Below are 64,843 nucleotides of genomic sequence, written 5' to 3'. Positions count from 1 at the left end.
TCAAAGGATGACTCTCGATTAATGTAGGAGACAACTTACAGAATTTGCCCATGTACTCATTCAAGTTCAACCAGACTCTTATCTTTCTGCCTTACAACATTGTAACTCAAAAGCTGGCCTATATTTCGAACAACCATCAGCATTCTTTGCTCTTTTTATATCTTTTCCCCCTTTCCCAAGCCAAAGAACAGTTCTATTGAATCCTCTCTGACCCAGATGTTTTGAAAAGCCCCATCCACTAACCCAGACTTACCATATTTTGAAAACCAAAAAAGAGGACATACTTCCCAAATGACTACTTCAAAGAAGCGATCGCTATGACAAATATAATTTTTGATGCCCCTTCTATTTAAGCGGCAATCATTGCCATGAACTAGGAATATTCCTAACCTTTCAACCCGCAAAGAGGAGATTTTTGTCTTTTTTTAAAGAGCCCCCAAGAAGACAAACACCGAAAAATGAGGACATGTCGTCTAAGAAGAGGACGTTTGGTAATCTGAACTTACCGCCTGGGGGGCTTTTGAGATCAGAGGAGGTCAGCCGATGGATAAATATGACGAATCCTCAAAAACGGCAGTGTTTATATAGTAGTAGGAAGCCACCTGGTAACCGCACGCGCCATCTATTTTGCTTACCATCAAGGGTATTTCTCTCGCGCACACTCTTTCTGTGACTAAATGGAAAATATGAAATTACCCCAAAAATTCAGCTTGCCCTTTTGCACAAAAATCACACAAATTTCCTCTTTTAAGAACAAAAAATATCATACCACAGAACTGAGATTTTTATGTTAAACCACAGAATGTAGGTATAGGGGTTTGTGCATGTATTTGAGTATATACGTTGTCGACAGGCAGTTACGAGAAAATGCGATTGTAAAAAGAACACCTCACAATTGGAATACTTTTTAATCCCTATGAGGAAACATTATTATAAAGAGAATATCTCACAATCTGAAATTGTTAAAAATCTTTATGAGGAAACATGATTGTAAAGAGAATATCTCACAATTTGAATAATTTTAATCACTATGGGGAAATGTTATTGTAAGAAGACCTCACAACTTGAATAATTTTAATCACTATAGGGAAATGTGATTGTAAAGAGAATATTTCACAATCTGAATAAGTTTTAATTCCCATGATAAAATGTGGTTGTAAAATTACCTCACAATCTGAATAATTTTTTAATCCCTATGAGGAATGATGATTGTGAAGAGAATATCTCACAATCTCAATAATTTCAATCATTATGGAGAAATAGTATTGTAAAAAAACTTTACAATTTGAATAATTTTTAATTACTACAGGGAAATGTTATTGCAGGGAGAATATCTCACAATCTGAATAAATTTTAATCCCTATGAGGAAACATGATTGTAAAGAGAATACTTCACAATCTGAAATTTTTAAGAATCCTTATGAGGAAACATGATTGTAAAGATAGTATCTCACAATCTGAATAATTTTTTATCGCTATGGGGAAACATTACTGTAAAGAGAATACTTCACAATCTGAATAATTTTTAATCACTCTGGTTCTCAAATAGGATCCACTAGGGTTACCAAAGGTCCCCTTTACTTAGAGGGCATGTCTTCTTCCTTGCGTCTGTCCTCTTTTGGGCTCGTTAAAAAACAACTGAGGAAAATGTTCTCTTTGGGGGTTGGAAGGTTAGGAATGTTCCCAATTAGTAGCAATGATCACAGCTTAAATACTAGGGGGTATCTAAAATCAGATTTGTCATAGCGATCATTTGTTTGAAATAGTCAGTCAGGAAATATGCCTTCTTTTTTGCTTTTTCGAAAGATGTAGGGTTGCCAGCTCTGTGTTGGAAAACACCTGGAGACTTTAGGGATGGATCTGGGAGGAGGGCAGGGTTTGGGGAGGGGAGGGGCACGCCTCAGCATGGTACGATGCCATAGTCTGCCCTTCAAAGCTGCCATTTCCCCCAGGGAAGCTGATCTCTGCCAGCTGGAGATCAGTTATAAAACCAGATCTCCAGGCCCCACCTGGAGGCTGGCAACCCTAATGGACTTCATTATCTCACTTCATAAATTCTCCAATTAAAAGGAAGACCCCGCCTGTACCAGACACCCGTAAGCTCTTATCAAGGATTGAGGCAGGAGCACTCCAACAATTCCTACACGTTCTCTGTATTCATTCATCTTGCAATAGCCTGGCTTGTTCTCATTTTAGAACAGGGAGGGTATTTGTTCTTTTAGTTAAGTAAATACTAGGAAAAATACACATACTTGTCTTATAATGCATTACCAAGGGTTCAGAGTGAACCTCAATAGTTCCCAGCATGTAGCCTAGGGATGCCAACTAGGGTTGCCAAGTCCAATTCAAGAAATATCTGGGGACTTTAGGGGTGGAACCAGGAGACTTTGGGGGTGGAGCCAGGAGACTTTGGCAGGTGGAGCCAGGAGAAGGGTTGTGACAAGCATAATTGAAGTCCAAAGGGAGTTCTGGCCATCACATTTAAAGGGACCAAACAACTTTTCAATGCCTTCCCTCCATTGGAAATAATGAAGGCTAGGGGCACCTTCTTTCGGGGCTCATAGAATTGGACCTCTTGGTCCAATCATTTTGAAACTGGGAGGATCTTTTGAGGAGAGGTGTTGAATGCTCTGCTGCAAATTTGGTGCCTCTTCCTTAAAAAACAGCCCCCCAGAGCCCCAGATATCCACAAATCAATTCAGTCTCCATAGGGAATAATTGAGTGCCCAGCAGACATTTCCCTTCCCCGTCCCACTTTCTGATGACCTTAAGGGGGGGGAGGGCCTCCAAACTGGGGGATCCCTGCCCCACCTGGGGATTGGCAACTCTAATGCCAACATCCAGGTGGGGCCTGGGGATCCCCTGGAATCTCCAGACCACAGAGCTCAGTTCTTCTAGATAAAATGGATGCTGTTGAGGGTGGACTTTAGGCCAGGGGTGTCAAACTAATTTGTTATGAGAGCTGGATCTGATATAAATGAGACCTCGGCAGGCAGGACTGCCGAGTCCCCGGTCCGGGAGGGGGTTTCCCCGCCTGGGAGGTTCCACATTGGGCCAGCGGTGTCACCCAGAAGTGACACCATCATACAGGCGATGTTGTGCAGTAGCCACTCTAGCCTTTTCCAGAAAAACTCTTTGGTTTTTCTGGACGCTCTAGCCATTTGGGAGGGAAAACTCTATGGTACAATAGGTACCATAGCGTTTTCCCTCCCAAATGGCTAGAGCGTCCGGGGAAACCATAGAGTTTTCCCGGAAATGCCTAGAGCGGCCACGTGCAACATTGCTGGCGTGATGACATCACTTCCGGGTCCCCCAGAATACAGGAGACTTGGAAACCCTATTGTCAGGCCAGGGCATGTGTGTTATAAAATGTAATGCCAGGTAGCAGAGACATGAACTTTATAAAGGTAGGGTTGCCAAGTTCCCCAGCCTCTGGTGGGGGACTGTTTTTGCTCACGCTCTGCATGGGTGGCACAATGACGTCACTCACAGTGACATCATTGTGCCAGTGATGGTGCACGCCAGCCACTCTAGAAGCTTCCAGGAAAACTCTATGGTTTTGTCGGGCGCTCTAGCAATTTGGGAGGGAAATTCAATGGTACAATAGGGGCCACACCAGATTTTTTCCTTTCAAGAGACAGCAATCCTAACCCAAACACTTTGACAGACAGCTACCGCCCACCACCTCCCAGGACGCCTCTCAGTTCAAAAACGAAACTCTTCATCACCTTGATCAAACATTTGCTTAAATCATGTGCACAGATATAGCCTGCTTTTCTACCATCCTCTGTCCCAGCTCTTGTAGGGTTCCCAATCCCCCCGCTTTAGCGGGAGACTTCTGGGTTCCCAGCTTAATCTCCCGGTCTTCAAAAATTGAGAAGCGGGGGGGGGGGGTGGAGGGGGGAGAACATACCTATAGAGCTCCTGTTGTAGAGCTCCTGAGCAGTTTGTAAAATCCCTGTCCCTTTAAGGCTGGGCAGGAAGGAGGAAACAGGAAGGGCTTCGGAGAACGGCCCCTCCCTTCTTTGCTTTTGTTTTCATAGCAGGCACAGTTCTCCGGAAGAAGACCAAGTAAGTATTTGTGTGTGTGTGTGTGAGAGAGAGGGAGGGGGATTCCCTGGTATGGAGGCCCTCCCCCCTCCCTTTAGAAAGCGTGGGGGGGGGAGGGAAATGTCTACTGGGCACTCTATTATTCCCTATGGAGAATGATTCCCATAGGGAATAATAGGGAATTGATCCGTGGGTATTGGGGGCTCTGGGGGGGCTATTTTTTGAGGTAGAGGCACCAGATTTTTAGTATAGCATCTAGTGCCTCTCCCCAAAATACCCCCCAAGTTTCAAAACGATTGGACCAGAGGGTCCAATTCTATGAGCCCCAAAAGATGGTGCCCCTATCCTTAATCATTTCCTATGGAAGAAAGGCATTTAAAAAGGTGAGCTGTCCCTTTAAATGTGATGGCCAGAACTCCCTTGGAGTTCAATTATGCTTGTCACACCCTTGTTCCTGGCTCCACCCCCAGTGTCTCCTGGCTCCACCCCCAAAGTCTCCTGGCTCCGCCCCCAAAGTCCCCAGATTTTTCTTTAATTGGACTTGGCAACCCTAAGCTCTTGTGCTAAAGGCTTAGAATCATAGAGTGGGAAGGGCTTCTAGGGTCATCTAGTCCAACCCCCGGAACACTGAAGGAAATTCACAAATACCTCACCCCAACGCATACATCCCCAGTGACCCCTGCTCCATCCCCAAAAGATGGCAAAAATCTCCAAGATCTTTTGCCAAACTGGCCTGGAGAAAAATTGCTGACTGACCCCAAAGTGGCAATCACCATTTCCTTGGACATGTAAGAAAAGGCCACAAGAACTCAGCACTGACGCAGCCCTTCCTGCCCTCCTCCTCGTGACCTGCTGAAGTTCACAGAATCAGCCTCCACAAAGACCGTTCTTATCATAATATGCTCTATTTCTGATATGTTCTGGGCTTACTTTCTCTCCAATGGTCAATACAAAAAACTGTGAGCTCTAAATAGTTGAGTTTGATTAACTGGATTTCTTAACACAATATTGGAACAGTTTTTTGTACATTCCTACAGTAGAATCAGTCAATAGAATGTATTTTCACTGGATGCTCTTCAGTATAATTGTATGACTGCTCCTTGGTTCTCTGTTTTATGAATTACCTTTTCTTTTTCTTGTTTTTTTTTAAAATTGTTCATCATATCCTCACTAAGGCTGCATTATTTGAGGTGATAGATTGCAGTGTCCTTTACTGTAAACTGAAAATCTGTTAATAAAAATCTGTTTAAAAAATTTTAAAAAGAAAAAGAAAAGAATCAGCCTTGCTGTCAGATAGCCATCTAGCCTCTGTTTAAAAACCTCCAAGGAAGGAGAGCCCACCACCTCCCAAGGAGGAAGCCTGTTCCACTGAGGAACTGCTCTAAACTCACAAACACCTCCCCCTAAATTCACAGGATCTTCATGGCTGTCAGATGGCCACCTAGTCTCTGTTGAAAAACCTCCAAGGAAGGAGAGCCCACCATCTCCTGAGGAGGAAGCCTGTTCCACTGAGGAACCGCTCTAAACTCACAAACACCTCCCCCTAAATTCACAGGATCTTCATGGCTGTCAGATGGCCACCTAGTCTCTGTTGAAAAACCTCCAAGGAAGGAGAGCCCACCACCTCCCAAGGAAGAAGCCTGTTCCACTGAGGAACCGCTCTAAACTCACAAACACCTCCCCCTAAATTCACAGGATCCTCATTGTTGTCAGGTGGCCACCTAGCCTCTGTTGAAAAACCTCCAAGGAAGGAGAGCCCACCACCTCCCAAGGAGGAAGCCTGTTCCACTGAGGAACTGCTCTAAACTCACAAACACCTCCCCCTAAATTCACAGGATTCTCATTGTTGTCAGGTGGCCACCTAGCCTCTGTTGAAAAACCTCCAAGGAAGGAGAGCCCACCACCTCCCAAGGAGGAAGCCTGTTCCACTGAGGAACTGCTCTAAACTCACAAACACCTCCCCCTAAATTCACAGGATCTTCATGGCTGTCAGATGGCCACCTAGTCTCTGTTGAAAAACCTCCAAGGAAGGAGAGCCCACCACCTCCCGAGGAGGAAGCCTGTTCCACTGAGGAACTGCTCTGTCAAGAAGTGCTTCCTAATGTTGAGCCGGAAACTTTTGATTCAATTTCAACCTGGTGGTTCAGCTCCAACCTTTTGGGGCATAGAAAACAACTCAGCACCATCCTCTGGATTACAGCCAGGGCTGGCCCTCTCGCTAGGCAAACTAGGCGGTTGCCTAGGGCGCCGGGAGGGTGGGGGCGGAAAATTGGGCTCCCCTACCTCCCCTCCCAGTGCCCCAGGCAAGCACCTAGTTTGCCTGCCTGCCTCCCCCGCCGCTACCGCTGCCTGCCACCATCGCTGCCGCCGCCGCCCACCCCTCCATTCCCTTCACCTCCCCCCCGCGGCTCCACACCTCCCCGCCATGGCTCTGTGCCCCTCCTGCCTCCCTCATCAGCTGCGCCTCCTCCTCCTCCCTCCCTTCGGAGTTTGGACCCTTTCCCACTCCTGGATGGGAGAGAGGAGTCAGTAGCAGCGGGGGCCGTCCTTTCAGCACGCTCTTCCTGAGGGCCAGTGAGTGCACCCTGCCCCCGCAACGCGGTTTTAGTCACGTTTCGAGTGTTCGGCCGGGGAGGGGGGGCTTTAAAGAGCCGGAACGCGGCGCTAGAGCCGGTTCTGGCATTGAAAATGACACAGGGGGGCGTGGCGGGGGGAGGAGCGGGGGTGCTTGGGGGGGCGCCAGGCAGCGAGCCTGCCTAGGGTGCCATGGGGTGTCAGGCCGCCCCTGATTGTAGCCCTTCAGGTTCTTGAAGATGGTGACCAGATCACCTCTCAGCCACCTCTTCTCCAGGCTAAACATGCCCAGCTCCTTCAGCCTTTCCTCCTAGGACTTGTCTGCAGACCTCTCACCATCTTCGTCGCCCTCCTCTGGACCCATTCTAGTTTGTCTATATCCTTCTTAAATTGTGGTGCCCCAAACTGAATACAATACTCTAGGTAAGATCTAACCAGAGCAAAGTAAACCGATATCATCACTTCACTTGATCTGGACACTACACCTGCTGATATAGCCCGACATTGAATTTGCCTTTTTAGCCACTGCATCACACGACTGGCTCATGGTCAGTGTACGGTCTACATCAACAGATGACAGTGCAGAACAAAGTTTGAGTCCGGTGGCACCTTTAAGACCAACAAAATTTAATTCTATGTATAAGGTTTTGTACACTCTTCTTCAGCATGTTCATCTTTGCGTTCTGAAACGCTTTGGCTCCTGGTTTCAAGCTGTTGTTAAAAACCCAAGAAGAAGGGTGGGCTATTCCCCCCTGTTGCTCCCCTGGCCAATCTTAGGCCCAAAATGAACGTAGCCATGAAGTAATGCAGCAGAAGCCATGTGGCTGCCGTCTCTTACCGGTAAGGACACTTTTTGTTTCAGGAAGAGGGAAGTGGTTTGTGTTCTGAGTACTCGGGTAACCAAAGTTTGATGACTTGGTCTCTTCCGGATGGCCCATTATTCCAACCTGTGTCTCTTTCTCTGTTTGCCTCATCCACAAAGCCCTTCAGAGCAAGGATAATACCCTACAGAAATACATAAAAGGCAATACATAAAATGACTATAGTAGGAGTCCAGTAGCACCTTTAAGACCAACCGAGTTTTATTCAGAATGTAAGCTTTCATATGCATACATATTTCTTCAGACGAGGGAATGGGGTACAGTGAGCAGAACTTACATATAGCTGGTGGGTAGTGGTTAAGAAGAAGAAGATGATATTGGATTTATATCCCGCCCTCCACTCCGAAGAGTTTCAGAGTGGCTCACAATCTCCTTTACCTTCCTCCCCCACAACAGACACCCTGTGAGGTAGATGAAGATATTGGATTTATATCCCGCCCTCCACTCCAAAGAGTCTCAGAGCGGCTCACAATCTCCTTTACCTTCCTCCCCCACAACAGACACCCTGTGAGGTAGATGAAGATATTGGATTTATATCCCGCCCTCCACTCCGAAGAGTCTCAGAGCGGCTCACAATCTCCTTTACCTTCCTCCCCCACAACAGACACCCTGTGAGGTAGATGAAGATATTGGATTTATATCCCGCCCTCCACTCCGAAGAGTTTCAGAGTGGCTCACAATCTCCTTTACCTTCCTCCCCCACAACAGACACCCTATGAGGTAGATGAAGATATTGGATTTATATCCCGCCCTCCACTCCGAAGAGTCTCAGAGCGGCTCACAATCTCCTTTACCTTCCTCCCCCACAACAGACACCCTGTGAGGTAGATGAAGATATTGGATTTATATCCCGCCCTCCACTCCGAAGAGTTTCAGAGTGGCTCACAATCTCCTTTACCTTCCTCCCCCACAACAGACACCCTATGAGGTAGATGAAGATATTGGATTTATATCCCGCCCTCCACTCCGAAGAGTCTCAGAGCGGCTCACAATCTCCTTTACCTTCCTCCCCCACAACACACACCTTGTGAGGTGAACTAAAAAAAAGTGTGATCCCATCAAAATTTGCTGCAAAAATTGGGACATATATTCATTGTTGATGGTTCTGTGAAAAAAATGCAAACATTCTAGAAGGAGGTACTATCCCAAATTAAATTGATATCTGGGTGTAACGTTCCATTTAGACCTGAAATCTTATTGCTGAACTATTGGCCTCAAGGAACATCTCTTCCAAGAAACAAAGACCTAAGAGATGCAATAATTATAGCTACCAGAACACCAATTGCCACCAAATGGAAAAACCTAGCCTCTCTATGGTATTGCAAACTGATATTGCTGCAAAATGGCTGCCACAGGAGGCAGAGTCTGCCACACTGGACTGAAGTGGCTTACTGAAGTGGCTTACTGAAGTGGGAGGGACGGTGGCTCAGTGGTAGAGCATCTGCTTGGTAAGCAGAAGGTCCCAGATTCAATCCCTGGCATCTCCAACTAAAAAGGGTCCAGGCAAACAGGTGTGAAAAATCTCAGTTTGAGACCCTGGAGAGCCGCTGCCAGTCTGAGTAGACAATACTCACTTTGATGGACTGAGAGTCTGATTCAGTATAAGGCAGCTTCGTATGTTCATATGTTCACTCCATAAAGAGTATACATATTGTTGATCTTTTTTGAATATATATACCTTGGTAAACAAAAACTTTATACCACTTGGTTGGGCACAACCACAGAGATGGCTATAAAAATGGCTTTTGTGCAACAGGAAATGTTATTACTCTTTGTTACAAATACATTTTATTGGTGTGATACTTTATATCTCTGTAACTCTACACAAGCTAATATACTGTGTATTGACTGTTGTCTGTGTAAATCTAATCTCAACTTTAATAAAGTTATTTTTTAAAAAATAATTTGCATTACAAAGGTCATATACTTGTACCAGAAAAAAATTACGTAAACTTGACAACTAAACTTACGTGGCTTCTACACAGAATATTTGCTCTGCCCTGGTTTTCAAACTGGTTTTCCACCACATCTGCACGACAACATCATCATCAATATAGGCTTCATACATCACTTACTGTGGTTTCCGCCGGCTTGAGCTAACATTTCCTATACATGCTTTACATCAATCTTTCCAGAAACGTCAAAATCAACGCAAGTTTGCCCACAGAGTGGACTGAGAAAGTGCAGATTTCCAAACTTCTCTGCCCATATCTGGCTCCATTTTCCCTCACTATTGTCTCGTTTGCGCTCACCTCCCCGCACTGCGGGTTGGCTGTTTCTTTGTGACCTCAAAAATACGATGGCCGCTATATTGCTATACTTTCATAAAACAGCTGTGATATACATACTACCAATGCTCCCTCTAAGCTGCAGAGTCTTGTGAGCAAAAATTCTACTTTGTGAGCTACTGGAATTAAGGTTGTGAGGTACTGGCATTAAAGTTGTGAGCTGCTGCATAAATTAGTGTGCTCTGGAGTCATCCTTCCTGAGCTAAGACAAAAATGGGTGAGCTGGAGGCTAAAAATCTGTGAGCTAGCTCACGCTAACTCAGCTTAGAGGGAACCCTGCATACAACCATTTTTTTTAGCCTAAAAAAGCTAGAGGAGAGAATGAGGAACGAACTGCACATCACAGAAACAGAGAGTTGGAAGGGACCTCCAGGATCATATAGCCCAGTCCTCTGCACAGTGAGGGAAATTCTCAAATACCTTGCGCCCACACCTCCAGTGACACCTACTCCAAGCCCAGAAGATGGCAAAAAAAAAAAAAAAAAATCCTCCGGGATCCTTGGCCAAACAGGTCTGGAGAAAAATTGCGTGTAAGAAAGGGCCATGAGAACTGACGCAACCCTTCCTGCTCTCCCTCTCACGATCTGCCTCAGTTCATAGAATCAGTTATGCTGTCAGGTGGCCCTCTAGCCTCTGTTGAAAAACCTCCAAGGAAGGAGAGCCCACCACCTCCCGAGGAGGAAGCCTGTTCCACTGAGGAACCGCTCTAACGGTCAGGAAGTTCTTCCTAATAAAATCCTAGAGTTGGACAAAACCTCCAGGGCCATCTAGTCCAGCCCCCTGCACAATGCAGGAAACTCACAAGCGCCTCCCCCGAAAATCACAGGATCTTCATCGCTGTCAGAGGGCCATCTAGCCTCTGTTTAAAAACCTCCACGGAAGGAGAGCCCACCACCTCCTGAGGAAGCCAGTTCCACAGAGGAACCGCTCTAACGGTCAGGAAGTTCTTCCTAATGTTGAGCCAGAAACTCTTTTGATTGAATTTCAAGCCGTTGATTCTGGTCCAGCCTTCTGGCGCCTCACATGAATACAGGGAGGGACGGTGGCTCAGTGGTAGAGCATCTGCTTGGGAAGCAGAAGGTCCCAGGTTCAATCCCCGGCATCTCCAACTAAAAGGGTCCAGGCAAAAAGGTGTGAAAAACCTCAGCTTGAGACCCTGGAGAGCCGCTGCCAGTCTGAGTAGACAATACTGACTTTGATGGACCGAGGGTCTGATTCAGTATAAGGCAGCTTCATATGTTCATATATGTTCATATGTTCAGTCTATCCCCCCCACCACCAATATTTCTACATTTACAACGTCAACAATTCCACAACAAGGATTTTTTTCCCTGTGGAAGTAGCCCTAGATAATTGTAAAAGTTCAGAACAAAACACGCTTAGAAAGAATAGAAAATGGAGGACTGCTGTTTTTATAATCTACACGGCACGTAAATCTATAGTTCAAAAGCAACAGGGGCAAATTCTGGGAAACCTTAAGATCTCGATTTAATTCCGGTTCATGTTTGGGGGCAGGCTGTTTGCTACTTGGAAGTGTGTAGAAGGAAACTCCCCACCATAATCTTTTTATTTTTAATGACACACAGCCTTGGGAGTCTGCAGTCACGAAGAGAAAAATCATGGGCTGGGGTGGTTCCTTGACGGCTTTTTTCCTACTCTCTCCCTGCAGTGCCGTCACCATGGGTCGCTCCCCCCCACTGTTATGTATTTTCAAAGTTAATTATGCATCTGGAAGAGGGGGAAACAGTATGGGGGAGGTAACTTTGAGAAGAAAAACTTCAGACAGGGCTAGTATTACCCACCTTCTCTCTTTCTTCCTCCCTGTTCATCTGCTCAAAATAGCAACATGCAGACACTGCTTTTTTGCTTAAAAAAAAACCCTCTAGGGGATTTATTACATGCAGTTGTGTGTACTAAATAGGTTGTCCCAAATTTATCAGAGCTTTTAGAAGACATGAAACCTTGGGCCGTGGTTCTGAGGGGAGACTGATCTGGTAACCCTCCTTTTCTGTGGAATCAATACTTTAGCAGCGACCAATACTTGGTTCATTGTTCCCTTTAAGCTGAGCTAGTGTGAGTTGGCTCACAGTTTTTTAGCCTCCTGCTCACAAATTTTTTGCCTTTGCTCAGGAAGGATGGCCCCAGAGCAAACTAATTTATGTGGAGTAGCCAAATCAGTCACTCACAATTTCAGTGCCAGTAGCTCACAAAGTATGGCTGTGAGAGCTGGACCATAAGGAAGGCCAAACGCAGAAGACTCGATGCTTTCGAGCTGTGGTGCTGGAGAGGACTCTTGAGAGTCCCTTTGACTGCAAGAAGATCCAGTCAATCAGTCCTCAGGGAAATCAACCCAGACTGTTCCCTGGAAGGTCAGATGCTGAAGCTGAAGCTCAAATACTTTGGCCACCCAATGAGAAGGGAGCACTCCCTGGAGAAGACCTTGAAGCTGGGAAAGACAGAAGGCAAAAGAAGAAGGGGACGGCAAAAGACGAGAAGGCTGGACAGTGTTACTGATGTGACTAACATGAATTTGAGAGGACGTTGGAGGATGGTGGAAGACAGGAGGGCCTGGCATTACTTGGTCCATGGGGTCACAAAGAGTCGGACTCGACTGTGTGACTGAACAACAACAAAAAAAGCTCACAATGTAGAATTTTTGCTCACAAGATCACTTAGGAGCCTGCCATTTACTTAAGAGTAGCTCACATAATCTGCCTTGAAGATCTGTGATGACAGAAGAACAGGTTATAAATGCTAGAAATAATTTAGTATTTTAATTTTTATCAATTTACTTCATTTATACCCTTCCTTTCTCCTCAGTGTGGACTCAAAATGGCTTATCTCACTCTCCTCTGTTTAAGCCTCACAACAACACCCTTGTAAGGTAGGTTAGGCTGAGTGGGTGTAACTGGCCCAAGGTGTCCCATGGCGGAATGGGGATTCAAACCCAAGTCTCTCAAATCCTGGTCTGACATTCCAGCCACTGCCTCACGCTGGGTCTCTCAACTAATAAAGAGACCGATGTATCCACAATGAAAGGCAAAATTGGTAAGTCTTCATAGTTCCAAAGATATTCCTAGAGTGTCCAGAATCAACGGCCTGTATGTATTTTAAATGCTGTGTGTGAACTTTCCTTTCAGGCTCTCCTGGTAATGAGCCCTTGAGGGGCAGTGACAATTATCACAGTGGGGGCTTTCCCTACTAGCAACCCAGTCCTTTGGAATGGGCTACCTAGAGAAATGTGGGGAGTGGTATTTCTGGCGATCATTGGCTTGGGAGAGGGGGAAGAAGATGTAAGGGTTTTTGGAAACCAACTTGCTTTGTTGACTTCCTGAAAACCTGCTATTGCCGGTTTGGGTGATTTCAACAGTTATGGTAATTGGTATACATGAAACTACTTTGACTATATTGCAGATAAGCATAAGAGAATATAAGAACATGAGAAGCCATGTTGGATCAGGCCAATGGTCCATCCAGTCCAACACTCTGTCACACAGTGGCCAGAAAAGTGCCAACAGGAGGTCCACCAGTGGGGCCAGAATACTAGGACACTAGAAGCCCTCCCAATGTAGATTACTTTGCACTTGGCCACATTGAATCTCATATGTCACATTGACGCCCACTCACCCATCATCAACAGATCCCTTTGGAGTGCCTCACAATCCTTCTTGGTTCTTCCCACCCTGAACAATTTAGTGTCACCTGCAAACTTAGCCACTTCACTGCTTACTTTCAACTCCAATCATTAATGAACAAGTTGAAAAGCAATGGATTCAGTACTGAGCCCTGTGGTACCACACTGCTTACCACCCTCCACAGCCTTGGGAGTCCGCAGTCACGAAGAGAAGAATCATGGGGCGGTGAAAATTGCCCATTTATACTCACTCTCTATTTCCTATTAATTAGCCTGTTTTTGATCCACAAGAGGACTTGTCCTTTTACTCCATGACTCTCGAGCTTACTAAGGAGCCTTTGATGAGGAACTTTATCAAAAGCTTTCTGGAAGTCAAGGTAAACAACATCAATTGGATCCCCCTTGTCAACATGTTTGTTCACCCCATGAAAGAACACTAACAGGTTAATGAGACAAGATCTTCCCTTGCAGAACCCATGCTGAGTCTTCCTCAATAACTTTTGTTCATCAGTGTGCCTACTAATTCTCTCTTTAATAACAGTTTTCACCAACTTTCCCAGTATTGACGCCAGACTGACTGTACTGTAATTTCCTGGATCTCCTCTGGAACCCTTTTAAAGATGGGGGTGACATTAGCTACCTTCCAGTCCTCAGGAATGGAAGCATCTTTAATGAAAGATGACATATTTTTGTCAGGAGATCCACAAGTTCACCTTTGAGTTCTTTCAGAACTCTTGGATGTATGCCATCTGGGCCTGGTGATTTTTTAAATTGTCTATCAGTCGTAGGACCTCCTCTCTCGTCACCTCAATCTGACTCAGGTATTCAACACCTCTCCCAAAATCAGCGGTTCTGGAGTGAGCAAGCACTTCTCATCTTCCATGGTGATGACGGAGGCAAAAAATGCATTTAGCTTCTCAGCCATTTCCCTATTCTCCTTCAGTAATCCTTTTACCCCTTGGTCATCCAAGGGCCCCACTGCCTTCCTGGCTGGTTTTCTGCTTCTAATGTATGTGAAGAAATTGAAGCAGTGTAGCAATATTTGAAATAAAATAAACACCCTACATTATTAGGGTGCACGCTGACATTAAAATTAGATGGGGTTTTGTTGTTGTTGTTTTCAATTGCCATCTTTGTTACCCACTTCGAACTGGCGAAAGTGGATCTTCGGCCTCAACCAAAGGACAATCCACGCAGAGCGCTTTGTCTAAGATTAAATGTGTGTCTAGTAAATGAGTGAGGTTAATTGACTGCAGCGCAAACAGCTGCCCGCATGGAGCTGTGAAACTTTCTGAAAGATATGTAAAATGAACTTGAGGGTGTATATCCAGATACTTGTGAATGCATAAATATGAGGGAGCCTCTGGTCTTCACATTCAGAAGAAGAAGAAGACGACTGCAGTTTTATACTCCGCCCTTCTCTCTGAGACTCAGAGCGGCTTACAATCTCCTATATCTTCTCCCCTCACAACAGACACCCCGTGAGGTAGGTGGGGCTGAGAGAGCCCTCCCAGAAGCTGCCCTTTCAAGGACAACCTCTGCGAGAGCTATGGCTGACCAAAGGCCATTCCAGCAGCTGCAAGGGGAGGAGTGGAGAATCAAACCCGGTTCTCCCAGATAAGAGTCCGCACGCTTAACCACTACACCAAACTGGCTCTTGTCTTCAGTAGTGGGATTTGTCTGTTTGGTATCCATGAAGAGAGAAGTCTACTCAGTCAAGGAAGATGTTATGAAAGGTGAATCACCATCATTCAGAACCTTTCTTGATTCCACGTAGCTTATCCCTGAACATTTGAGTCCATTGCTCTGTGTGAACATAACTCGAACCTTCTCAAAGACACTAAAATTTAACCTTTGGCACACACAAGGCCAGGTGATGCCACAAAGCATTCCAGAAGGGCCTGTTTCTAAGGCCAAGTCCCAAGGAGAGCCATCATGATGGCCTTACGATTATCCTGGAACAGCTAAGAACAGGACAATTAACCACTTCCTCCTGTGCCCACCCCCCTAATTTTCCTCAGCCCCCAATTATTGGGGGAGCATGAAACACTCCTGCCCCCTCACCTCAGCATGTCTTGGTGGCCTCATCCTGCTGATACGGTTTCCTCACAGCCCGTCTGATCGCTCGGCAGGTGTCGTAGACCGAAGAAGCACTCTGTGCGACTATACCTGAGACCACCTCATTTTATTGGTGTGGCCCTTTGCGTCATCCACAGAGCCCCGCCCTAAACATAGGGCAATGTCCCCCTCCGAAAAAGGTGGGGAAGATTTTGGGGAGAGACAGAGGGGGGACTTCCTTGATTTAGCTTCTCAGCTTTTCTTCCTTCCTTCTGGGGGCTATTTCTCATATACTTTTACAGAAGACACTCAAAATGGGTCATAAATACCTGAGGTAAGCAACCCTGCAACCTTTGAGCCAATGACAGACTTTCACTACCTCTTGTTGTTTTTCTCTTTCTCTCACCAAAAGTCCCGCCTGAGAAAGTGAAATCGTCCTATGAGCATCACAGAGCATGAGCCACTGTGGCGATCATGCTGGAAGACCCTAGTTATCTTTAGAAGTGGGATTTGCCTATTCCCCTTCAGAGTGTCTGGTATCCATGTAGAACCATGAAGAGAGAAGTCTATTCAGTCAAGAAAGATGTTATGAAGGGTGAATCACCATCATTACTTTAAAGAAACACACACACAACCAAGGGTATTCTGACACCTGAAAGATGGACCTGATGAATCTGACGAAGGGAATTCACATCCACAAGCACTTATGGTGGAAGAGTTAGATTCGTGTCCAATTGTACCTTAGAGACCACCACAATTTTCAGGGTGTGAGCTTGCGAGAGTCAATGCTCCTTTTGTTAAAAGCTCAGATTCTGGAAGTCTTGTTGGTTTTACGGTGCTATTGGACAAAAAATCTAACTGTTCTTACCACAGATGAACACAGCTACCCCCTGAAACTATCTTTATGCCAGAATAAAAACTGGTTACTCTTTAAGGTGCCGCTAGACACCAGCTTTTGAAAGCTCCTCATCAAGGTCACCATTACTCAGTTGTGACTTGACGGCACATACATACGAAAACACCAGCTTTACAGTTGTTGCCGTAACAGACTGACACGGTTATGCCTCTTGAACAAAAAGTATCTGCGCATATTGTAGAGGTAGGTAACAATGTTGGTTTAAAAAATTCAAAAAGATAAAACTCGTGTCATATCCAGGCCTCATTTTGGGCAGGAACTCAGGAACCTCTACATTTTATTGTGCTCTTCCTTTCTTACCTGCCCCCCACCCCGCCAATACTTGCTTCTGGGATTCATTGTTCAACCCCCCTATGAGAAGAATTTTGCTGAACTCTTAAGATTTGACAAACTTTCTCATATTTCCCCCCCACAAAAAATGGGAAAGTAATTAAAACATATAAAGCAGACAGATGGAAATCTTCATCATGCCATTGTGGCCACATAGGAGAAAGTCATTTAAAAAGTATGATGGGAGTAAGGTTTTGTTATGACAATTATAATTTAAGAAGCACTTTAAGGTAGAGGCTGAGCTGATCTAATTTAGTACACAGTCAGTCAGCCAGTCAAAAATTTATTGTGTATAGCCGTTGGCCATTACAAAACAGAACACAAACATAATTTAGTACCCCTTCCAGTAATGTCTGGTGTGTGTGACATATGCAAATGAGTTGTGCAAATGAGCTCCAGCACCCCTTTTTCTACGAAATGACCCCTGGTCATATCTTTTATTTAGACCAACCCAGAATGGAACAACGGAGGATGCAAATGTTTAAGTTCTCCAGGATTCTTTTGTCAGTGCCCGTTTGGAGACTCCTGCAGGTTTAAGATATGATGAAGAATTCTAGGCCAAATGCACTCTGACATTTTTTCCTTATGGGAAGAAGAAGGTGAGAACAACATCAGTTTCCGCTTTAAATTTCAAGATTTAAATTTCAAAATTTCAAGATTTCAAGAAGCCCGCTTGAAATCCACCAGAGAAAGGGCTTTCTCCGTTATGGCCCCTACATGGTGGAATCAGCTGCCGGAGGAGGTGAGGGCCCTGCGGGACCTTGTTCAGTTCCGCAGGGCCTGTAAGACAACCCTCTTCCGGCTAGCTTACACCTAGCTAAGATGAGAACTCAATGTAGCTTGCCAGACTTCTATTTTATATATATTTGGATTGTTTATTAGTTTTTAAGGTTTTATCTGTTTTAAATGTTTAACTGTTTACATATTTAAATATTGTTCAATTTTTATGTTCGACTAATTGTTGGAAGCCGCCCTGAGCCACTTGTGGGAAGGGCGGGATATAAATCCTAATAAATAAATAAATAAAATATTATTAAAAAATCAGTGGTGAATTAAAATGCCTCACTAATAGATATAGCACACAGGTCTCTTAAAAGGTAGAGAATGCAGGGCAAGTAATCTTTATATTAACAGTATTGTTAATATTGAGGTAAACTTTATAGTAACAATACTGGGAATTAATTCTGTTGATGGATTTAATGGCAGACAACCTGGGTAACATGACCTGGGCAGCACGAACATTCCAGAGGATATTTTGCTGCCCTTGAAATAACTATCTCTTTATGGACCAAATTCAGATAATTTGAAAATAGATAGAGGTTTCAGGTAGCCATGTTGGTCCAAAATAAAATCCAGAAACATTTATACTGGTATAATTTTTCACAGCCCGCTTCACAGAGGGGTTGTGGCTCAATGATGAAGCATCTGCTTGGCATGCAGAAAGTCCCAGGTTCAATTCCCAGCAACTCCAGTTAAAAGTATCAGGTTGTAGGTGATATGAAAAACCTCAGCCTAAGATCCTGGAGAGCCACTGCTAGCCTGAGTAGACAACAATGATTTTGATGAACCACTATGAGGCAGCTTTGTGTGTGTCCATGGGGGCTCTGGCTACAATCCATTTGCCACAAGACTCTTTTGCGCTTTGTGCTGCGGGCAAAAACCAACTCGCCGATCTTTCTGGAGTTTGCCATTCTATCAAGAGATATTTGGAACTCATTTTTTCCCCCTCTCCCAGAAAGGTAGATTAGCAAAGGCATGAATGGTAGTATATTCACACGCTCAGAGACACTAAAATAATTTCAGCACGCAAATACTGGAATAAAACAAAGTTTTGAGTCCAGTGGCAACTTTAAGACCAACGGAATTTAATTCTGGGTATAAGCTTTTACATGCATGCACCCGAAAGCTTATACCCAAAGTAAACTGTTGGTCTTAAGAGGTACCACTGGACTCAAATTTTGTCCTGTCGTTGTTGTTCAGGGACTGAACAGGGATTTTTTTTTATCTCATTACATATGCTAAACCCATTCTCACCGAGTATAACTATATATTTACAGTATTCCAATGTATTTCTCTTTTAGAATAGTGTATCAAAATAATGTTTTTTTTGTATTGACACACTCAAATAATGGATATTGGCTGTTTATCTCATTACATATACTAACCCCATCGTCCACTATATTTCAATGTGTTTTTTTATCTAAATCTAATAAATAATAATAATAATAATACTTTTTATTTATATCCCGCCCTCCCCGCTGAAGCAGGCTCAGGGCGGCTCACAACATGCAAATACAATGTACAGTAAAACCATATGTGATAGTTACAATTACAATTATAAAATCATCCTTAAAACAATAAAACAACTTGTATTAAAATTAACATTATGGTGCTATGGCTAAGGTCTTCTATAGAATTCAGTGACTAGAACATAAAACATATCCAGCGAGACTTTCTTGGCTCGGTGTTAAGTGAAGGCTATTTTAAAGAGTTAGGTCTTGCAGGCCCTGCGGAATTGGTCTAGACATCACAGGGCCCGCACCTCCTCCGGGAGTTGGTTCCACAGTAAGGGAGCTGCTATGGAGAAGGCCCGATCCCGGGTGGTCTTCAATCTGGCCTCCCTTGGCCCAGGGATATTCAACTGGTTCTTTCCAGCTGACCTCAGCGCTCTCTGGGGTTCAAATCTACACACTGCAATAGAAACTATGGAACTTTGTTTAGGGTACGGGGAATTCTCCAGGGGAAACCTAATAATTCACAGGTCCTATAATAAGCTTTCAGACCCAGAACAATGACTCCTTATGGGTTTCCTGATAGCAATCATAATATAAAGTAGGATTGCCAAGTTCAATTAACGAACTATCTAGGGACTTTGGGGGTGGAGCTAGGAGCAAGGGTGTGACAAGCATAAGTGAACTCCAAAGGGAGTTCTGGCCATCACATTTAAAGGGACCGCACACCTTTTAAAATGCCTTCCCACCGTGGGAAATAATGAAGGATAAGGGTACCTTCTTCTGGGGCTCATAAAATTAGACCCCCTGGTCCAATCCTTTTGAACCTTGGAGAGTGTTTTGGGGAGAGGCACTATGCTGAAAATATGGTGCCTCTATCTCAAAAAACAGGCCCCCCAGATATCCGTGGATCAATTATTTGTTATATCCTATGGGCATCGGTCTCCATAGGGGAAAAGAGTGGCCAGCAGACATTTCCCTCCCTCTCCCCCTCCCCCCCCCGCTTTCTGATGACCCTGAAGCAGGGACAGGGCCTCCAAACTGAGGGATCCCTTGCCCCCACTTGGGGATTGGCAACCCTAGTATAAGGAGGAGGATTGTAAAGACTAATGTTTTTATTCTAGCGTAAACATCTGCAGACTAGACTCACTTGATCAGATATGTGCAGTGACTCATCTCTAAGAGGAGAGATGTCTGTATGTTATCTATATATCTCTATCTGTAATGGTTAGAAGCAAAATAAACTGTGGGATCAAAGGGCTAGGAGATTCAGGCAGAACACACGAGACATAATTAAGCACAATTCAAATGTAATCGAGAAAATTACAGAGATCCTGTAATCCGACTTGAGTTTCAGCAAGAGAGGTGAACTATAAATAAAGTAACTAATAGCAACAAGAACAATAACAACAATTGGTGATAATCTTGCAGTCCTTTTATAGAGGCTTATCTATAGACGTGCCATCGTTGTTGTTTTTAGATTTAAAGTTTTTATTGATTTTCCATGAAAATAAAAGGAAGGGGAATTAGAAATAGAATAGAAGTGAAAGATACAAAGCTAAGCAAAGAAAATAAAGAAATAAAGGCAGTACATTCTGCATGTTGCTATATCACTACACATAACAAGACCATAGAGTATTTCAATAAACTCAAAATAGAATCAACATAACCAGTATTGTATGGCAATTGTAAGTTCACGCCTGTACTTATCTAAATTGGATCATATTCTCAATATATGCTATAATACACCGTTAATATTCATATCAGCTAATTTCATTCAAAAACTGTCTGTTTTTTTGTTTTAATTCTGTTATCTCTTCCTTTCTTTCTGTTTGGAGTAATTACAACTTGAAAAAAAAAATCTCACAGTCGTATTTCACTGTATGGAGAGGGAAACTGCTGAATTACCAATTATGATGGAACTTGAAACAAACACTTCCCTGGGACTGAACAGGAATATTGGTTTTTTATCTCGTTACATATGCTAAACCCATTCTCACCAAGTATATCTAGTATTCCAATATAGTTATCTTTTAAGAGAGTGCTGTGATCCGGCTGTCGAAATCTGCTTGTAATCCCCGGGCCAAAGGAGGCCCAGTTGAAGTCAACTAGGGACAGGGCCTTCTCAATCACAGCCCCTTGCTGGTGGAACCAGCTACCGGAAGAGGTCAGGGCCCTGCGGGACTTTGGACAGTTCCACAGGGCCTGTAAGACATTCCTCTTCCGGTTGGCTTATAACTGACCGGCATTGAAATATTCTGAAGGAAGACAATAAGATAGCAACTGACATTGACTGATACATTGATATTCTGGTTGTTTTAATTATGTAAATTATTATTGTATTTTAAATTTTTAAACCCTATTGTTAGAATTATTGTGCTGTGAGCCGCCCTGAGCCCGCCTCGGTGGGGTAGGGCGGGATATAAATGAAATGAAATAATAGTGCATCAAAATAATGTTTTTTGTATTGACATACTCAAATAAGGGATATTGGTTGTTTATCTCATTACATATACCAGGGGTGGCCAACAGTAGCTCTCCAAATGTTTTTTTGCCTACAACTCCCATCAGCCCCAGCCATTGGCCATGCTAGCCGGGGCTGATGGGAGTTGTAGGCAAAAAAACATCTGGAGAGCTATTGTTGGCCACCCCGACATATACTAAACCCATCATCCACTATATTGTAATGTATTCTTTTTTTCTAATGGCAAACTAGAATGTTTATAATGTTACATTTTTAAAAGTAAAACAGATGGACAGGAACACTTCTGGGAAAGACAAGTCCTAAGTTTAACCCAGACTTGCAACAAGCAATAGTGAATAGAGCAATTAACATACTACATTTATTACCTTATGACATTTTCACCATCATTCTCCCATTCTGATGTTACTGTTTTATTGGTTTCCCTCCCAAATGCTATCCAGACCAAACGTTCTTTCAGTTTGTTAATTTCACTATTTTGCCACTGGATTCTGACTTGGTACCACTTCGCAATCTTAACCACTGGCCACCAGCTATATGTAGCTCTGCTCACTGCACCCCATTCCTTATCTGATGAAGCGTGCATGCGTACGAAAGCTTACATTCTGAATAAAACTTTGCTGGTCTTAAAGGTGCTACTGGAGTCCTACTTTGTTCTACTGTATTATACTGCGATTTTTAGTGTGAGATTCTCTAGCTGTGTGGGTTAGATATATTGCACTATTCTAGTCACTGCATTGTTTTCGAGTACCAGTTTACACAGGCAGGTATGCTACATTTGAAACAAATAAAACCACAACCCCAGCCTAATTTGTCAATCAGCTCCCGTTTTGCTCCCCTTCTTAACATTCATAATAATAATTGAGGAACGCCAGTTACGCGCACAGAGTATTTCGTTATTTCCTACCCACAAACACTTTACTTTGAGATTATGCTCGTACTATCTGAACCTACTAGGAGGAAGTCCTTTAGAGCAGGGGTTCCCAACCCCCCCGTCCATGGACCATTCCCAGTTCATGGTCTGTCAGCAACCGGGCCATGAATTGTATAATTATTGCATTATATATCACAATGTAGTAGAAGTAGTGGTCGTCGTCGTCATCATCATCTTTTTTTTTTAATTTTTATATTAACTCTTGTAAAATTGACCATTACAACATATGAATGTTAGAATTACAAATAACCCTCCCCCCCCCGCAACCCTCCCCATCTTCTCTTAGTCTTTCCCCCTCAGCCAAGGGCACAAAGTCCTGATCTTCCACTGAATGTCCTTCCTTGTTTCTCCCAAGATCCATTCTAAATAAGGGTTCCATCTGGTCTCGATTTCCTTGGCTTTATCTTCCCACGTGGAATCCTTGTTGATTGTTGCCACGATGTCAGACTGTATGTAATCAAACAAATAGTTGTGCCAGATTTCTATTGACCATTTACTTTTATCTTTCCACCCCAAAGCGATGACCGCCTTCCCTGCTAATATCATTGCCTTGACAAGGTTTTGAGTGGGTCTACTTAGTGCCGGACTTCCTATTGTGCTTAACTCCATCATCATCATCAATATCATCATCAATCAGGGCGCTTTTTCTTTTTTTTCTTTTAAAAGTTTTATTAGTTTCAAGAAATTAGGGATAAAGAATAGGGGCGGATGGAAAAGAAAAGTACGTATTAAACTTTTTCTGTATAGAAAATACCTTCAAAGAATACAGGTCTGCATCTGCAATCTTTTCTTAAAATACATAAATTGTCAGTTATTATTATCTCTAAACTATACATCATCAACATTATAGTATTTTTATGTTATAAATCTTTTCGTTGTAATGTCTATTGATTTTGACAAATCCAATAAAGGCAATCTTGTAGTACAGAGTATAGGGAAAAAGGAGATATAAGTTCACACCAGGGAAGAGTCTGGAGTATCTAGCCAGGCATAAAATTTCATCCAATATTTTCTTGCTTCTTCCTTAGATTTCCCAGTCATCAACTGGGACAAAAAAATCTAGCTCAGCTGTTTCCAGAATTTTTCCCACCAAGTCCCTTCTCATGGGAATTTCCTGAGATTTCCATCTCTGCGCCAGAAGCAACCTGGCTGCTGTATTGAAATGTGCCAACGGATGTCTCATTTCTTTGGAATAATCCCCAGGAAATATATTCAATAAAAACAATTCTGGTTTGAATTGAATCTGTGTCTTCATGATTTTCTGAGCTAGTTCATGCACCATTTTCCAATCGTCCTTCAGCATCTCACATGTCCATCTCTCTCTCGGCTTGACTTCGCGAACGAAGATTTAAGAAGGGTGCAGTAGTCCACGTCTGCTGCAGGCTCGCTGGTGGCTGAAGACCAATGCGGGACAGGCAGATCCGGCCACAGTGGCTGCAGGGAAAAGTCTGATTTGGGGTTGGTGCTGTAGCAGTGCGATTCTTCTTTAATCTCCTTTTGTCCTCAAGACCAGCTATGCGTGCGTTCTCAAAGGAAGAGACAGCCTGGTGGATGGTGTGCCTCCATGCTTTGCGATCTGAGGCTAGGTCAGACCACTGGTGATGGTTAATGCGACAGGTGCCAAGGGATTTCTTCAAGGAGTCCTTGTACCTCTTCTTTGGTGCCCCTCTATTTCGATGGCCGGTGGAAAGTTCGCCATACAGGGCAATCTTGGGAAGGCGGTGGTTTTCCATCCTGGAAATATGCCCTGCCCAGCGCAGCTGCGTCTTCAACAGTAGTGCCTCGATGCTTGTAACCTCCGCCCGCTTGAGGACTTCAGTGTTGGTCACAAAGTCACTCCAGTGGATGTTGAGGATGGTGCGAAGGCAGCGCTGATGAAAGCGCTCAAGGAGTCGCAGGTGATGACGGTATAAAACCCACGATTCGGAGCCGTAGATGAGGGTTGTCATCACAACCGCTTTGTAAACATTGATCTTTGTGCCTTTTTTCAGATGCTTGTTGCTCCACACTCTTTTATGCAGTCGGCCAAATGCACGGTTTGCCTTTGCCAGCCTATTGTCAATCTCCTTGTCGATCTTGGCGTCTGAGGAGATGATGCACCCCAGGTAGCTGAACTGCTGGACTGTCTTCAAAACTGATTCACCCACAGTGATGCAAGGAGGGTGATAATCTTCCTGGGATGCAGGCTGGTGGAGAACTTCTGTCTTCTTCAGACTAACTTCTAGGCCGAATAGCTCGGCAGCCTCTGCAAAGCAGGACATCATATGCTGCAGAGCTGATACCGAGTGGGAGAATCACACTGCTACAGCACCAACCCCAAATCAGACTTTTCCCTACAGCCACTGTGGCCGGACCTGCCTGTCCCGCATTGGTCTTGTCAGCCACCAGCGAGCCTGCAGCAGACATGGACTACTGCACCTTTCTTAAATCTTCGTTCGCGAAGTCAAGCCGAGAGAGACCAAAGTCCAACAGGTTTGGAGAACCATTCGTGCAAACTGGAGAGACGTAACATGTTATGTGAGCTTTTGCCTTAAGCACGGGTTCCAGAACATAAGAAAAGCGGCCAGTAGAAGGGTGAATGAAACACGGACTGAACCTAGGACCCGTGTCACCGCACCTGTTGGATTTCAGACTGCTACCCAAGCAAGAAGTAGCACACGCCGTACCTGTTGGATTTTGGACTGCTACTGTTAGAGCAATTCCTCAGTGGAACAGGCTTTGTTGGGAGGTGGTGGGCTCTCTTTCCTTGGAGGTTTTTCAACAGAGGCTAGATGGCCATTTGACAGCAATGAAGATCCTGTGAATTTAGGGGGAAGCGTTTGTGAGTTTCCTGCATTGTGCAGGGGGTTAGACTAGATGACCCTAGAGGTCCCTTCCAACTCTATGATTCTACCCAAGCAAGTAGTAGCGCACGCCATACCTGTTGGATTTTGGACTGCTACTCAAGCAAGAAGTAGCACATTTATTGGTACCGCACACGCTATCAACGAAAGGATACAGACAGTGGACTTTGGTACCATTACAGCAATTGGAAATTAATTTGTATTTTGAGTTGTGCTGTATTCATGGACACTTGTAAGAATTTTGGTGAAGAATACATGAATGGATTATAAGAAATATCTGTGGAGCAATTATTTGCAATATATAAGTAACACGGTGGTTTATTTCAGTCGTTACTAATCAGGACACTGTGATTTCCGGTTTTGCTCATCTGGGGATAGGCAACCCTACCCCCCCCCCCTGCAGTCATGCTAGGGTTGCCAAGTCCAATTCAAGAAATATCTGGGGACTTTGGGGGTGGAGCCAGGATCAAGGGTGTGACAGGCATAACCGCACACCTTTTCAATGCCTCCCCTCCACTGGAAATTATGAAGGGGAGGGGCACTTTCTTTGGGGGTTCATAGAATTGGACCCCCTGGGTCAATCCTTTTGAAACTTGGAGGGTACTTTGGGGAGAGGCGTTGGATGCTATACTCCACATTTGGGGCCTCTACCTCAAACCCCACCCCCCCATCCCAGATCAAATTCTCCATTATCCCCTATGGGAATCGGTCTCCATAGGGAATAATGGAGTTCCCAGCAGATGTCCCCCCCCCTGCTTTATGATGACCCTGACACGGGGGGGAGGGCTTCCAAACCGGGGGATCCCCTGCCCCCACCTGGGGATTGGCAACCCCCCAAAAGTCCCCCCACCCCCTTTAGCCATTGCAGTGCTAGGGTTGCAAAGTCCAATTCAAGAATTATCTAAGGACTTTTGGTGTGGAGCCTGGAGACTTTGGGGGTGGAGCCAGGAGACTTTGGCTGTGGAGCCAGGAAGAAGCACGATTGAACTCCAAAGGGAGTTCTGGCTATCACATTTCAAGGGACCGCACACCTTTTCAATGCCTCCCCTCCACTGGAAAAAATGAAGGCTGGGGCACCTCCTTTGGAGGTTCATAGAATTGGACCCTCTGGGTCAATCCTTTAGAAACTTGGAGGGTACTTTGGGGAGAGGCGTTGGAAGCCATGCTCCAAATTTGGGGCCTCTACCTCAAAAAAACAAACAAAACAAACAAAAAGCCCCCAGAGAGCCCCAGATACCCGCGGGTCAAATTCTCCATTATCCCCTACGGGAATCGCTCTCCGTGGGGAATCACGGCGTGCCCAGCGGATGTCCCCCCTCCCCCTGCTTTGTGATGACCCTGAAGCGGGGTGGGGGAGCCTCCAAACCGGGGGATCCCCTGCCCCCACCTGGGGATTGGCAAGCCTCCCCCCACCCTCCCTAGCCATTGCAGCCGTGCAGAGAGCCTCGCAGCCCAGGCCCCGAGCCAAGCCGGGCGCTCGCCCCTCCGCAGCCGCCGCCTCCTCCTCCTCCAGCCTCGCTCCACCTCCCTCTCCGCCCGGCTCGCTCCACCCCCGGCTCGGCGGCGGCGTCGCTGCCGTCCCCCCCTCCCCGAGCAGCGGCAGCAGCAGGCCGGGCCCGGGAAAGCAGCGGCCGCCCCAGCGCCGTCCTCCTCCAAGCCGCCGCCCGCCCGCCATGGCCCGCGCGGGGGCCTCCTCTTTCTCCTCGCTGCTGCCGCCCCTGAGCCTCGAGGGAGACGAGGACGACGACGACGAGGAGGAGGAGGAGGAAGAGGAGCCGCCCCCGTCGCGGGCCTTGGTGCCCCGCTCCTCCCCGGTGCCCCGGCCCCAGCACCCGCCCGCGCCTGGCAACGGCAGCTCCTCAGACGAGGAGGCCCCGCTCTCCCAGCAGGCCCCGCAGAATGGCCATGGGCAGCCCTCCCAGAATCCTCCGGGGCAACCAGAGGCCTGCTCCCCTCAGGGAGCCCTCCCGCCCACCGCTGGGCGCCACGTGCTCTTCGCCGACGCCCTGGGCCTGCCCTTGGCCCGCTGGCGGCGCTACCAGCCCTGGCCCCCGCCCTCCCCCGAGTCACCCCCTGAGGTGGTGGCGGCGACGGATGCCCTCCCGCCCCCCGGCCTCTATTTGCTGCCCTCCTTCGTGCTGGCCCCGCCGGGGCAAGGCGAGGAGCAGAGGCTGGAGCGGCTGCGCCAGAGCAAGGTGGAGCTGGAGGAGGTGTTGCCCCCCGAGGCGGGGGAGCCCCGGGTGCTGAGGGGCACCGTGAGGGTGCTCAACGTCTCCTACCGCAAGGCGGTGCACGTGCGGGCCAGCCGGGACCGGTGGCAGAGTCACCGGGACTACCCGGCCCTCTACATCCCCGACGGCTCGCCGGACGGAGGCCTGACCGACCGTTTCGCCTTCCGCCTGGACTTTGGGGGGGAGGAGGAGGAGGAGGAAGATGAGGAGGAAGGAGGGGCCCGGCTGGATTTTGTGGTGCGCTACCAGACGGACGAAGGGGTCTACTGGGCCAACAACCAGGGCCGGAATTACAGCGTGGTGCTCAAGGGAGCCGGGCCTTCCCTGGGTCAACCCAAGCGGCCTGGCAAAGAGGGCGAATCGCGACGGCTCAAGAGCTGTATGAGGCCGATCAAAATCAGGTAATGTCTCTCGACACCCTCCATCCTGCTGCCTGAACATGACGCATCCATCAGTTCCCTTGCCCTGATCCAAGACATTGCCATCCATGCTCCCTGTGTTCCTAATTCATGCGTTGGATTCAGCCTTAATTGCCCGTTAACCTCTGTCCTTTTTCTCGTCTGGAGACTGGCGGGTCCTGGTTTGTAAGGGCCCCGCTTGCGGTGGTAACAAACGCGTGGAGATTGAGTTCTTGCTTTGTCTTTTAGATTCAAGGTTTGAAGAGACAGCACTGTCTACAGTTTTTTGGTCGTGGGAGAAAGGAAAGTGTGACTTATTAAGTGCACAAATTAGCTCAATTCATGCGCTACCCCGTTGACTCTCTTCCCTCCCGCTCTTCCTTATCTAGGCTGCTCCAGCAGTGATCCTACAGAATGTACCTCTGGTTGCCAGTAGAGGTGTGAGCCAGCCCTCTTCCCAGTTAGGGCCTTTTCACTTACGACACCAAAACTTGGTTTAGGCATACAGCAAAACCATGGTTAACTACCCATGATTAGTATGATCCTCTGAATATAAGCAGATCCACTAACTGAATGCAGGCCGCTCTGCTAACTGGTTCGTTAAGATCCGTAGAATCAGTATCTGAAACCATGGTTTGAGCTGGTTTGTTAACCATGGTTTAGTATGATGTAACAAATGTGGACCATCTAACCTGTTCTCGTGTGCTGTCCTTAAACACTATGCTTAACTGGTGCTGATCCAGAACAAAAGCGATTAAATCAGATTTGTTGAACTAAAGATTCAGATGCTTTCAAGCCAGGTCTCCTTTTTGAAAACTAACCGTGGTTTGCTTTATGTCTGAGCCAAGTCTAGAAGCAGCGCTATATCATACATGTGAATGTCGTTAATGCAAGATTGAAAGAGGACCGTTGTTTCAAACGAGCATGTGTGTACCCTGGTTTTACGCTAAGGTGGTAGACAATAAAGAGCACTTTCAGGAGCATCCTAGAATTTATGTGAGGCATGTAGCAGCTCCAGATCTTCTGGGGTTTCTTGCAGCAAGCATATCAGGTGTGGCGGACCACATGCAAACATGCTTTTGAACTTCTGGGAGGTTCCTTGATTGGGCCACACGTCTCTTTGGGCCTGTCTGGGAGGTTGAAACTTGCATCTGGACTGTACTGCTGCATTTGCAAAGCAAGGGCTCACATCACTGAATCCTTCCCCAGACAAAACGGACTGAGACTGATTTCCCTCCACGCAGCAACAAGATGTCCAAGAAGAGGTTCCAGATGAATCTCCCTAGCTGTAAAACTCCTAGCATTGCTGACAATGTGGAGATGACAAATGCCTAACCCCCATAACAGAAGCTGGAGGAGCTTGGTTCAGTGGAAGAGCATCTGCTTGGCATGCAGAAGGTCCCAGATTCAGTCCCCAGCATCTCCAGTTAAAAGGACCAGGCAGAAGGTGATGGGAAAGATCTTAGCGTGAGACCCTGGCTCAGTGGCAGAGCCTCTGCTCGGCATGAAGAAGGTTCCAAGTTCAATCCCCGGCATCTCCAGTTAGAAAGGACCAGGCAGGAGGTAATGGGAAAGACCTGAGACCCTGGCTCAGTGGAAGAGCCTCTGCTTGGCATGCAGAAGGTTCCAGGTTCAATCCCCGGCATCTCCAGTTAAAAGGACCAGACAGGAGATGATGAGAAAGACCTTGACCTGAGACCCTGGCTCAGTGGCAGAGCCTCTGCTTGGCATGAAGAAGGCCCCAGGTTCAATCCCCGGCATCTCCAGTTAGAAAGGACCAGGCAGGAGATGATGGGAAAGACCTGAGACCCTGGCTCAGTGGAAGAGCCTCTGCTTGGCATGCAGGAGGTTCCAGGTTCAATCCCTGGCATCTCCAGTTAAAAGGACCAGGCAGGAGATGATGAGAAAGACCTTAACCTGAGACCCTGGCTCAGTGGCAGAGCCTCTGCTTGGCATGAAGAAGGCCCCAGGTTCAATCCCAGCATCTCCAGTTAGAAAGGACCAGGAAGGAGGTGATGGGAAAGACCTTGACCTGAGACCCTGGCTCAGTGGAAGAGCCTCTGCTCGGCATGCAGAAGGTTCCAAGTTCAATCCCTGGAATCTTCAGTTAAAATGACCAGGCAGGAGGGGATGGGAAGGACCTTGACCTGAGACCCTGGCTCAGTGGCAGAGCCTCTGCTTGGCATGAAGAAGGCCCCAGGTTCAATCCCAGCATCTCCAGTTAGAAAGGACCAGGAAGGAGGTGATGGGAAAGACCTTGACCTGAGACCCTGGCTCAGTGGCAGTGCCTCTGCTTGGCATGCAGAAGGTTCCAGGTTCAATCCCTGGCATCTCTAGTTAGAAAGAACCAGGCAGGAGGTGATGGGAAAGACCTGAGACCCTGGCTCAGTGGCAGAGCCTCTGCTTGGCATGCAGAAGGTTCCAGGTTCAATCCCTGGCATCTCTAGTTAGAAAGAACCAGGCAGGAGGTGATGGGAAAGACCTGAGACCCTGGCTCAGTGGCAGAGCCTCTGCTTGGCATGCAGAAGGTTCCAGGTTCAATCCCTGGCATCTCCAGTTAAAAGGACCAGGCAGGAGATGATGAGAAAGACCTTAACCTGAGACCCTGGCTCAGTGGCAGGGCATCTGCTTGGCATGAAGAAGGCCCCAGGTTCAATCCCAGCATCTCCAGTTAGAAAGGACCAGGAAGGAGGTGATGGGAAAGACCTTGACCTGAGACCCTGGCTCAGTGGAAGAGCCTCTGCTCGGCATGCAGAAGGTTCCAAGTTCAATCCCTGGAATCTTCAGTTAAAATGACCAGGCAGGAGGGGATGGGAAGGACCTTGACCTGAGACCCTGGCTCAGTGGCAGAGCCTCTGCTTGGCATGAAGAAGGCCCCAGGTTCAATCCCCAGCATCTCCAGTTAGAAAGGACCAGGAAGGAGGTGATGGGAAAGACCTTGACCTGAGACCCTGGCTCAGTGGCAGAGCCTCTGCTTGGCAGGCAGAAGGTCCCAGGTTCAATCCCCGGCATCTCCAGTTAGAAAGAACCAGTCAGGATGTGATGGGAAAGACCTGAGACCCTTGCTCAGTGGCAGAGCCTCTGCTCAGCATGCAGAAGGTTCCAAGTTCAATCCCCGGCACCTCCAGTTAGAAAGGACAAGGCAGGAGGTGATGGGAAAGACCTGAGACCCTGGCTCAGTGGCAGAGCCTCTGCTTGGCATGCAGAAGGTCCCAGGTTCACTCCCTGGAATCTTCAGTTAAAACGACCAGGCAGGGGGTGATGGGAAAGACCTGAGGCTCTGACTCAGTGGCAGAGCCTCTGCTTGGCAGGCGGAAGGTCCCAGGTTCACTCCCCGGAATCTCCAGTTAAAAGGACCATGCAGGAAGTGATGGAAAAGACCTCTGCCTGAGACCCTGGAGACCAATGGAGAGAGACCATAGCTTGGTGGCAGAGCCTCTGCTCGGCATGCAGAAGGTTTCGAGTTCAATCCTCGGCATCTCCAATTAGAAAGGACCAGGCAGGAGGTGATGGGAAAGACCTTGACCTGAGAACCCGTAGAGCCGCTGCCAGTCTGAGTAGACAACGCTGACCTTGATAGACCAAGGGTCTGATTCAGTAGAAAGCATTTTCATGTGTTCATGTAATTTACCAGGTGATGTTATTTACCTTCATGAAAACCTTCAGCTGCCTGTTTCCATGAAGTCTCAGTTAAAGGAGCGAGACATTTCTGTTCCCCGAGTTGTAGGCAACCCAACGAACAGGGATTTCTCTCCCTCTAAATATGGAGGAGCATATGTGAGCCCCCGACTGCAATCTGAAGCCTTACAGCTCAGACGCAAAAAAAGAAAATTAAATGAGCAAACATATGGCTGTGACATTCGCAGCTTGGGGACAACCCAAGGCGTTTGGCACCTTCCCCTATGGTGGTAAAAATAATACTGTTAAACCAAATAATCAACAGTTGAGCGTGGGGTGAATCCCGCAGTAAACTGGCAGTAGGAGAGCGGGTTCTCTGGAGAGGTGGCATGGATGTGTTCTAAATAATGAAGAATACCACCTGTGGCAGATTCTGTCACCCTACCTTGTGATAGGGTTAGCCTTAGTCATTTGTTCCCGACAGTGGGACGGCCTCTTTCACTTCAGCAGGGAAGAAAACAAGAAGAATTGCAGATTTATACCCCGCCCTTCTCTCTGTATCAGAGCGGCTTACAATCTCCTTTATGTTCTCCCCCCACAACAGACACCCTGTGAGGTGGGTGGGGCTGAGAGAGCTCTCACAGCGGCTGCCCTTTCAAGGACAACTCCTACAAGAGTTATGGCTGCTGCAAGCCCATTCCAGCAGCTGCAAGTGGAGGAGTGGGGAATCCAACCCGGTTCTCCAGATAAGAGTCCATGCACTTAACCACTATTTCTACTTAACAAGACACTTCTAGTATATGACAACATAAGAGAAGCCATGTTAGATCAAGCCAACCAGTCCAACACTCTGGGTCACACTGTGGCGAAACCCAAAGGCAATCAGGAGGTCTACCAGTAGGGCCAGAACTCCAGACACCCTCCCACTTTTGCCCTTCCTCAAGCATTAAGAATGCAGAGCATCTCTGCCCTAGACATAAGAACATAAGAGGAGCCATATTGGATTAGGCCAGTGACCCATCCAGTCCAGCACTCTAGGTCACACAGTGGCAAAACCCAGAGGCCATCAGGAGGTCCACCAATGGGGCCAGAACTCCAGAAGCTCTCCCACTGTTGCCCCCCCCCCCAAGCACGAAGAATACAGAGCATCACTGCCTCAGACATAAGAACAGAAGAGAAGCCATGTTAGATCAGGCCAGTGGCCTCTCCAATCCAACACTTTGTGTCACACAATGGCCAAAACCCAAAGGCCATCAGGAGGTCCACCAGCAGAGCCAGAACTCCAGAAGCTCTCCCACTTCTGCCCTCCAAGCACCAAGAATACAGACCATCGCTGCCCCAGACATAAGAACATAAGAGAAGCCATGTTGGATTAGGCCAATGGCCTCTCCAGTCAAACACTCTGGCTCATATGGTGGCCAAAACCCAGGTGCCATCAGGAGGCCCACCAGCAGGGCCAGAACTCCAGAAGCCCTCCCACTGTTGCCCCCCAAGCACTAAGAAGACGGCATCACTGCCCCAGACAGAACATAAGAGAATCAGGCCAATGACCCATCCAGTCCAACGCTCTGTGTCGCACCATAGCATAGGGCGTTTTCGCACTCACGTTCAGCCGGCGCGACCCCCCTCTTCACCGCGCAGGATCTGCGCGGATTTCGCACTAAATGCCGCGGAGCAGCCTTTTGCGCCGGAAACTCCCGGCGCAAAAGCCGCTCAAACGTAAACCGCCAAAAAGCAGTTTCCGTTTGCGCGGCTTTTGCGACGGGAGTTTCCGGCTCTTCCGGCCGCTCCGCGGCATTTAGTGCGAAATCCGCGCAGATCCTGCGCGGTGAAGAGGGGGGTCGCGCCGGCTGAACCTGAGTGCGAAAACGCCCATAGAGAGCCAGTTTGGTGTAGTAGTTTAGTGTGCTGACTCTTATCTGGAAGAACTGGGTTTGATTCCCCACTCCTCCACCTGCAGCTGCTGGAATGACCTTGGGTCAGCCATAGCTCTGGCAGAGGTTGTCCTTGAAAGGGCAGCTTCTGGGAAAGCTCTCTCAGCCCCACCCACCTCACAGGGTGTCTGTTGGGGGAGGTAAAGGAGATTGTGACCGCTCTGAGTGGAGGATGGGATATAGCTCCAATTTCTTCTTCTTCTTCATAGCGAAAACCCAAGGGCCGCCATGAAGTCCACCAGCAGGGCCAGAACTCCAGAAGAGGAAAGTTGTATTGACCCAAGCAAGGCAGGTGTTGATGGTGCCATTGGCACTCGGAGGTTCTTCTTGAACTTGGCTGGTGACTGTGCAGATCTGGAAGCCTATTATGAGTGCAACAAGCCTCCGGGCCCAGGAATGTTATCATTGCCTTAGTTGCTTGGGCAAAGAAGTGACCCCGGAGGCCCAGCGGAATCGTTTGCTGCGGCACTGTCAGTAAGTGTGGTGGGGTTAGCCTCCCTCTGGATTAGAGCGTCACGCTAGGACTTGGGAGATACCAGTGCACTCTGTGGTTGAGCTCTCAGTATGCCCTTGGGCCTGTTGTTCTCCTAAGAGGGAGGTTGTGAGAGCAAAACAGAGGAAAGGGGAATGATTTAGGGAAAGGGGCTGTGACTCTGCGGTGGAGCATCTGCTCAGCATGAAGTAGGTCCCAGGTTTGATCCCCGGCATCTGCAGCTCAAAGAATCAGGTGGTAGGTGATGTCAAGGACCTCCACCTGAGACCCTGGAGAGCTACTGGCAGTCTGAGCAGATGATACTGAACTTGATGGACCGAGGGTCTGATTTAGCATAAGACAGCTTCATATATGTTGAGGGTGTGTGGCTCAGTGGCAGAGCCTCTGCTTGGCATACAGAAGGTCCCAGGTTCAATCCCCAGCATGTCCAGTTAAAAGGACCAGGCAGGAGGTGATGGGAAAGATCTTGACCTGAGATCCTGGCTCAGTGGCAGAGCCTCTGCTTGGCATGAAGAAGGTCCCGGGTTCAATCTCTGGCATCTCCAGTTAAAAGGCTAGCCAGAAGGTGATAGGAAAGACCTTGACCTGAGACCCTGGCTCAGTGGCAGAGCCTCTTCTTGGCATGCAGAAGGTCCCAGGTTCAATCCCCAGCATGTCCAGTTAAAAGGACCAGGCAGGAGGTGATGGGAAAGATCTTGACCTGAGACCCTGGCTCAGTGGCAGAGCCTCTGTTGGCATGCAGAAGGTCCCAGGTTCAGTCCCCGGCATCTCCAGTTAAAAGGACCAGGCAGGAGGTGATGGGAAAGACCTTGACCTGAGACCCTGGCTCAGTGGCAGAGCCTCTGCTTGGCAGGCAGAAGGTCCCAGGTTCAATCCCTGGCACCTCCAGTTAAAAGGACCAGGCAGGAGGGGATGGGAAAGACCTTGACCTGAGACCCTGGCTCAGTGGCAGAGCCTCTGCTTGGCATGCAGAAGGTCCCAGGTTCAATCCCTGGCATCTCCAGTCAAAAGGACCAGGCAGGAGGTGATGGGAAAGACCTTGACCTGAGACCCTGGCTCAGTGGCACAGCCTCTGTTGGCATGCAGAAGGTCTCCAGTTCAATGCCTTGTATCTCCAGTTAAAAAGGGACCAGTTAGTAGGTGATGGGAAAAGGCTCTGCCTGAAACTTTTGAGACCCAGTTTGAGTTGACAGTACTAACTTTGATGGACCAATAATCTGATCTGGTTAGCTTCATGTGTATTACTGTGTGATGTATACTGGCTTGTGCTCGTTGGGCCAAGCAAGGAGAGGATAAAAACGTACTCCCACTGTTGCCCCCACCCCAAGCACCAAGAATGCAGAGCATCACTGCCCCAGACAGAGATCAATACCCTTAGCCATCAATACCCTGTGGCTAAGAGCCACTGATGGACCTCTGCTCCATACGTTGATCCAATCCCCTCTTGAAGCTGGCTATGCGTGCAGCCGCCACCATCACCTGCAGCAGTGAATTCCACATGTTACTCACCCTTTGGGTGAAGAAGGATTTCCTTTTATCCATTCTCACCCAATTGCTCAGCAGTTTCATGGAGCGTCCACCTGACAAAGCAAGATACAAAGTTGTGTGAAATAGAGTAGGCAGGTCCCGCCTGGACACCAGTGTGGGATGCAGGGAGAGAATTGCCGGATCCAGGTTGGGAAACCCCTGGAAATTTGGGAGTGAGGCCTGAGGAGGGTGGAAACCTCTGTAGGGTACAGTGCCAAACAGCCCACCCTTCAAAGCAGCCATTTTCTCCAGGGAAACTGTAGTCTGGAGAGGAGCTGGAATTCCTGGGAATCCCCAGGTCCCACCTGGAGGCTGGCATCCCTGAACCTCAGTGGGGCACAAGGCCACAGAGTCTCTACTCCAAAGCAGCCCTTTCCTCCAGGGGAACTGATATCTGTAGTCCAGGTCCAACCTGGAGGCTGGCATCCCTGAACCTCAGTGGGGCACAAGGCCACAGAGTTCCCCCTCCAAAGCAGGGGAACTGAGCTCTGCAGTCTGGAGAGGAGCTGGAATTCCAGGGGATCCCCAGGTCCCACCTGGAGGCTGGCATCCCTGAACTCCAGTGGGACACAAGGCCACAGAGTCCCCCTTCCAAAGCAGCCCTTTCCTCCAGGGGAACTGATCTCTGTAGTCTGGAGTGGAGCTGGAATTCCAGGGGATCCCCAAGTCCCACCTGGAGGCTGGCATCCCTGAACCTCAGTGGGGCACAAAGCCATAGAGTCCCCCCTCCATCGCAGCCCTTTCCTCCAGGGGAACTGATCTCTGTAGTCTGGAGTGGAGCTGGAATTCCAGGGGATCCCCAAGTCCCTCCTGGAGGCTGGCATCCCTGAACCTCAGTGGGGCACAAGGCCGCAGAGTCCCCCCTCCAAAGCAGCCCTTTCCTCCACGGGAACTGATCTCTGCAGTCTGGAGTGGAGCTGGAATTCCAGGGGATCCCCAAGTCCCTCCTGGAGGCTGGCATCCCTGAACCTCAGTGGGGCACAAGGCCGCAGAGTCCCCCCTCCAAAGCAGCCCTTTCCTCCAGGGGAACTGAGCTCTGCAGTCTGGAGTGGAGCTGGAATTCCAGGGGATCCCCAGGTCCCACCTGGAGGCTGGCATCCCTGAACCTCAGTGGGGCACAAGGCCACAGAGTCTTCCCTCTAAAGCAGCCCTTTCCTCCAGGGGAACTGATATCTGTAGTCCAGGTCCGACCTGGAGGCTGGCATCCCTGAACCTCAGTGGAGCACAAGGCCACAGAGTTCCCCCTCCAAAGCAGCCCTTTCCTCCAGGGGAACTGAGCTCTGCAGTCTGGAGAGGAGCTGGAATTCCAGGGGATCTCCAGGTCCCACCTGGAGGCTGGCATCCCTGAACTCCAGTTGGGCACAAGGCCACAGAGTCCCCCCTCCAAAGCAGCCCTTTCCTCCAGGGGAACTGATCTCTGTAGTCTGGAGTGGAGCTGGAATTCCAGGGGATCCCCAAGTCCCACCTGGAGGCTGGCATCCCTGAACCTCAGTGGGGCACAAGGCCATAGAGTCCCCCCTCCAACGCAGCCCTTTCCTCCAGGGGAACTGATCTTTGTAGTCTGGAGAGGGAGCTGGAATTCCGAGGATCCCCAAGTCCCTCCTGGAGGCTGGCATCCCTGAATCTCAGTGGGGCACAAGGCCACAGAGTCCCCCTCCAAAGCAGCCCTTTCCTCCAGGGGAACTGATCTCTGCAGTCTCGAGAGGAGCTGGAATTCCAGGGGATCCCCAGGTCCCACCTGGAGGCTGGCATCCCTGAACCTCAGTGGGGCACAAGGCCACAGAGTCCCCCCTCCAAAGCAGCCCTTTCCTCCAGGGGAACTGATCTTTGTAGTCTGGAGTGGAGCTGGAATTCCGAGGATCCCCAAGTCCCTCCTGGAGGCTGGCATCCGTGAACCTCAGTGGGGCACAAAGCCACAGAGTCCCCCCTCCAAAGCAGCCCTTTCCTCCAGGGGAACTGATCTCTGCAGTCTGGAGAGGAGCTGGAATTCCAGGGGATCCCCAGGTCCCACCTGGAGGCTGGCATCCCTGAACCTCAGTGGGGCACAAGGCCACAGAGTCCCCCCTCCAAAGCAGCCCTTTCCTCCAGGGGAACTGATCTCTGCAGTCTGGAGAGGAGCTGGAATTCGGGAGGTCCCCAAGTCCCACCTGGAGGCTGGCATACCTAAGCATGAAACTGTACTTGTTATAATTCTAAAAGTGCACTGTTGTTTAGAAGAGGGGAGATCTCAGCTTGTTATTTTTGGGGCTGATTCCCCCCCCCCTCCACTGCAAACTGAACTATGTTAAAATGGATGTGTGGAGGGAGGAGTTAGAAGAAAAGGAAATTGGCAACCAAGTTCTGTGCCCTCCCCAAGTGGGAGCGACACTTCTTTGTGGTGTCTCGACTTTACGGATGATGGTGTTAAAAAACCAGTAAGATGGTATCTTGGTAAGTTCCCTTTCTGTAGAAATCCCCACCCACCTCTCATGTGCAGAATTGGTGGTGACCTTTGTAACTTGCTTTGTCAGGTGATTTTTGTATTTTTTTTTTTGCAACTCGCAGAGGAAGAAGTAACAAGGACTGCAGAGCCAGATCTGTCCTGAAGCTTGTTCTGGATCAGCTGGGGGTGAAGACAGATGCACAGCTAGGTTTGAGTCTAACAGCAGTTTATGGGCAGGGACAGTGGCTCAGTGGCAGAGTCTCCGCTTGGCATGCAGAAGGTCCCAGGTTCAATCTTTGGCATCTCCAGTTAAAAAGACCAAGCAGGAGGTGATGGGAAAGACCTTGGCCTGAGACCCTGGCTCAGTGGCAGAGCCTCTGCTTGGCATGCAGAAGGTCCCAGGTTCAATCCCCTGCATTTCCAGTTAGAAAGGGCCAGGCAGGAGGGGATGGGAAAGACTTTGACCTGAGATCCTGGCCCAGTGGCAGAGCCTCTGCTTGGCGTGCAGAAGGTCCCAGGTTCAATCCCCAGCATGTCCAGTTAAACGGACCAGGCAGGAGGTGATGGGAAAGACCTTGACCTGAGACCCTGGCTCAGTGGCAGAGCCTCTGCTTGGCATGCAGAAGGTCCCAGGTTCAATCCCCTGCATTTCCAGTTAGAAAGGGCCAGGCAGGAGGGGATGGGAAAGACTTTGATCTGAGATCCTGGCCCAGTGGCAGAGCCTCTGCTTGGCATGCAGAAAGTCCCAGGTTCAATCCCCAGCATGTCCAGTTAAACGGACCAGGCAGGAGGTGATGGGAAAGACCTTGACCTGAGACCCTGGCTCAGTGGCAGAGCCTCTGCTTGGCATGCAGGAGGTCCCAGGTTCAGTCCCCGGCATCTCCAGTTAAAAGGACCAGGCAGGAGGTGATGGGAAAGACCTGAGACCCTGGCTCAGTGGCAGAGCCTCTGCTCGGCATGCAGAAGGTCCCAGGTTCAATCCCCAGCATCTCCAGTTAAAAGGACCAGGCAGGAGGTGATGGGAAAGACCTTAGCCTGAGACCTTGGCTCAGTGGCAGAGCCTCTGCTTGGCATGCAGGAGGTCCCAGGTTCAGTCCCCGGCATCTCCAGTTAAAAGGACCAGGCAGGAGGTGATGGGAAAGACCTGAGACCCTGGCTCAGTGGCAGAGCCTCTGCTCGGCATGCAGAAGGTCCCAGGTTCAATCCCCAGCATCTCCAGTTAAAAGGACCAGGCAGGAGGTGATGGGAAAGACCTTAGCCTGAGACCTTGGCTCAGTGGCAGAGCCTCTGCTTGGCAGGCAGAAGGTCCCAGGTTCAATCCCCAGCATCTCCAGGTTCAATCCCCGGCTTTCCCTCCCCCCACTTCCTCCCCAAGGGAGGAGCCTTAGCCAATGGAAAAGATAGAGGTTTTGCTCTGTGGCTCCTATGCGATTGAGCAAGCCTTGCAAAGCAATCTATAATGCAGAAGGAAGCAAGAGAGAGGGAGAAGGAAGCAGATGACAGCCAGTTGCTTGGGGGCCTGATAGGAGCCCTCTGGGGCCTGATTCGTCCCCCAGGCTGCATGTTTGACACCCCTGATGTGGATGTTCTATTGCAGACCAATACAGCTACCCTCTGAAACTGCAGTTGTAAGATTATTTTCCTGGGGGTAAACTCCCTGGAAAACAGCTGAGTGGGATTCTGAATGGACTAATTTAGGACAGCACTGGTAGAGTTTTAACAGCAGATACAGCAGTTTCTTAATCCAAGCCAAGAAGTAAGCCCAGTTTTACAACTTGCTTCATTCTTCAGTTTTTTGGGTTTTTTTTAAAAAACAGTATTTTGGGGGAGGGAGGGGTGTTGTGTACCTGCATTTGGAAAAAAGCGGCTGGAAGGAGGAACTGGATTGTTGGTAGTGTTGCAGGCGCTAGCCAATAGACCCTGCCCCGGATAGCTTTCCCCCGCTGCAAACTGAACTATGTTAAAATCTCACCAAGCCACGTCCTGCCCACCCCATCGCCTTCCAAAACTCACCCCATGACTGAAGCCCATTTGAGAGCATTTCCGGACAACATCTGCTACACTGGAAACATATGGTCTGTCTCCTCCCTCAGACCTCTTACCTATGTTGTAGTGCAACTATGTACCTTCAACTAAAATAGTACATTTGTCACGTATCTCCAGCAGTTGCTCCTCTTGTACGTGTCCCATGAGCATCACTGATCCTGCGTTAGGCGTGCTGTTGACCTCTGTTGTTTGGAAGAAAATATTGGATTTGTACCCCGCCCTTCTCTCTGAATCAGAGTCTCAGAGCGGCTTACAGTCTCCTTTATCTTCTTCAACCTAACTCATTCATGGCCCCACAACCTCTGTCGAAAGGGACCACAGTCCCTTCCCAAAGGGTTTGCAGCAAAACCTGAAAAAATAGCTGAGCGATGGGGCACAGCCTGGTCCCTGTCACTGCAAGAGGCTGCAGAAGACACCTGAGTGACGGATGAAACACCTGAGTGACGGAGAGTAGGTTGCTCTTCTCCGTTTAGCTGTCTTTGCAGCTTTCACAGGGAACAGAAAGCAGAAGAACAGAAGAGAAGCCACGTTGGATCAGGCCAATGGCCCATCCAGTCCAACACTCTGTGTCACACACTCACCAAAACCCAGGTGCCATCAGGAGGTCCATTAGTGGGACCAGGACACTAGAAGCCCTCCCACTGTGCCTCCCCCAAAGCATCAAGAGGACAGAGCATCTCTGCCCCAGACAGAGAGTACCATTAATACGCTGTGGCTAATAGCCACTGATGGACCTCTGCTCCAGATGTTTATCCAATCCCCTATTGGAGTAGGCTATGCTTGTAGCTGCCACCATCTCCTGTGGCAGTGAATTCCACCTCCACCACCACCTCCTGTGGCAGCGAATTTAAAGAGATTTGGAGTCCCTATAAACCTCTGCTTTCTGCTCTATCCACGAATCACCACAAACTGCTTAAAAATTCATGGAAGTTTGTGATGGTAGACCTGTCAAACAAACAGGGTGAAATGCGTGACAAATTCTGCTTCGTGATCCTTACTTGTGTATGGATAGCCAAGGCTAGCCCAGTCTTGTCAGATCTCAGAAACTAAGTGGGTTTGGCCCTGGTGCATTTGGATGGGAGACCACCATGAAGAAGAAGAAGACAACATTGGATTTATATTCTGCCCTCCACCCTGAATCCGAGAGTCTCAGAGCGGCTCACAATTTCCTTTCCCTTCCTCCCCCGCAACAACCCTGTGAGGTGGGTGGGGCTGAGAGAGCTCTGACAGAAGCTGCCCTTTCATGGACAACTCTGCCAGAGCTATGGCTGACCAAGGCCATTCCAGCAGGTGCAAGTGGAGGAGTGGGAAATCCAACCCGGTTCTCCCAGATAAGAGTCCACTCACTTAACCACTACACCAAACTGGCTCTGAAAATGAACTTACTGGATTTTGTGTTTTCCCCCTTGTTCTTTTTTTCTGTTTTTCTCCCCCCTCTTAAGAATTTTTTTAAAAATTATAGAGAAAACATATATCCCCTCAACGGGCTGCTATACATAGTTGGTAGACTGAATTTGTCTGGATGGGTGTATAAACACCACTCATTTTCAGGTGTTCCAAACTTAATTTTTTTTTTCCATTGAGTGATAACGTTCAAGCGTCAGGCGTGTTGACTACGACTCACATTGGTCTGCTCTGTCTAGACTCTTCCAGACAGACATGTGAATCTTTGTTCTCTGCCTTCCTAAACCTTAACCTTTCTCCTCTGTCACCTCCTGAAAGGTTTTGACTCCCCAGTTTGGGGGGGGGGGGTTGCCCCAGCGGATGACTGTGGCGCGTGGTGGCAGAAGTGAAAGCTCAGTTTCTCTTTATGAATTTGAACGTTCTCATCTGTTGCGTAACGCTGCCTTTTGTAGTGCTTTTATTTTAGATCACTGCAGACTGCCGGGGTGGGGTGAGCCTAACAATAGGGACCCCAAGCGTATAAAATATGCAAAGACAGAAAACCACAGAGCTTTTTTTGTAGCAGGAACTCCTTTGCATATTAGGTTACACACCCCTGGTATAGCCAATCCTCCTGGAGCTCCTCCTACTAAGAGCCCTGTAAGCTCTTGGAGTATTGGTTACATGAGAGAGGTGTGGCCTAATATGCAAATGAGTTCCTGCTACCAAAAAAAGCCCTGAGAAAACACAAGGGTAGACCAACAAAAAAATCTCAAAATTTCACAAGCAACAGTAGACATCAGTCTGTTGACAAATAATACGGTGAATACCAACATAGAATAGAATCGGTGGTCACAATTCAAATACAAGTTAACACACATTCTTCAATGATGATCATAAATCCAACAAAAGACTCCTCTGTACTCCTTTAAATAGTAGTGTCTGAAAGAAGATGACTACTGCAGATTAATATCTTGCCTTTCTCTCTGAATCAGAGACTCAGAGCGGCTTACAATCACCTATATCTTCTCCCCCCACAACAGACACCCTGTGAGGTGGGCGGGGCTGAGAGGGCTCTCACAGCAGCTGCCCCTTCAAGGACAACTCCTGCGATAGCTATGGGTAACCCAGAAGCTGTAAGTGGAGGAGTGGGGAATCAAACCCAGTTCTCTCAGATAAGAGTCCATATACTTCACTTCTACAGCAAACTGGCTCTCTCAAAAGTCCAAAAAGAAGGCAGGGGATGTCCCAAAGAAATTTCGACAGTCGATACATCCTTCCCAGGTATCTGACACGTTTCAAAACGACTCTTCATCAGTTACGCGGCTGAAAAATGGAACCGAATCAGGGCCGGGGCGTTTCGATTAATTAGTTGACAATGTGGTCCTTTGGCCAGCCTGCCAACATTTTAGGATAGCAGGCTGAGCCTGACGCTGGCATAATTTAGAGATGGGCCGGTGCATAAGAACGGGTGTGAGGATTGCCCGTTTCTCACTTCTGTGCTGGCACGGAGGAGTTGGCACTGGATCTACATCAGCACGATGCCCCCTTGTGTGCCATACCAGCATACTTCCAGAGACTGCAAAGAGCTCAACAGCCTAAGCCAACGTTTCCCATTTGCAGGGTCGCGAACTGGTACTGAGCCACGCAAGCCACAATGCCAGGTCGCCAGGAGCGGCCCAACTGCCCCTCCCTCTTCCCTTTCTATTTATCTTCAGCACCATGCTCCAGCCCCTGTCCCCCACACCACTGCTGCCACGTACTGTAGCACTCTCTAAGCGTCCTCCAGGCAGAGGGCACTACAGAGACTGTGCACTGACCAGAAGCCCTCCCCCGTCCCTCTCTGATGTTCGGAAACATCAGAGAGGGCAGGGAAAGCTCCTGGCCAGCGCACAGTTTCCGTATCACTCTCTGAGCATCTTCCACCCGGAGGACGCTCAGGGAGGGATACTGAGACTGCACGCTGAGAAACTGAGAAACATCAGAGAGGATGGGGAAAGCTCCTGGCCAGCATGCGGTCTCTGTACCGCTCCCTGAGCGTCCTCCACCTGGAGGACGCTCAGAGAGCAATACTGAGACTGTGCGCCAGCCAGGCACGCTCCTCCATCCCTCTCTGATGTTTGGAAACATCAGAGAGAGACAGGGAAAGCTCCTGGCCCATGCGAAGTCTCTGTATCGCTCCCTGAGCGTCCTCCACCCAGACCATGGGGGAAAAAATAGGCCATGGGGGAAAAAGTTTGGGAGCAAACCTGTCCTAAGCAGTTTGTCCATTGGCTTTAGGATTACGCTGTTTCTTGAATGTCTTTGACCAGCCTGGGGAAAGGAGAGACGCAGCTGATGTTCCACCCCACCAGCACTGTAGCCAGGAATTTTTCTTGGGGAGGGGCAGGCAGGGGGCAGTTTAGCATGGCAGAGCTTACTTCTGAGGAAGCCTGCTAAGCGGATCAGGTTGTGCAAAGCAATGGAGAAGCTATTCTTGTTCTGTTTTGACTGAATAGCTGATGTGTGTCTATACCAGGTCTGGGCTCAGAAACCAACATTTATAGGAAACTTCATATTAACTTACTCATGGAGTACTTTGGAGGTTGGATTGTTTAAAACTGTCACTTTCAATTTTTTAAAAAAATTTTGGGGTCAGGAAGCAGTTTTGGTGTAGTGGTTAAGTGTGCGGAGTCTTATCTGGGAGAACTGGGTTTGATTCCCCACTCCTCCACTTGCAGCTGCTGGAATGGCTTTGGGTCAGCCATAGCTCTTGCAGGAGTTGTCCTTGAAAGGGCAGGTGATGTGAGGGCTCTCTCAGCCCCACCCACATCACAGGGTGTTTGTTGTGGGGAAGGAAGTTAAAGGCGATTGTGAGCCGCTCAGAGACTCTGAGATTCAGAGTGGAGGGCGGGATATAAATCCAATGTTGTCGTCATCTTCTCCTCCTCCTCCCCCCCTCTTCCTCCTCCTCCCGGCCATTTTTTTTTTTTTGCCATCTTCTGGGTGTGGAAGGCGTCATTGGGGGTGTGGGGGGAAGTATCTGTGAATTTCCTGTGCAGGGGGTTGGACTAGATGACCTTTGAGGTCCCTTACAACTCTATGATTCTATGAACCCTTTAGAAATGTTAATGACCTCCCTGGCCAGAGTCAGTGAAATGGTCAATTCACACTTCCTGCTAGTGAATTCTTTTCAGCCCAACAACACTTTAGAAATGCTCTTGACTTCCCTAGCCAGACAGTAATAGTCAGTTCACACCTCCAGACAGCTAGCAGGGAAATAAAAACAGCTTTTACCTACAAAAAGTTTTTTTCCTCTCTGTCTCACCTACCAGAGCAGACAGAATGTAGGACCAGAACCAGTGGGTTGAAATTAAATCAAGAGTTGTCGGCTCAACATTAGGAAGAACTTCCTGGCCGTTAGAGCCATTCCTCAGTGGAACAGGCTTCCTCAGGAGGTGGTGGGCTCTCCTTCCTTGGAGGTTTTTTGGGGTGGGACAGTGGCTCAGTGGTAGAGCATCTGCTTGGGAAGCAGAAGGTCCCAGGTATCTCCAAATCCCTGGCATCTCCATTGTCCATTGGCTTTAGGATTACGCTGTTTCTTGAATGTCTTTGACCAGCCTGGGGAAAGGAGAGACGCAGCTGATGTTCCACCCCACCAGCACTGTAGCCAGGAATTTTTCTTGGGGAGGGGCAGGCAGGGGGCATCTCCAGAAAAGGGTCCAGACAAATAGGTGTGTAAAACCTCAGCCTGAGACCCTGGAGAGCCGCTGCCAGTCTGAGAAGACAATACTGACTTTGAAGGTTCAGGAGCTGTGCTCTTGTGAGCTCCAGCAGAATCTGAGACCTGATTATGGGTCTTCTCTGAATCTTGAGCATGGGTTTGCCGGCCTAAGGAAACCGATCCTTCCCAGACCTCATGGCTTTCTAGAAAAGGGTATTGTGTGACCGGGTAGTTCCAGACATTTCCTGATGACGAAAGGAGCTATTTTGTGATCTGGAAACTCTCTGCGTCTGTTGGGAGGTGTTTTCCCTTGGTGGGCGCCTTGCGGAGAGATGCCAGAACCGGGAAGGGAAATGAACTGGAAGAAAGGGAGTAAAAGAGGCTGCAGTAGGCAGGCAGGAAATCCTCAGAGTGAGGGTCTCACGAAGTACAGTGATGGGAACAGGCTTCGGATTCAGCAGGAGCTCACAGGAACTGAACCTCAGCCTTCTTCCTCCCCACCAATGTTCCCTCTAAGCTGCAGAGTCTTGTGAGCCAAAAGTCTGCTTTGTGAGCTACTGGCATTGAAGCTGTGAGCTACTGCATCAATTATTGTGCTCTGGGGCCATTTTTTTTGAGCTAAGACAAAAGTGTGTGAGCTGGAGGTGAAAAATCTGTGAGCCAGCTCACGCTAACTCAGCTCCAAGGAAACACTGCTCCCCACCTACCTTGTCCGTTGAATAGTAGGTGCAGCTGCATAACAATCCCTGGATTAGGAGAGCGGGCAGCCAGCCAGTCACCAGGGGCTGTGCTACACCCCCAGCAGCCCTCACGAACCTCTGGAGAAGCCTGCGCCACCCTTTCTCCACTTCTTACGTGATTTTGGGCAGCGGGTGGCTTGCTGGCATTTTGACTGGGGAGGGGGCAGCCCACGAGAGCCCCAGGCTAGCGAGGCCTGCTTGGGCCAGCCTGCCCGAGCAGGCCTTACTTGCCCGGGGCTCTCCTTTCTTGCACTGGGTTGCTTTTGGCTGGGGGCAGTGGCATATGCTAATGTTACGCTAATGAGCTCCGCCACCTATTTTTCTACAAAATGTCCCCTGCGTGGGAAGGTGTTAAAACGTCTGCTCGGATCGCAAGAGGGCAGCATTTGCCTGCCTTTTCCACCCCTGCCTCCAGAGCGGAAACTGCAGAGGGCCCTGGGACCCGATGAGGGGGAAGGTGTGGAAATTGGCAGGTCAGCCCAAGGCGTTTGCTTTTTCTAAGAACTTCCCTGGCTTTCAACAGCCGCCCTTCAAAATTCCGTTTCCAGCTTCTATGGCAGTTAAAAGTCTGCTTTTTAAAAAAAAAAATGAAGAGACTCAGCCAGGGGCTGGACCGGGACCGGGAGTCCAGCTCCTCACCTTGTTGTGAATATCAAATAGCCACTTCCCAATGTTGTTGGGAGTGAGTTTCCCTTTCTGTGGTCCTTCGCACGCTTTCGTCTTGATGTTACCGCGTGCCCTTCAACATTGGCGTCCACGTTGCCATCTCTGAACTGGGTGGCCCTGTGGTCTGATGATGGGGTACGTGTGGACTAAGGTTGCCAGCTCCAGGTTGGGAAATTCCTGGAGATCCAGGGGTGGGTCCTTGAGCAGGTGGGATTTGGGGAGGGGGGGGGCCTCAGCAGGGTCTAATGCCATAGAGTCCACCCTCCAAAGTGGCTGTTTTCTCCAGGGGAACTGATCTCTGTTGTACGGCGATCGGTTGTGATTCTGCATCACCCGTACGGGTGAGTGTACGGCCGGGCTCCACGACCGGCACTGGCTGCCTATAGAGTACCGAGTCCGATTCAAGGTGTTAGTTTTGACCTTTAAAGCCTTCCGCGGCCAGGAACCAACATACTTGCGGGACCCTCTCTTCCCGTATATGCCCCGGAGGTCACTTCGTTCAGCCTCCCAGGATTTGTTGACCGTCCCCGGCCCAAGAGATGCCCGCCTTGCCTCTACCAGGGCCAGGACTTTCTCGGTCCTGGCCCCGACCTGGTGGAATCATCTCCCTATGGAGAGCCGGGCCCTACCTGGCTTGTTAGCCTTTCGTAGGGCCTGTAAAACAGAGCTGTTCCACCAGGTCTTTGGATGAGGAGGCGGGTATCTATCTATGTGATCGGTTGACCTCCCTTACTGCAGTATTCCACTGTGCTGTTCTGCTGTGTCGTCCTGCTATACCAGGGGAACCTTTTTTCTGCCAAGGGCCATATGGATATTTATAACATCATTCGCGGGCCGTAAAAAATTATCAACTTAAAAAACAGTTCTCCGCTGAGGCAGTGCCGCCCTAGACAAATGCCTAGGTCCAGGGCTTTTTTGTAGAAAAAGCCCAGCCGGAACTCAGTAGCATATTAGACCACATCCCCTAATATTAGCATATTAGGTCACAGACTCATTAGCATATTAGGCCACACCCTCTGGGATAATCAAGTGCAAACTGAACCGTGACAGTAACTTTTCCAGGCCCTGCAGCAATTCTGGCCGGCCAGCCAGGCCCCAGGGAGCCTGCCACACAGTACATCTGGGCCCTGTGATCCCTACCTGACCCTGGGGAGGCTGCTGCACAATGTGGCTGGGCCCCACGATTCTTGTTGGCCAGTCAGGCCCCAGGGAGGCTGCCACATGGCTGGGTTCAGTCCAGCAATCCCCAAGGGCCACACCAAGTGACCGTATAAGGCCCTCGGGATGGAGGTTCCCCACCTCTGTGCTATACCATTTTGTTATACCATCTTTCTCGACCATCCTGTTGTACTTTTACTAAATACTGTAATTCAAGGGTGGCCAATGGTAGCTCTCCAGGTGTTTTTTGCCTACAGCTCCCATCAGCCCCAGCCAGCATGGCCAATGGCTGGGGCTGATGGGAGTTGTAGGCAAACAACATCTGGAGAGCTACGGTTGGCCACCCCTGCATTGGTTTTTATTGTGATGTTACTGTGATTGTATTGTGATTTTATTACTTATGATGTACTCCGCTCCAAGCCCCCATGGGGGAAGGGGCGGAATATAAACAAACTAATAATAATAAAAATTCCAAGAGTTCCTCAGGTGCTACCTGGAGGCTGGCATCCCTAAACCAATTCGGTGTAGTGGTTAAGTGCGTGGACTCTTATCTGGGAGGGCGGGATATAAATCCAATATGTTCATCTACCTCACAGGGGGTCTGTTGTGGGGGGGAGGAAGGGAAAGGAGATTGTGAGCCCCTCTGAGACTCTTCGGAGTGGAGGGCGGGATATAAATCCAATATCTTCATCTACCTCACAGGGTGTCTGTTGTGGGGGAGGAAGGGAAAGGAGATTGTGAGCCGCTCTGAGACTCTTCGGAGTGGAGGGCGGGATATAAATCCAATATCTTCATCTACCTCACAGGGTGTCTGTTGTGGGGGAGGAAGGGAAAGGAGATTGTGAGCCGCTCTGAGACTCTTCGGAGTGGAGGGCGGGATATAAATCCAATATCTTCATCTACCTCACAGGGTGTCTGTTGTGGGGGAGGAAGGGAAAGGAGATTGTGAGCCGCTCTGAGACTCTTCGGAGTGGAGAGCGGGATATAAATCCAATATCTTCATCTACCTCACAGGGTGTCTGTTGTGGGGGAGGGAGATAAAGGAGAGTGTGAGCCGCTCTGAGACTCTTCAGAGTGGAGGGCGGGATATAAATCCAATATCTTCATCTACCTCACAGGGTGTCTGTTGTGGGGGAGGAAGGGAAAGGAGATTGTGAGCCACTCTGAGACTCTTCGGAGTGGAGGGCGGGATATAAATCCAATATCTTCATCTACCTCACAGGGTGTCTGTTGTGGGGGAGGAAGGAAAGGAGATTGTGAGCCGCTCTGAGACTCTTCGGAGTGGAGGGCGGGATATAAATCCAATATCTTCATCTACCTCACAGGGTGTCTGTTGTGGGGGAGGGAGATAAAGGAGAGTGTGAGCCGCTCTGAGACTCTTCAGAGTGGAGGGCGGGATATAAATCCAATATCTTCATCTACCTCACAGGGTGTCTGTTGTGGAAGAAGAAGGGAAAGGAGATTGTGAGCCGCTCTGAGACTCTTTGGAGTGGAGGGTGCGATATAAATCCAATATCTTCATCTACCTCACAGGGTGTCTGTTGTGGGGGAGGAAGGGAAAGGAGATTGTGATCCGCTCTGAGACTCTTCGGAGTGGAGGGCGGGATATAAATCCAATATCTTCATCTACCTCACAGGGTGTCTGTTGTGGGGGAGGAAGGGAAAGGAGATTGTGAGCCGCTCTGAGACTCTTCGGAGTGGAGGGCGGGATATAAATCCAATATCTTCATCTACCTCACAGGGGGTCTGTTGTGGGGGGGGGGAAGGGAAAGGAGATTGTGAGCCACTCTGAGACTCTTCGGAGTGGAGGGCGGGATATAAATCCAATATCTTCATCTACCTCACAGGGTGTCTGTTGTGGGGGAGGGAGATAAAGGAGAGTGTGAGCCGTTCTGAGACTCTTCAGAGTGGAGGGCGGGATATAAATCCAATATCTTCATCTACCTCACAGGGTGTCTGTTGTGGGGGAGGAGGGGAAAGGAGATTGTGAGCCACTCTGAGACTCTTCGGAGTGGAGGGCGGGATATAAATCCAATATCTTCATCTACCTCACAGGGTGTCTGTTGTGGGGGAGGAAGGAAAGGAGATTGTGAGCCGCTCTGAGACTCTTCGGAGTGGAGGGCGGGATATAAATCCAATATCTTCATCTACCTCACAGGGTGTCTGTTGTGGGGGAGGGAGATAAAGGAGAGTGTGAGCCGCTCTGAGACTCTTCAGAGTGGAGGGCGGGATATAAATCCAATATCTTCATCTACCTCACAGGGTGTCTGTTGTGGAAGAAGAAGGGAAAGGAGATTGTGAGCCGCTCTGAGACTCTTTGGAGTGGAGGGTGCGATATAAATCCAATATCTTCATCTACCTCACAGGGTGTCTGTTGTGGGGGAGGAAGGGAAAGGAGATTGTGATCCGCTCTGAGACTCTTCGGAGTGGAGGGCGGGATATAAATCCAATATCTTCATCTACCTCTGTTGTGGGGGAGGAAGGGAAAGGAGATTGTGAGCCACTCTGGGACTCTTCGGAGTGGAGGGCAGGATATAAATCCAATATCTTCATCTACCTCACAGGGTGTCTGTTGTGGGGGAGGAAGGAAAGGAGATTGTGATCCGCTCTGAGACTCTTCGGAGTGGAGGGCGGGATATAAATCCAATATCTTCATCTACCTCACAGGGTGTCTGTTGTGGGGGAGGAAGGGAAAGGAGATTGTGAGCCGCTCTGAGACTCTTCGGAGTGGAGGGCGGGATATAAATCCAATATCTTCATCTACCTCACAGGGTGTCTGTTGTGGAAGAAGAAGGGAAAGGAGATTGTGAGCCGCTCTGAGACTCTTTGGAGTGGAGGGTGCGATATAAATCCAATATCTTCATCTACCTCACAGGGTGTCTGTTGTGGGGGAGGAAGGGAAAGGAGATTGTGATCCGCTCTGAGACTCTTCGGAGTGGAGGGCGGGATATAAATCCAATATCTTCATCTACCTCACAGGGTGTCTGTTGTGGGGGAGGAAGGGAAAGGAGATTGTGAGCCGCTCTGAGACTCTTCGGAGTGGAGGGCGGGATATAAATCCAATATCTTCATCTACCTCACAGGGGGTCTGTTGTGGGGGGGGGGAAGGGAAAGGAGATTGTGAGCCGCTCTGAGACTCTTCGGAGTGGAGGGCGGGATATAAATCCAATATCTTCATCTACCTCACAGGGTGTCTGTTGTGGGGGAGGGAGATAAAGGAGAGTGTGAGCCGTTCTGAGACTCTTCAGAGTGGAGGGCGGGATATAAATCCAATATCTTCATCTACCTCTCAGGGTGTCTGTTGTGGGGGAGGAGGGGAAAGGAGATTGTGAGCCACTCTGAGACTCTTCGGAGTGGAGGGCGGGATATAAATCCAATATCTTCATCTACCTCACAGGGTGTCTGTTGTGGGGGAGGAGATAAAGGAGAGTGTGAGCCGCTCTGAGACTCTTCAGAGTGGAGGGCGGGATATAAATCCAATATCTTCATCTACCTCACAGGGTGTCTGTTGTGGAAGAAGAAGGGAAAGGAGATTGTGAGCCGCTCTGAGACTCTTTGGAGTGGAGGGTGCGATATAAATCCAATATCTTCATCTACCTCACAGGGTGTCTGTTGTGGGGGAGGAAGGGAAAGGAGATTGTGATCCGCTCTGAGACTCTTCGGAGTGGAGGGCGGGATATAAATCCAATATCTTCATCTACCTCTGTTGTGGGGGAGGAAGGGAAAGGAGATTGTGAGCCAATCTGGGACTCTTCGGAGTGGAGGGCAGGATATAAATCCAATATCTTCATCTACCTCACAGGGTGTCTGTTGTGGGGGAGGAAGGAAAGGAGATTGTGAGCCGCTCTGAGACTCTTCGGAGTGGAGGGCGGGATATAAATCCAATATCTTCATCTACCTCACAGGGTGTCTGTTGTGGGGGAGGGAGATAAAGGAGAGTGTGAGCCGCTCTGAGACTCTTCAGAGTGGAGGGCGGGATATAAATCCAATATCTTCATCTACCTCACAGGGTGTCTGTTGTGGAAGAAGAAGGGAAAGGAGATTGTGAGCCGCTCTGAGACTCTTTGGAGTGGAGGGTGCGATATAAATCCAATATCTTCATCTACCTCACAGGGTGTCTGTTGTGGGGGAGGAAGGGAAAGGAGATTGTGATCCGCTCTGAGACTCTTCGGAGTGGAGGGCGGGATATAAATCCAATATCTTCATCTACCTCACAGGGTGTCTGTTGTGGGGGAGGAAGGGAAAGGAGATTGTGAGCCGCTCTGAGACTCTTCGGAGTGGAGGGCGGGATATAAATCCAATATCTTCATCTACCTCACAGGGGGTCTGTTGTGGGGGGGGGGGGAAGGGAAAGGAGATTGTGAGCCGCTCTGAGACTCTTCGGAGTGGAGGGCGGGATATAAATCCAATATCTTCATCTACCTCACAGGGTGTCTGTTGTGGGGGAGGGAGATAAAGGAGAGTGTGAGCCGTTCTGAGACTCTTCAGAGTGGAGGGCGGGATATAAATCCAATATCTTCATCTACCTCTCAGGGTGTCTGTTGTGGGGGAGGAGGGGAAAGGAGATTGTGAGCCACTCTGAGACTCTTCGGAGTGGAGGGCGGGATATAAATCCAATATCTTCATCTACCTCACAGGGTGTCTGTTGTGGGGGAGGAAGGAAAGGAGATTGTGAGCCGCTCTGAGACTCTTCGGAGTGGAGGGCGGGATATAAATCCAATATCTTCATCTACCTCACAGGGTGTCTGTTGTGGGGGAGGGAGATAAAGGAGAGTGTGAGCCGCTCTGAGACTCTTCAGAGTGGAGGGCGGGATATAAATCCAATATCTTCATCTACCTCACAGGGTGTCTGTTGTGGAAGAAGAAGGGAAAGGAGATTGTGAGCCGCTCTGAGACTCTTTGGAGTGGAGGGTGCGATATAAATCCAATATCTTCATCTACCTCACAGGGTGTCTGTTGTGGGGGAGGAAGGGAAAGGAGATTGTGATCCGCTCTGAGACTCTTCGGAGTGGAGGGCGGGATATAAATCCAATATCTTCATCTACCTCTGTTGTGGGGGAGGAAGGGAAAGGAGATTGTGAGCCACTCTGGGACTCTTCGGAGTGGAGGGCAGGATATAAATCCAATATCTTCATCTACCTCACAGGGTGTCTGTTGTGGGGGAGGAAGGAAAGGAGATTGTGAGCCGCTCTGAGACTCTTCGGAGTGGAGGGCGGGATATAAATCCAATATCTTCATCTACCTCACAGGGTGTCTGTTGTGGGGGAGGGAGATAAAGGAGAGTGTGAGCCGCTCTGAGACTCTTCAGAGTGGAGGGCGGGATATAAATCCAATATCTTCATCTACCTCACAGGGTGTCTGTTGTGGGGGAGGAAGGGAAAGGAGATTGTGAGCCGCTCTGAGACTCTTCGGAGTGGAGGGGGGGATATAAATCCAATATCTTCATCTACCTCACAGGGTGTCTGTTGTGGGGGAGGAAGGGAAAGGAGACTGTGAGCCGCTCTGAGACTCTTCGGAGTGGAGGGCGGGATATAAATCCAATATCTTCTTCTTCTTCAACAGGCTGTGTGGATTTGGGGCATGAACCGTTCATCCCACCATCTCCTTTACCATCTTTGCCTAAAGTAGCAACGTTTATCTGATGGTTTTATTGTTTTAATATTGTTTTTGTTAACTTGTCTATTTTATGCTGTTAGCCGCTTTGAGTCTGTATGGAATGGGCGGGATATAAATATAATGTAAATAAATAAATAATACCAAGGATCAGAACAAGCAGATGAAACTCTGCATGAGGCTCTGTAGTCGGGCCTTGTCCTCTATAGCTCCGAGCCTATGGAACGAACTTCCAGAGGAAATGCGGGCCCTGCGGGACCTTGAACAGTTCCGCAGGGCCTGCAAGACTTCCTCTTCCGACTGGCTTTCGCTGATGAAAATGGACATTGCTAAGGAAACCGCCATCATAAAAGCAAACATAAAGTAAACATAGCATTAGCACTTTTATTAATTTAATTTAATTTAATTTTAAAACTTAAGCAGATTTTTAATTAAATGTTCATGTTGTTTAACTGTAATTTTATCTATCTGTATAGCTAAACTTGAATTGTGTTGTTAGCTGCCCTGAGCCTGCCCCGGCGGGGAGGGCAGGATATAAATAAAATTTTGTTGTTTGTTGTTGTTGTTGTAGTGGTTATTCTGGGGTACGGAGATCCGAATTTAGTCTGCCATGAGCCCTCCTGGGTAACGCTGTGGGGAGGGCATAGAGTGGGGGTGTTGAACTCAGCCCCACCCACCTCACAGGGTGTCTGTTTTGGGGGAGGGAGATAAAGGAGATTGTGAGAGGCTCTGAGACTCTGAGTAGAGGGCAGAATATACATCCAATGTCGTTGTCTTCTTCTCATCCACTTACAGCTGCTGGGATGGCCTTGGGTCAGTCACAAGTTCTCTCAAAGCTGTTCTCTCAAGAGTGGTTTCTGTCAGCGCTCTCTCAGCCCCACCAACCTCACGGGATGTCTGTTGTGGGGGCGGGAAGGGAAGGAGATCACAAACTGATCAGAGACTCCTGAGTGAAGGGTGGGGTATTAGTCCACCTCCTCTTCTTCTCTAACCAAAGTGGATCCCTTCTCTATTATGGGCCAGTTTAGAGGAGTGCTTTTTGTGACTAAGAGTCCTGTGGCGCAGAGTGTTAAAGCTGCAGTACTGCAGTCGGAGCCCTCTGCTCACGACCTGAGTTCCATCCCAGTGGAAGCTGGTTCAGGTAGCCGGCTGGAGGTTGACTCAGCCTTCCATCCTTCCGAGGTCAGTCAAATGAGGATCCACCTTGCTGGGGGGAAAGTGTAATGACTGGAGAGGGCAATGGCAAACCACCCAATAAAAAGTCTGCCATGAAAATGTTGTGAAAGCAACGACACCCCAAAGTCAGAAACGACTGGTGCTTGTACGGGGGACCTTACCTTTCCTTTCCTTTCCTTTCCTTTCCTTTCCTTTCCTTTCCTTTCCTTTCCTTTCCTTTCCTTTCCTTTCCTTTCCTTTCCTTTCCTTTCCTTTCGTGACTACTAGCCCTCCATCGCTCATCTTATTCTTTTTCCCATCTTGCTTTGCAGGTCGAGTGAGAACGAACTGCGGGTCGAAGACATTTCTCAGCCCACCTGTCTTGAAGGTAGGGGCTACCTTAATCTTCCCAGGGGTACAGTTATGCCGAAAATGCCAGTAGGAATGGGGTAAACAGCCCCACAGAGCATCAGTCTCCCACGGTCTCTTGGCTTTCCACAAACTGGGCAAGAGGGCTCTTCTACACAGGCAATGAAGTCACACTGTATTAAATGATTCGCAACATCACTTGGATAAATTATTAGGGACTGCGGTCTGTACTGCTGTGTCTAGTTTGCCGAAACGACGGTCTCTTATGTTTGAGTCCAGTGACGCCTTTAAGACGAACTAAGTTTTATCGTTGGAGGTTTTAAAGCAGAGGCTAGATGGCCATCTGACAGCAATGCTGATTCTGTGAATTTAGGCAGATCAAGAGAGGTAGGGCAGGAAGGGCTGCGTCAGGGCTTAGCTCTCGTGGTCCTTTCTCACACGCCCAGGGAAATGCTGGTTGCCACTCTGGGGTCAGGCAGCAATTTTTCTCCAGGCCGGTTCTTGTTTGCCACCTTTTTTTGTTGGTCAGTCACACAGCCGAGTCCGACTCTTTGCCCCCTGGACAAAGTCACGGCAGGCCCTCCTGTCTTCCACCATCCTCCAAAGTCTGCTCAAATTCGTGTTCGTTACATCAGGAACGCTGTCCAGCCATCTCACCTTTTGCCGCCCCCTTCTTCTTTTGCCTTCTGTACACCTTCTGGGTGTAGGCAGAACTGGAAACCACAGTGTACTGATTAGTAACAACTGAAAGAAACCACTGCGTTACTTATATATTGCAAATGATTGCTCCACAGATATTTCTTATATCCTGTTCATGTATTCTTTACCAGAATTCTTGCAAATGCCCATGAATACAGCGCAACTCAAAATACAAATTAATTTCCAATTGCTGTAATGGTACCAAAGTCCACTGTCTGTATCCTTTCGTTGATAGACGTGTGCAGTACCAATAAATGTGCTACTTCTTGCTTGGGTAGCAGTCTGAAATCCAACAGGTATGGCGTGTGCTACTTCTTGCTTGGGTAGCAGTCCGAAATCCAACAGGCTCGGCGTGTGCTACTTCTTGCTTGGGTAGCAGTCTGAAATCCAACATTTACGGTTTGTGCTACTTCTTGCTTGTGTAGCAGTCCGAAATCCAACAGGTACGGCGTGTGCTACTTCTTGCTTGGGTAGCAGTCCGAAATCCAACAGGTACGGCGTGCACTACTTCTTGCTTGGGTAGCAGTCCGAAATCCGAAAGGTGCGGCGACACGGGTCCTAGGTTCAGTCCGTGTTTCATTCACCCTTCTACTGGCCGCTTTTCTTATGTTCTGGAACCCGTGCTTAAGGCAAAAGCTCACGTCTCCAGTTTGCACGAATGGTTCTCCAAACCTGTTGGACTTTGGTATCATTACAGCAATTGGAAATTAATTTGTATTTTGAGTTGTGCTATATTCATGAACGTTTGTAAGAATTTTGGTGAAGAATACATGAGTAGGATATAAGAAATATCTGTGGAGCAATTATTTGCAATATATAAGTAACACATTGGTTTATTTCAGTTGTTCTGGGTGTAGGGCCGGTGTCACTGGGTTTATGTGTGGGGAGAGGTGTTGATGAAACCCTTCCAACTGTATTTTTCTGTGATTCTAGTCAAGGCCTAAGCTTTTGTGTTGATGATTATGATGATATTTGATTTATATCCCGCCCTCCACTCCGAATCTCAGAGTGGCTCACGATCTCCTTTATCTTCCTCCCCCACAACAGACACCCTGTGAGGTGGGTGGGGCTGAGGGAGCTCTGACAGAAGCTGCCCTTTCAAGGACAGAGTCTCAGAGCAGCCTACAATCTCCTTTCCCTTCCTCCCCCACAACAGACACCCTGTGAGGTGGGTGGGGCTGAGAGAGCTCTCCCAGAAGCTGCCGTTTCAAGGACAGAGTCTCAGAGCAGCCTACAATCTCCTTTCCCTTCCTCCCCCACAACAGACACCCTGTGAGGTGGGTGGGGCTGAGAGGGCTCTCCCAGAAGCTGCCCTTTCAAGGACAACTCCTACAAGAGCTAAGGCTGACCCAAGGCCATTCCAGCAGCTGCAAGCAGAGGAGTGGGGAATCAAACCCAGTTCTCCCAGATAGGAATCCGCACACTTAACCACTACACCAAAGTGGCTGTCCTGCACGAGCCTTCCAAAACTATATTGCTCGAAAAAGAAAAACGAAACAGTGCTGACTCTTTCTCCGCCTTTCTTTCTCTCTGCAGAAGGGAACACTGAAAAGGAACTGAGCAGTGAGCCCCTGAATCCCCCTGCCTTCCAACCCTTTCCTCCTATGGCCCAGGTAAGACGGAGCAAACCGCTGCGGAGAGGCGGCTCTCTGGTGCTGCGCCAGGATTTCGAGGGTGGCGCTCGCTTTTTGCGAGGCGCCCCTTCGACGGCGTTCTCTTAGCTGCACGTTGCACTCATCCGTTCAAGGCTGTTTGTAATTCCTCTGTCCCCAAACATCTGCCCAGGTTGCAAACAACTCCTTGCCCCCAAAACCGAGTCCAGGAGCACCTTACAGACTCACACGATTTCCAGGTTACGAGCTTTTGAAAGTCAAAAAACCTTCCTCTGAGACGAGTTGCAGATCTCCGAGTCTTTGTATCCCAGCCAGAAGGGCGGAAAAGGTGTTGCGAGGAAAGAACTCAGGATGCAAAGGGAGAGAACGCACGTTGCTCCAATCCTAGAATCACAGAGTTGGAAGAGAACATGCGGCCGTCTAATCCAACCCTCTGCTCAGTGCAGGATCAGCCGAGAGCAGGGGTGTCGAACTCATGAGGGCCGGATCTGACATAAAGGAGACCTTGAGGGGCCGGGCCATGTCGGGCCGGGCCACCTGTGTCCCTATTTAAGATGAGGTGCAGAGATAAAATTTTATAAGGAACACAAATACATATTTTTTAAAAATTTAAAACATGCTTAAAATGTTAGCACTCATTGGTCTTAAAGGAGCTTTCTTTGTATCTCTCCCATGGGATCTAGGGAACTGGGCAAAGGAAGCTCTGGCTCTTTCCTTCCTTCCCCAGGGACTGGGGGGGAGGGAGCCTCAGTCGATAGAAGGAAGAGAGGCTTGGCTCAGTAGCTCTGCTGTGAGATTGAGAGAGCCTGGCAAAGCAATCTATCCCCCCCTTCCGCCTAAGGGAGGAGCCTCAGCCAATGGAGAAAACAGAGGTTTTGCTCTGTAGCTCCTGTGCAATTGAGCAAGCCTTGCAAAGCAAGCTCTGCCTCCCCCCTTCCTCCCTGTGGCAGGAGCCTCAGCCAGTGGAGAAAAAAGAGGCTTTGCTCTGTAGCTCCTGTGCGATTGAGCAAGCCTGGCAAAGCAAGCTCTCCCTCCGCCCTTCCTCCCTAAGAGAGAAACGTCAGCCAATGGAGAAAATAGAGGTTTTGCTCTGTAGCTCCTGTGCAATTTTGGAGAGCAAGTTTGGTGTAGTGGTTAAGTGTGCGGACTCTTATCTGGGAGAACCAGGTTTGATTCCCCACTCCTCCACTTGCACCTGCTAGCATGGCCTTGGGTCAGCCATAGCTCTGGCAGGAGTTGTCCTTGAAAGGGCAGCTGCTGTGAGAGCCCTCTGAGCCCCACCCACCTCACAGGGTGTCTGTTGTGGGGGAGGAAGGGAAAGGAGATTGTAGGCCGCTCTGAGACTCTTCGGAGTGGAGGGCGGTATACAAAACCAATATCTTCATCTTCTTCTTCTGCAATTGAGCAAGCCTTGCAAAGCAAGCTGTGATGCAGAAGGAAGCAGATGACAGCCAGTTGCTTGGGGGCCTGATAGGAGCCCTCCGGGGGGCCCGATACGGCCCCTGAACTGCATGCTTGACACCTCTGGCCTCGAGCATCCCTGACAAGGGTTTGTCCATCCGCTGCCTCAAGGCTGCCAGTGAGGGGGAGCTCACCATCTCCATTGGGAGCCGATTCCACTGCAGAACAACTCTTGCTGTGAAAAGGTTTTTCCTAATATCCAGTCGATACCTTCCCACCCTTCATTTAGACCATATGGGGCTCTTTCGCACATATTATGTGGCTCTCGAGGCCGTTGTCGCCCAGCTCGGAAAAGGCATTTCTCTCTTTATATCGCTTCTCCAAACCAAGCCAGCCGGCAGCTGGGAGAATGCATTTAGAGTTAAAGTTGCTTTCTTTCTACCTCGACCTCCCTCCCCTGCCGATTTGCCTCCTTTCCTTCCATCTTGTGGCTCTCAAGCATCTGACGTTTCATCTGTGTGGCTCTAACATTAAGCAAGCTTGGCCACCCCTGATTTAGACCCATGATTGCTTGTCCTCTCCTCTGCTGCCAACAGGAACAGCTCCCTGCCCTCCTCTAAGGGACAGCCCTTCAAATTGTAGAATCATAGAGTTGGAAGGGACCTCCAGGGTCATCTAGTCCAACCCCCTACACAATGCAGGAACCTCCCCCTAAATACACAGGATCTTCATTGCTGTCAGATGGCCATCTAGTCTTTGTTTAAAAACCTCCAAGGAAGGAGAGCCCACCACCTCCCGAGGAAGCCTGTTCCCCTGAGGAACCGCTCTAAACTCACAAACACCACCTCCTAAATTCACAGGATCTTCATTGCTGTCAGATGGCCCTCTAGCCTCTGTTTAAAAACCTCCAAGGAAGGAGAGCCCACCACCTCCCGAGAAAGCCTGTTCCCCTGAGGAACCGCTCTAAACTCACAAACACCACCTCCTAAATTCACAGGATCTTCATTGCTGTCAGATGGCCCTCTAGCCTCTGTTTAAAAACCTCCAAGGAAGGAGAGCCCACCACCTCCCGAGAAAGCCTGTTCCACTGAGGAACCGCTCTAAACTCACAAACACCTCCCCCTAAATTCACAGGATCTCCACTGCTGTCAGATGGCCATCTAGCCTCTATTTAAAAAACTAGAACCATAGAATCATAGAGTTGGAAGGGACCTCCAGGGTCATCTAGTCCGACCCCCTGCACAATGCAGGAAACTCAAACACCTCCCCCTAAATTCACAGGATCTTCATTGCTGTCAGATGGCCCTCTAGCCTCTGTTGAACAACCTCCAAGGAAGGAGAGCCCACCACCTCCCGAGAAAGCCTATTCCACTGAGGAACTGCTCTAAACTCACAAACACCTCCTCCTAAATTCACAGGATCTTCATTGCGGTCAGATGGCCATCTAGCCTCCGTTTAAAAAACTAGAATCATAGAGTTGGAAGAGACCTCCAGGGTCATCTAGTCCAACCCCCAGCACAATGCAGGAAACTCAAACACCTCCCCCTAAATTCACAGGATCTTCATTGCTGTCAGATGGCCCTCTAGCCTCTGTTCAAAAACCTCCAAGGAAGGAGAGCCCACCACCTCCCGAGAAAGCCTATTCCACTGAGGAACTGCTCTAAACTCACAAACACCTCCTCCTAAATTCACAGGATCTTCATTGCGGTCAGATGGCCATCTAGCCTCCGTTTAAAAAACTAGAACCATAGAATCATAGAGTTGGAAGAGACCTCCAGGGTCATCTAGTCCACCCCCCAGCACAATGCAGGAAACTCAAACACCTCCCCCTAAATTCACAGGATCTTCATTGCTGTCAGATGGCCATCTAGCCTCTGTTGAAAAACCTCCAAGGAAGGAGAGCCCACCACCTCCCGAGAAAGCCTGTTCCACTGAGGAACCGCTCTAAACTCATAAACACCTCCCCCTCAATTCACAGGATCTTCATTGCTGTCAGATGGTCCTCTAGCCTCTGTTTGAAAAACTAGAACCATAGAATCATAGAGTTGGAAGGGACCTCCAGGGTCATCTAGTCCAACCCCCTGCACAATGCAGGAAATTCACAAACACCTCCCCCTAAATTCACAGGATCCTCATTGCTGTCAGATGGCCATCTAGCCTCTGTTTTAAAACCTACATCATAGAGTTGGAAGGGACCTCCAGGTCCCTAGAATTATAGAATCATAGAATTATAGAATCATAGAGTTAGAAGGGACTTCCAGGGTCATCTAGCCCAACCCCCTGCACAATGCAGGAAATTCACAAACACCTCCCCCTAAATTCACAGGATCCTCATTGCTGTCAGATGGCCATCTAGCCTCTGTTTAAAAAACTAGAACCATAGAATCATAGAGTTGGAAGGGACCTTCAGGGTCATCTAGTCCAACCCCCTGCCCAATGCAGGAAACTCACAAGCACCTCCGCCTAATTTTACAGGATCTTCATGGCTGTCAGATGGCCATCCAGCCTCTGTTTAAAAACCTCCAAGGAAGGAGAGCCCACCACCTCCCGAGGAAGCCTGTTCCACTAAGGAGCAGCTGTAACAGTCAGGAAGTTCTTCCTCATGTTGAGCCGGAAACTCTTCTGATTTAATTTCAACCCACTGGTTCTGCTCCTATCTTCTGGGACCACAGAAAACAATTCTGCACCATCCTCTATAGGACAGCCCTTCAAGGACTTGAAGATGGTGATCCTGTCACCTCTCAGCCACCTCCTCTCCAGGCTAAACATCCCCAGCTCCTTCAACCTTTCCTCACAGGACTTCAGAAATACTTCAAGAGAGCCATCCTGTCGCCCCTCCACCCCCTCTTCTCCAGACTGAACCTTCCCAAGTCCTTCAGCCTTTCCTCGAAGGGCTTCTTGGTCTCCAGGCCCCTGATCATCCTTGTCGCTCCCCTCCGCCCCTGCTCCGTTCTGCCCGCATCCTTTTTGGAAGCGAGGCCTCCGGAAGATGATTACGCAATCAGGATCGTTACATTTTGCACGGTGCTTTTGCATAACGAGCTCCTTCTTTGCTATGCCCCTCCCACCTCAAGGACGCAGAGATCTCCATTTTGACTTGGGTCTGACGAAGGGAGCTTTGACCCTTAAAAAATTATACTCTGGATATTGCGTTGGTCTCTAAGGTATAAAGGTAAAGGTAGTCCCGTCTGCGAACACTGGGTCGTTACCGACCCATGGGGTGATGTCATATCAGGACATTTTCTTGGCAGACTTTTTACAGGGTGGTTTGCCCTTGCCTTCCCCAGTCATCTACACTCCCCCCACCCCCAGCAAGCTGGGTCCTCATTTTACCGACCTCGGAAGGATGGAAGGCTGAGTCGACCTTGAGTCAGCTACCTGAACCCGGCTTCTGCCGGGATCGAACTCAGGTCGTGAGCAGAGCTTGGACTGCAGTACTGCAGCTTTACCGCTCTGCGGCACAGGTCTCTACAGGTGACTGGACTTGAATCTGGCTCTTCTACTGCTGATCAGTTGGCTACTCTCTGAAACCAAATTCATTCATTTGGTTTCATGTTCATTCATGCAGCGACTGGGGATTAAGCAAACCAGTGCATGTAAAACAGCCTTCCTCTAAAACTCCTCAAATAAAATAGGATAACAAAGAAAGAATCACTTAAATCTTCCGGTCTGGCTGCGGAATAATATAATCGTATGTCAGGCACGCTGTAATCTCCTCTCCACTCTCCGAACATACTGTATTACTTCCTTTTTCGTTTTAATCCTTTGGATTTCTCATCATGCCAAACAAAACTATTCGGCATTTTCTGCCTTTCCTTTGGGAATCTTTTCCATCAACCCGTTTGACAGATTCTTCAGCAATAAAGGAAGGAACTTGGGAAGAATGAGAACAAAGTTTTGAGTCCAGTGGCACCTTTTAATGTTCTTATCAGAGGAAGGCCTTGGCCTTTATGCCTTGTCGTTGGCCCTCCTGAGGAACTGGTTGGCGACTGTGTGGGGTGGGATGCTGGACTAGATGGACCAGTAGTCTGACCCAGCAGGGTTCTTCTGATGTCCTTATCAAGGGAAGGCCTCAGCTTCTCTGCCTTGTTGTTGGCCCTCCAGAGGAGCTGGTTGGCCACTGTGTGAGGCAGGAGGCTGGACTAGATGGACCTTCACTGGCCTGACCTAGCAGGGCTGGACTAGATGGACCTTCACTGGTCTGACCTAGCTAGCATGTTCTTCTCAGGGGAAGGCCTCAGCTTCTCTGCCCTGTTGCTGGATGTTCAGAGGTACTGGCTGGCCACTGTGTGAGGCAGGATATTGGACTAAGATCAGGCCTGTAGCTACGGGGAGCCAAGGGGGGCCCAAATCGCTCTATTAAAAAAACCCCTTCCCTATGTAGGGACCCCTCTGTTGGAGGGCCTCCAGAACTAGTTCACGACCTGAGTTCAATCCCAGCGAAAGCTGGTTCAGGTAGCCAGCTCCAAATCGACTCAGCCTTCCATCCTTCCAGGGCTGGTAGAATGAGTCCCCAGCTTGCTGGGGGGAAAGCGTAGATGACTAGGGAAGGCAATGGCAAACCACCCCGTAAAAAGTCTGCGGCGAAAAAGTTGTGAAAGCAACGTCGGAAACGACTGGTGCTTGCACGGGACCTTTCCTTTCCCTTCCTGCCTGCCTTCCTTCCTTCCTGCGCAGAGTGTTAAAGCTGCAGTTCTTCAGTCAGAGCCCTCTGCTCATGACCTGAGTTCGATCCCAGTGAAAGCTGGTTCAGGTAGCCGGCTCCAGGTTGACTCAGCCTTCCATCCTTCCGAGGTCAGTTAAATGAGTCCCCAGCTTGCTGGGGGGGGGGAGTGTAGATGACTGGGGAAGGCAATGGCAAACCACCCCGTAAAAAAGTCTGCCATGAAAAAGTTGTAAAAGCGACATCACCCCAGAGTCGGAAACGACTGGCGTCCTCATACATCTTCAACTTTCCTTCTTCTTCCCTGTTTATTTCCTAGATTCCAGAGCTCACCATCACCACCAACTCCCCAGAAAAGAAGGATCCTTCAAGAGACCGTCTTGTGGATTTCACTGACTCTCCTCAGCTTCTTGCCCTGAAGGTCCCTCCCGCCTCCCACGAGGAGCTGCAAGTGCCATGCATTTTTCCCCCGGGAGCCGAAACCCATCCCTTGGCACCGTGGGACATGCCCGAGTTCAGCAAGCGCGACCTCACCACCGAAGGCTCTTTCATGGAGGAGTGCCTGGAGGAACAGTTAAGGAGGTACCAGGAGCTGCCCCATCGCTTGGAGGAGGACGCCATCGACCGAGAGCTGGAGCAGCTTTACCTTTCACACCTGAGCCGGCTCCGAGCAGAGGAGCTCGGCGGGAGAGGCGACTGGGCCGAGGAGGGCTCCGAGAACCCCGACAGCCCTGCACCGTCCCTCATCGGCTTGCGGCAGAGCGTCCTGACCGACCGTGACCTGATCGTCAACTGGACAGGCCCGGAGAGAGCGCTGAACAGCTCCCTAGCGGAGGAGATCACTCTACACTACGCTAAGCAGCGGGGCGACGACTTCCGCAACAGCGAGGAGGAGGGATTAGCACCCGAATATGCAACCCTGGCTCAGCCCGGGCAGGGCCGCGAGAGCCCTCCGGTCTTGCTCGAGGGCTGCTTCCTCAACCACCTGGAAGAGGGGAGCGTCCAGCAGAGTCCCGTCAAGGACCCCGACGACACCTTTGTCAGCTTGAGAGCAGTGCTGCCCAACGTTCTACGGCCCACGGCTCAAGATGCCGCGGTGATGCCCCTGGTGGTCCCTGCCCGGACTCCGACACCCTTCCCAAACCACCCCCCAGAGCTGCTCTCCAGCCCTGTCGGGGCCCACGGACAGAGCAAGAGCCAGGGCTTCTTGATAGGGCAAGGCAGCCTCTGGCTAAGCGAAGGGAATAATGTCCTCAAGGCCCGTGAAACCCACCCCAATTCTCACAGCGAACTCGAAAGGATCTTGACGCGCTCCCTGCGGTTCCTTGGCCTCTTTGTCTTCCTGCCGGTCGTCTTCAGCAGCTACATGCCCTTGGTGGCCGTCACCCTGTACCTTCTGCTGGATCGGTTCTCATAGGGACCTTCCGCAGATCGGTTCTCGGAGAGAACCTTCTGTGGCTTGGCTCCATCTCTCTTTCTTCTGAACCCACCTGGGTTTGAAGAGGAGAGAGAGAGAGAGGCCACGAGGATAAGAGGCCCATTTTGAGGGATATGGGCATGTCTCGAGTGACAAGTTGTTCCAAATGTCTCAAAGTCCTGTGCACTTTTTGTAAAAGTCTAGCAAAAGCATCCGGTACGAGAGGCAGATGATGGGGGGGGGGGGTGGCAAATTACATTATCGATGGCCGTTCGTGCGGAAGTGATCAGGGCTGATTCCAGAGGGTAGCAGGATCCAACTGGAGCCCTGGAACCTCCAGGGTTCTGCCCACTCCACCACTCATCCATCCTCC

At 49.1% G+C, this 64,843-nt stretch overlaps 1 protein-coding gene across 1 annotated transcript; it reads left to right on the top strand.

The window, feature by feature from the left end:
• Nucleotides 1–12,825: 12,825 nt before the first annotated feature.
• On the top strand, nt 12,826–64,470 carry PPP1R3F (protein phosphatase 1 regulatory subunit 3F). Its single transcript, XM_060253246.1, has 5 exons — nt 12,826–12,841; nt 26,644–27,853; nt 54,641–54,696; nt 56,913–56,989; nt 63,373–64,470. The coding sequence occupies exons 1-5, from the start codon at nt 12,826–12,828 to the stop codon at nt 64,468–64,470; spliced, it is 2,457 nt and encodes an 818-aa protein (XP_060109229.1).
• Nucleotides 64,471–64,843: the final 373 nt, after the last annotated feature.

Source organism: Heteronotia binoei, chromosome 13 (genome assembly GCF_032191835.1).
Source record: "Heteronotia binoei isolate CCM8104 ecotype False Entrance Well chromosome 13, APGP_CSIRO_Hbin_v1, whole genome shotgun sequence".
Taxonomy (NCBI): domain Eukaryota; kingdom Metazoa; phylum Chordata; class Lepidosauria; order Squamata; family Gekkonidae; genus Heteronotia; species Heteronotia binoei.
The sequence above is the reverse complement of the archived record's forward strand: the minus strand, read 5'-3'. Positions and strand labels throughout refer to the sequence as shown.

Coding starts and splice junctions, on each gene's coding strand:
- PPP1R3F (XM_060253246.1), top strand. Junction 27,854..54,640: donor ATGAGGCCGATCAAAATCAG/GTAATGTCTCTC, acceptor CTTGCTTTGCAG/GTCGAGTGAGAACGAACTGC. Junction 54,697..56,912: donor TCAGCCCACCTGTCTTGAAG/GTAGGGGCTACC, acceptor TTCTCTCTGCAG/AAGGGAACACTGAAAAGGAA.